Raw genomic sequence first — 55,881 nt, forward strand, 5'->3', positions numbered from 1 at the left:
GACCCATTCCTCCTTATACATTGTATACATACTAAAATTTGTCTTTTTTCTCCATTTTCAATACAAATTAATTCAATTTTGTTATATATTTTGAGTTACTGCTTATCAATTACTAAAATCAGCTTTGTTGTTTTTGTTTGTAGTTTACTTTACAAATGCATTTTTTGGAAAATCCCGAGTTAAGGAAATATTTGATATAAGTGAGTAGAGATTTTATGAAACTTGAAATAATTTGATACCATAAGTTTCTTTTGAGATTCACAGATGGAATGTTTAAATTTATTTTACTCACCGGAAAATACTAGTATGTAGTTTAATCTCTAATACACGTTTTAACAGTTAAGAACGATAAAATTATTTGATATTCAGCTTTTTTTTGTTTATCAGTATTGTGAAACATCAAATTTATAGCATTGATGTAAGCAAATTTTATTTTTTTTCTCAAATTTAATTAGTTAATCTTCGTCACATTTTCAGACCTATTCAGTACTTAGAGGTTTCCATACATGGACTACAATATCCCCACAACGTCAGGGGTCTTGAGTCAATATGTTGCCGTTAGACATACCTTAGAACCACACTGATTTGAAAACTTAACGTCGGGATAAGTTAAATAATCTGTTATACATATTGTACATATTCTTTTGATCATGTAGTTAACTAACAAAAATTCAAATGAAATTCTTTAACAATTTCAATAAATAGAATGACTCCTTTCCAAACCTTCCCATACAAAATTGTAGTGAAACTGGTGGCGGCTCACCGCAGTGAGTCTACGTGAAATAATGGAAAGTTAAGGCGGTTCACCAAAGTGAGTCCGAACTATTGGAAAGTTAAGGTTGCTCACAACAGTGAATCTATTTGAACTATTGGAAACTTAAGGTTGCTCATCACAGTGAGTCTTTATGAAATATTGGAAAGTTAAGGCGGCTCACCATAGTGAGTCTAGGTGAACTATCGGACAGTTAAGGGTGCTCACCACCATGAGTCTGTATGAACTATTGTTAAGTTAAGTTGGCTCACCACAGTGAGTCTATATCAACTATTGGAAAGTTAAGGTGGCTCACCTCAGTGAGTCTACATGAACTATTGGAAGGTTAAGGTGGCTCACCACAGTGACTCTAAATGAAATATTGGAAATTTAAGGAGGAATCACGCATCTGTCTGGCGTACTCTTTGTCGAATTTTTCATTGTCTTTTTCAGAGAACCAATTTTTCCAGTCACCAACATCACCTTCAAATAAAGGCAACATCATTAAAATGCTAAATTGTGGACTACATTCAATAACAAGAGGCCCATGGGCCTTATAGGTCACCTGAGCATTATGCAACAACTTTTCAGTTACAGTGTATTGAATTTGATTCATGTTTTAAGCCAGATGCTATATGGCATTCACAATTTTGAAAGAGGCACCATTGAGCATCATAACAATACACTTAGCAGTTGCTTAGCTTGGTTACTGAATACCCATACGCAGGGTAGGGGAACAAAAATGCACTCCACCTAATCAGTAATATTCAGCAATAATCAGTAGTGCCCCTAACACTGTGACATAAACCCCTGACCTTAGGTCCACACATTGCACAAAGGCACCCTTAAAATTGCCTATCAAAAAATAAATAAATGTTTTATAAATACAAAGGAGCAGATTTCAAACTAGAGGTACTGTGAGCAATGAGCTCACTAAATAATACCCCCCACCTCCCATATGAATATAATGGCAGTATCCATGTTTTCCTCTGGAAAATCCAAAATATATGTCAGATCAAAAAGTAAAATAGGAGGTGCACAATGACAATATGTAATAAAGATTCTGTGAAAGTTTCATCAAATTTCCTTCAGTGGTTTGAGAGGAATTGCGGATAAGAAATGGGTACCCCAAAGCGTATCAGACGGACAGACGGACGTACAGACGGACGGAAATACCGATTACTATATACCCTTCCACTTTTCAAGCGGGGGCATAACAATTAATTCATTTTCAATATATAAGTAGAGCCCCCCCTAACACCAGAACCCTGGGGCCTTGAAATTCACAATTCTGCAAGATTAGGGCCCTTGCTCTTCATAACTATATAGGTAGTTCATCTGCTTCATACCCAGAGACAGAGAAGAAAATTTTCAAAGATTTAATGTATTTTCACTATATAATCAATAGAGCCCCACCCTAACACCAGAACCCCAGACCCTGGGGCTATAAAATTCATAATTTTAGAAGAGGCATTCTGGCTCATCATAACTATGTACTAAGTTGGATTATTTAATTCCTAGGAGCAGAGAAGAAGATTTTCAAAGAATTCATGTATTTTCAATATAAAATCAATAGAGCCCCCCCCCCCCAACATCAGAACCCTTGACGATGGGGCCATGAAATTCACAATTTTGGTTGAGGCACTCTTGCTCATCATAACTATGCACTTAGTTAGTTTATTTAATATTTAGGAGCAGAGAAGAAGATTTTCAAAGAATTCATGTATTTTCACTATGTAATCAATAGAGCCCCCCCCCCAACATCAGAACCCTTGAAGATGGGGCCATAAAATTCACAATTTTGGTTGAGGCACTCTTGCTCATCATATCTATGCACTTAGTTAGTTTATTTAATATTTATGAGCAGAGAAGAAGATTTTCAAAGAATTCATATATTTTCACTATATAATTAATAGAGCCCCCCCCCCCCAACACCAGAACCCTTGACCCTGGGGCCATAAAATTTACAATTTCGGTTGAAGCACTCTTGCTCATCATAACTATGTACTTAGTTAGTTTATTTAATACCTAGGAGCAGAGAAGAAGATTTTCAAAGAATTCATGTATTTTCACTATATAATCAATAGAGCCCCCCCCCAACACCAGAACCCTTGACCCTGGGGCCATAAAATTTATAATTTTAGTAGAGGCACTCTTGCTCATCATAACTATGTACTTAGTTGGTTTATTTAATACCCAGGGGCAGAGAAGAAGATTTTCAAAGAAATCATGTATTTTCACTTTATATAATCAATAGAGCCCCCCCCCCCCAACATCAGAACCCTTGAAGATGGGGCCATAAAATTCACAATTTTTTCACTCTTATCATATCTATGCACTTAGTTAGTTTATTTAATATTTATGAGCAGAGAAGAAGATTTTCAAAGAATACATATATTTTCACTATATAATCAATAGAGCCCCCCCCCCCAACACCAGAACCCTGACCCTGGGGCCATAAATTTCACAATTTTGGTAGAGGCACTCTTGCTCATCATAACTATGTACTTAGTTGGTTTATTTAATACCCAGGAGCAGAGAAGAAGATTTTCAAAGAAATAATGCATTTTCACTATATACTTATTTAGCCCCGCCCTAGCACTAGAACCCCTGACCCCAGGGCCATGAATTTCACAATTTTGGTAGAGGACTCAATGCTGATTACAATCATGCAAATAGTTTGACTGCTTGATGTCCAGGAGTAAAGAAGAAGATTTTTAAAGATTGCATTAATTTTAGTGGTTTTGGCCCCACCCCTCAGGCCCCAGGGGGGCAGGGATCATGAAATTCATAATTTTTGTTCATCTTTACCCATAGATGCTTTGTGCCAAACTTGGTTGAAATTGGTTCAGTGGTTGCAGAGAAGAAGCTGAAAATGTTCAAATGTTAACACACGACACACGACGGACGACAGACGACGACGGACGAAAACGGATAGCAATAGGTCACCTGAGTTTACTCAGGTGACCTAAAAATGCGAATAAAAGTCATATTTCATCTAGATTACACATTGCATGCAACAATGCACATTCAATAACCAGCTTTTTCCTATCTTTTAATATGTTGACGGTGCGACCGTTACCACGAGTGCCGAAATTCATTTAAGGAATGAAGCTTATTTCAACTTTTGTTATACGATGTAACATGACGTGGGGCAGTTTACGCTTTATAAACCGCGAAGCGGTTTAAAAAAAGCGTTAACTGCCCCAAGTTATGTTATATCGTATAACATAAGTTGAAATAAGCTTCATTCCTTATAATTTAATTTCAATGTGGACAATGAGGCAATTTTTCCATTTTTTCCTTCGGAAAAAGGCTTCAAATATCGCATATTTTAAAAGTTAACGGCAAGCGGAGTAATACGTTTTTGACGTAACTCATTGTGACGTAGGCAAGTTATGTTATACAAAATGAATAAAACCGTTTAATCAATCAAATGACGTGTTACAACTGAAATTAAATCATTCAGTTTTAATTTAGATCGGGCCCGTCAAACCGCACGTTACATTTAGAGCGTCTAGAATCTGACGTCACTTAACGTCGTATAGAAGTTGCATTTCCAAACAGAAGCCTGAATAGTGCTTACCGGTATTTTAATGAAGAATGTTTTCATTTACTATTTATTTGAAATATATCCAGTAAATCAAGGTGATTTAATTTAAAAAAAAAAACTTTTGCTGTTACAGTATTCTCGCCGGAATAACAGCAAACACTCAAAGTTCAAGGTCAAAGGTAAAAAAAATATATCATTTGAAAAAAGAAGTAAGAAATATTCACATAAAGTATTAATACCTTTACACATGGCACCAACTTTCCAAAAGTTACGTTATGACCTTGTTAAAGTTTGGCAAATTCGTGCAAAATGGAACAAAAAAAGTTGTGGGGAATGTTAGAATTTTTGCGGACAAATAGATAAACAGATCATCAGCTTTAGAGACAGAAAGACGGACAGGGCAAAATCTATTACCTCTGAATCTTTAATTACGGAGGCATAGAATTTTGACAGGAGAGTGAATTTTTCGCATTCCATATAAAGATATGCTCTTGTTTTCAGATATGACATGATATTTGTACTTCTTATTTATTCTTCACAGAATGTTTTAGCTATTTACTTAGCTGCAGATCTGTACTTTCTTCTTGAGAAAATTCGGACAGATGAAGCAGAGAGAGCTATACAAATCGAAGCTTTATATATAAAAAAAACATTTGATTTAAGGCACCACTTTTTTGTCGCTCGCTGAAGATCATCGTCTCAAGCCACGGTCCGGAGTCCGCATATAGCTCCCAGAATGGGAGAGGATCGTGCATTTTGGCCGTGGATGCTGAAGAACCAGTACAATTTCTTGTATTTTCATCCTTTTTGGCTTTCCTCCGCGTTAAGAAAGGAATCAAGTACTTTTTTAACGGTGCCATTCAACCTTTTAGGCTCTTTAAAAGTTCATACCGACGTCCATGTTAGGAGTAATGCGAAAAATGTCCTTCAAAGAATATAGATATCCTTACCTTTCCTGAATATTGGCATTTTTCCGTCGTGGGTGCAGTCCTGCCAGTAAGGTTGAGGGTTCGATTCTTTGCCGTTTTTCATATTCTTAAAAGTACATTTCTCAGCTACGAGGTTTATAAACTCATCTTCATAATTTAGCTCCAAAAGGTCTGCAATCTTTCTTACGTTTGACTTTAAGTCCTTCAAAAAAAATAAATAAAAACAAAACATGGACTGGATTTATTTCAGGAAAACGACTGTGTTTTCCAGGCATTTCTTTTTTTACAATATTTATGTATTTGTAATTACTAATGAAATTGTACTACTAAAATCAAATTAATTTCCAGAAGAAATTGAATTTTGGGGAGATTTGGTCATCTTAATGAGGGTTAAATGTCATAAGAAGTAACTTAGTATTTATTAATATTGCATTTTCCCATCTAATTATTTAATGTACATGTCCTCCACTAATATTTTTTAAAAATTCAATCAAAGTGTATAGTTGATGACTTTCTCATAGTATATAGTTAAGGGCGTTCGATCCTGAGCTTTTGAGTGGATTTTGGTCCTTTCCTTTATGTATAAAATTCTGCATCATTTAAAAATTCTAACATTAAATCTGGATTCTACAATGCAAATTGAACTATTTTCTATGAAAAAACCGCGATTAAATTTCATTCAAATTCAATTAAGCTAGGGACTATATTTTCTGGTGGAAGGGTTTTTAGAAGAAAATGATCAGTTTTTTCTCTTTTGAACTTTAACGGTACTGTTAATTTAAGATTCCTATTTTTCCATACTGGTTGCACACAAAGTTGTTTTTTGCTAAATTATTTCAACGAAGTGTGACAAATATAGTCAATATATTCTGAAAATGCGGGGGGAAATTGAGCCAATTTTAACATAAAATTAACACTCTTTTAGTAATATCTGAAAATTTACATCACATACCCCCACTTCTGATGTTGTTTTTTAAATATTTAAGATAACTTTGACCTATTTTCTTAAATTCAGCAAAAGTTTAAGACTTTAAAATACTTTTCTTGTTTATTAAATTTTCAATGCCAGAAAAATCTCATTTATTAGCCCAGAAAGGTCATGCGAACCAATTTAAAAATGTTTCTTAGTCACAATTTTAAAGTGTCTTTTTTAAATAGACTTAGAGTTCATTTTGTTTCATGCTTTAATTGGATAAATATATTGGAGGGAAAACGTCGAAGATGTAATTTTTAATTAAGACACAAATTTCGGTGCAAAAAAAGTCATATTAAATGTACTGTAGCGCCAAAAGAAGCATATTGACTCCCATTTTTTTATTTGAATTTTAATTAATTTTAATATATATATTATATATATATATATATATATATATATATATATATATATATATATATATATATATATATAGAGAGAAACGGATGGAAATTTATATAAAAATATACTTCGCAAAAAAAGTTTAAGACTTTAAATATTAGGATCGAACGTCGTTAAAGTCAAAGTAACTGGATTAATTCAGATGATGTATAAACCATAGACGTACTCAATATCATTTTGCTTTGTGCATTTAATATTTCATAGAAAGAACGTCATATCATGACATCAAGGGCAAACCCTTAAATGCTGAGAGAACAACAAAGAGAAAATATTTGTATATATATATATAATTAGTTTGACAACGCCAGTGACCGGTGTGACATCAGTATACGCGAATGGATCTCGTTGATGCAATTAACTGTTCACAAAAAAAAAAAATGGGTGCAGTAGTAAGAGTTAGTTGATTTTGTCTCTCCCATCATAAAATATATCATGTTACTTTCCAGCCGGTTGGGTTTGGAAACTGTAGTTTGAACATAAACGTCTAGTTTATTTATTCCAAGTTGAGCTGTGAATATATGATCAAAAAATGTAATTGAAAATATTTGGATCGAACACTTGGTTTTCTAATTATGGTTTGTAAATAAATTACGAAGAGCCTTCCACGTTGTTTGTGTCACAGCTGATCGAACTAAATACTCCATATAACGCTTTAATTTTAACCTTTCATTGTTATGTATGGCACGCCAAAAAAACAAAAATCAGCTAAACCTAGTTTCACAGTTGATAAACTAGGTTTATCGACTGTAAACTATAGTTTACAGACAGTAAACTATAGTTAACGATTCGTTTATTATAGTTTTCATCTGTAAAACTATATTTAACGGTTGTTAACTATAGTTTACGAATGCTAATCTAAGTTTATCTGTCTGTGATAAAACGTTAACAATAGATTTTGTTGATAAACATAGATTCACGTCTGTAAACCATAATTTACGATCGTTAACAGTACTATAGTTAAGAGTTGTAAACCATAGTTTACAAATCGTGACACTGTATTTATTAGATAATCTATGTTTTGCGATCGCAAATGATTGTTTTTGTTGATAAGTATAGTTTAAGGTTGTGAAACATAGATTATCGCGTTAACTATGATTTACAGATGTAAAATATAGATTAACGTTGTTAACTATAGTTTACAGTCCGTAAACTATAGTTTACAAACCGATAAACCTAGTTTATCGACTGTGAAACTATGTTTTGCTGATTTTTGTGAATTTGGCGTGCCATAGTTATTGTGTCATTGCGTGGATCCTCAGGTCCACGCAGAAATATATAGGCGAGGTTAAACCGGATGCCATGGGCAAACGGCAGGTTACGCATGCGCGAGAATGCCAGAGAGTTCGCCCCGAAGAAAACTTGACCGTAGAATAATTCGCCCTATTCGAATAAGAATACGCCATTCATTGGTAAATCTCGCTTTTAAATCTGAATATCGTATATATTCATTGGCGGAACCGAATTTCTCTCTTTTACATATACTTTTATATACAAACTAAACATTGATTTTGTGGCATAAGCTTTTTAAAAAGTAGTCCCGAAGAACATGCAGTATATAGATAACTTAACAACTTGAATTAAAAAACTCCATTCAACGACTAGTTCTAGCTTTTAAAATATAGAACTAGTCTTAAGATCTATTTTCCAATGATAGATTTCTTCCGTATAAATCCAGAAAAGATGTGAAGTCCCAACCATTATGGGTTACATGTATCAAAAATGAAAATATACAGATTTTTTAAAATGACAAAACAGTAGGCTAATCGGAGATAATTGAATAATTTTGCTATGAAAGTACTAATCAGTCAAAGTAGGTAGATCATTGCAAAATGTGAACGAACCTACATGAATATTCATTAAACCTTGTAATTTTCTCTAATGGAATTTCGGTTAGAGACACATGCGTATGGTCCACGTATTGCAGTCCTTTTTTAAAGGACAGCAACTTGTTTATAAATATGGATAAAAGTTTATCGTTTAAGATACGGGCCCGTGGAAAGCATTTTCAGTTGGTGGTGGGGTGGTAGGGGAACAGGAATATATTTTCTATTTTTAGTTGGGGGCACTATCAACTGCCACACATTACCGATTCTTTTTATATCAAGACACTTGTGAGGCAAATAACCATGTGATCTACATCTGCAAAAAAAAAAAAAAATTCAGGAAATGCTATAGGTTCAATAAAAGGCTTAATCGTCTTCTTTATATTATATCTAGCCTAATGACAGCTTAGTCAGATGATTTCTCTGTACAAATCTGTAATTACAAGATCTGAAATAGGAAACTACCTTCAGACTGGCTATGTTCCTGGGTGTGCTCAAAAATATTTAGCAGTACACGTAGAAATAATCCTATATTTTGTCCTTGAAATAGGCTTATGCTTAAAAATGTGCTAGACTGTTGGTAAACTTATTATTTTTTAATTCCCGATACAAATCAGATCAGAAAACTAACAAGTCAGCAGAAAAAATAATATATATAACATACGTATGAGTCAATGAGTTTAAAAAAAATAAAATCGAAAGTTAACCAAAAAAAAAATACCAACCTTCTTTAAATCTTCGAAATGTAAGTGTAATATACGACACCCCCTGTTTTCTTGTCGCATAGTTCTCTCCCATTCTTTGACAAAGTCGAACCAATTTCCAAAAGCAACTTTATAATAAAAATAAAGGTAATTTGTTAAAAATGAACTTTATGATTAATAACATTCCGATTGCTCTTACAGGCTCCAACTTTGAAATAATTGCATTGCTTGTCTTGAATTCAAAAATATTTAGATAATACGATTTTTTGAATGCGTATATATATCTTATTTACTACATGTATTATTATTTATTGAAATTTATCTATTGATTTAAAAATGTGCATGTTTTGGTTAAAATCCTTGTGGACGTGAATCTGGAATCCCTTTTTATAAGATACATGTACTTGAATTCGAAACCTAGAACTTTCAGTATTTGGCCTCAAAATCTATCAGGGTCTTTCAATGCCAACACCTAAAAATTCTGTTTCAAAAGCTCAAGAGAAATAAAAAATATCCAGAAATCCTTGTATACAATCTATGCTATACTGAGTTTGAAATTTGAACCTCAAAATCACTTGACTAAAGTGAAGTAATCTTTCTTATTCATAGGCTGTTTTGATTCGAAAATTCACTGGAACTTGAAGCTTCTGGGCTTTTTAAAGGATAAAGCCCAGAAACTTGCGTTTTTCATTTCATACTGTACATGTACACATAATTTACTTTTATCTTGAACTTTGACCTCAAAATCAAGAAGAGTCAGCATAACCTCAAAGATTATTATCAGAGATTTATTTTATGCGATATATCCATTTGTGACATTGATCCCTCAACTTCTGAGTCTTAAATCATTAAATTTTAATCAAAGGAAGCTAAGAAATGAAATAGCTTTTCAAAAGGTCAAAAAATTTTATAAAAATATCAATTTATGATCTTGACCTTGACTTCTCACCCCAAACATGATAGAGGTTTTTTTTTTTTAAATCATAAGAATTAAGTTATAATAGTTATTGCAATTAAAGGCTCTTGATTATCCGGAAATAAGTGTTACAGACAGGTTAACTGAAGGGTGGGTGGAAAAACCAAATTAATATTCGCATATTATATTTTTTAACTTGGAGACAAAAAAGAGGGGAGAAATGCAAATATCAATATTTATATTTTGTCAAATATTTTAGATTTTAATGAAAAGAAAAAAATGCATATGTCAAAAAATTTTGATAATACATTTTTTATGTTTAAAGCTTGCAATGTAAGAAAATTTTTGCTTCTATAGAATAAATCAATTTCTAAATTAAAGAATATGTTGTTCTTTACTTTTTAAATTGTTGAAAACTTACATTTATCGCTGAAGAAAATGCAATGTAACAAGGCGTGAAATGACCCCGTAAAACTGCTGTACATGAATGTCAGTTTCTTTATCATGTTATACAAGGATACCGCCGTGTCTTTTGGATTTCTAGACACGTGGATTATGCGTCCATGTTTCTTTAACTCCTTCGGAAGGTATCGGTAGGGTAGGTGTGACTGAAAATAGAGATCTTCGAAAATGCACAGAACATCCAGATTTTTTTTTTTTTTTTTTTTTTTGATCTCTTAAAACATTCCCATGTATTTAGCTAATAATGAATGCGAACACCACAATACCTGCAATATTCTGGGAGATGGTAACTTATCTAAGTAACTGCTCTCATAAAAATCCAAGGAATACATGGGTTCATAGGTGTACTCTGCTTTTCCACGGAGAAGCATCGATACAATTTCTCTAACCCAGTGAGTACCTGGAATCAGATAAAGAGAGTTCGGTAACCCCAACAAGTCATCACTGGGTACGTTTTCTACATTTTATATTTGATACATATGAAATTACTGTGTTGTTTCTTTGCGAACACTTACTGGTACATGCACTGTAGCAATCGCTAATGATATATAACACCGCTTAATTATACAAATTTCATTAAGCTTTCATTAAGCGTTGCAATGCATATCATTGAGCGTCATAAATCATTGCATTAATAGTTGGCATGTTCATCCGCTTAATGATATAATTCTTTCATTATGCGGCGATTTAGCATTAGCGGGTAAAAGGTAAACCATTAATGCAATAATTTATCGCAACGCTTAAAATGATATTTGTAATATTAAGCGGCGTTATATCATTAGCGGTTGCTACAATGCACATATATCTGTAGTTAATGATAAACCCAACCACTTTCCCCTATACATTGTTAGAATTTGGGAATTGCGTAAAACTTTATAAATACATATGCTTGAAATATGCGGCATAGGGATTCGAAAATTTAGTTTCAGATTTAATATTCTGTCGATATCGTGTCTTGACAAGATTCGACAATTCGTGGAATGGTACATAGTCTACAAATCGCTCTGTCGTGATCTGCCTGTGCTGTGTTTGGTTTAGTTTAAATGATCTTTATTTGTTTTGTCAAAAACTGAGTCGTGCAAGCAAGACAATGAAATCTTTTCAGAAAACACTCTCATTAACTTTGTTTTAGACTTAGAACTTTTGGAGAATCTTTCAAAAGTGCGATCTGTTGAAACAATTAGTGTCAAATAACGTCATTATGAAGTTACCAAAATTGAAGACAACAACGTGCGCAACGTCTATATTAAATTACCATTTCATATAATGATCTTAAAAAAATTATTTATTTTACACACGACAATACATGTATATGCGCACATCGAACCTACAGAGATGTAAGCATTTTTTTTTTTTTTTTTTTTTTTTTTTTGTTTTTTTTATTTTTTTGGCCAAGTTAATGTCTGACACAGAGTATTATTGGCCTACAGGCTTTTAATCTAACCGTGTTGAAAATAAAGCTTAATTTTGGAAAATAATTCCACAAGAAATCTCCTCTAATCATTTATCAAATTCACCAAAGTTAGAGACAAGGATACTACTATTTAGAATTGTTCAGGGCACTCCAAGAGGACATAAAATTATATTTTGTGAATTGAAATCTTTGATTTGATACTTTGCATACCATTAGGACTAAGATCATAAAATCTTTTCAGATAGCCAACAATCCTCTACTTGTTGAATTTTGCAGATGTCATGTCCAAATATTCAAGTACAATGTACATGTATGTGTAGCTATTCCTAATGTTAGGATTTGGGACATGCTAACCTAAAGGAAGATCCGTTGAACTACTTTCTTTGTATTGTCGCAGCTATTCATTTACAAACCTTTAATTATGTTCCCCAAACGAAGTTGGGGAACATATTGTTTTTACTCTGTTTCTTATTATGTTCCCCAAACGAAGTTGGGGAACATATTGTTTTTACTCTGTTTCTTATTATTATTATTCTTATTATTATTATTTTTCTTCCTGGGAAAATTTTGTCCGCGAGTGATCTTGTAAACTACACATCCGACTTAGGTGAAACCTTTTTAGGGTAAGTAGGCATGTTATGTAAATTTGCGGAATCAAGGTCATTTTGCGCGCACGTGCTTGCAAGAGCGCGCACGTGCAAAACTTAAAATGACCAATATATAATGGATATAACCGTAAATTCTCTATTTTGTGACGAAATGTTTTGAAACTTATAATGTAAGGATATATTAGTAATATGCAGAAGATGCCATGGTCAAAAAAGCAAGATCGCACGCGCATGCACGTGTGCTTCGCTCTGATTGGCTGAAACTAAAGTCTCAATATCTTTTTTGTTTTTTGATAAAATCATTTGAAATTTTGAACATAGTCATACATTAGGGAGATCTACAGCCTGTAATATAAGATTTTTCATGAAAGCATGTGCATGCACATGTGCTTGCAAGAGCTCGCACGTGCAACACGAGAAAGTCCAATATAATTGATACAGACGTAACTATTAAAATTATTGATGAAATGCTTTTAAACTCATTTTATAAGTATATATTAGTAGTATGCACAAGATGACTTGGTCAAAATAGCAAGATCGCACGCGGATGCACGTGTGCTTCGCTCTGATTGGCTGAAACTAAATTCTCAATATCTTTCTTGTTTCTTGTCATAATCCTTTGAAATTTTGAACATAGACCTACATTATGAAGATCTACAGCATGATATATAAGAATTTTCATGAAAGCATGCGCATGCCCGCGTGCTGCAATCTGATTGGCTGAAACTTTAAATGGCTACATCTACTTTGTTTTTTGACGAAATGCTTTGAAATTTAAAACATTGTCATGCATTAGGATATCCTACAATATGATATAGAAAAAAACATGAAAACACGCGCATGCACGTGTGCTGCAATCTGATTGGCTTAAACTTGAAATGGCTATAACTCCCTTGTTTTTCAACCAAATAGGATGGGATTTAGAATATAGATAGATGAAAGGGACTCCTACAAGAAGGTATGGTCATCATGCACGTGCACGCACGTGCGTGCATTTGGAACGAGTGAAATGAAAATTACACTTGAAAGAGTGATTTTTCATACTTTTGGACTGAATGCTTTAATATATTGCATATTAAAATATGTAGATAGTGTAGACAAGATGATATGATCATAACGGACATGCATTCACATGCGCACGGGTGCAATGTAAAATTTGAATATAATTGGTATCCTTCTGAGAAAACGTTGTTAAAGTCAAAATGCACAGAGTTTGTCTTATATAATGAAGCTTACAGGGAATATGGCACCAAAAAGGAGTTGGGGAGCGTTTGGGGAACATCTGTAACGGTCCCCGTTACAATTAGCACTAGTTATGTTCCCCAAACGAAGTTGGGGAACATATTGTTTTTACTCTGTTTCTTATTATTATTATTTTTCTTCTTCCTGGGCACTTTTTTGTCCGCGAATGATCTCGTAAACTACACATCCGACTAAGGTGAAATGTTTTTAGGGTCAGTAGACATGTCATGTAGATTTGCGGAACAAAGGTCATTTTGCGCGCACGTGCTTGCAAGAGCGCACACGTGCAACACGAGAAATGATCAATATAATGAATATAAGCGTAACTTTTTAAATTTTTGATGAAATGCTTTGAAACTCATAATATAAGGATATATGAGTAACATACACAATATAACATGGTCAAAATAGCAAGATCTCACGCGCATGCACGTGCGCTTCGCTCTGATTGGCTGAAACTAAAGTCTCAATATCTTTCTTGTTTTTTGACAAAATCCTTTGAAATTTTGAACTTTGCCATGCATAAGTATAATCTACAACATGATGTATAGCAATTTTCATGAAAACACGTGCATGCACGTGCGCTGAAATCTGATTGGCTCAAACTTTAAATAGCTATAACTCCCTTCGTTATCAACCAAACAGGATGGGATTTGGATCTTAGATAGATAGAATGGACTTCTACAAGAAGGTATGGTCACCATGCACATACATACACGTGTGTGTACGTGTGCTGCAATCTGATTGGCTTAAACTTTAAACAGTTATAACTCCCTTGATTTTCAACAAAACGGGATGGAATTTAGAACATAGATAGATGTAATGGACTTCTACAAGAAGGTATGGTCACCATGCACGTGCGTGCACTTGAAAGGAGTAAAATAAAAAAAAAACTCTTGATTTAGCGTATTTTTTAATACTTCTGGATAAAATACTTTAATATTTAGTATATTAAATTATATAGATTGTGTAGACAAGATGATATGGTCATTACGGACATGCATTCACATGTGCACGCGTGCCACGCTAAAATTTGAATGAAGTTGGTACACATCTGGGTAAAGGTTGTTAAATTCTCAAATGCATAACGATTGTCTTATTTAATGAAGCTTACAGGGAATATGGCACCAAAAGGGAGTTGGGGAGCGTTTGGGGAACATCTGTAACGGTCCCCGTTACAATTAGCACTAGTTATTATTATTTTTCTTCTCGGGAAAATTTTGTCCGCGAATGATCTTGTAAAGTACACGTCCGATTAAGGGGAAACCTTTTTAGGGTAAGTAGGCATGTTATGTAGATTTGCGGAACGAAGGTCATTTTGCGCGCACGTGCTTGCAAGAGCGCGCACGTGCAACACGTGAAATGACCAATATACTTCGAATTGCCGTAACTTTTACATTTTTTGATGTAATGCTTTCATATTTAGAATATATAGACATATGATAAATGTAGATAAGATGACATTGTCAACATGCCATTTTGCGCTCACGTGCTTGCAAGAGCGCGCACGTGCAACACGTGAAATGACCAATATAATGGATATAGCCGTAACTTTTCTATTTTTTGATAAAATCTTTTGAAATTTATAATGTAAGGATATATTAGTAGCGTAGACAAGATGACGTGGTCAAGATAGCAAGATGTCACGCGCATGCACGTGCGCTTTGCTCTGATTGGCTGAAACAAAGGTCTCAATATCTTTCTTGTTTTTTGACGAAATCCTTTGAAATTTTGAACATAGCCATGCATTAGGATGTCCTACAACATGATATATAGCAATTATCATTAAAACAAGTGCATGCACGTGCGCTGCAGTCTGATTGGCTGAAACTTTAAATAGCTATAACTCGCTTGGTTTTCAACCAAACAGGATGGGATTTGTAACATAAATATATATAATGGACTTCTAAAAGAAGGTATGGTCATCATGCACATGCATGCACGTGCGTGTACGTGAGCTGCAATCTGATTGGCTGAAACTTTAAACAGTTATAACTCCCTTGGTTTTCAACCAAACAGGATGGGATATGGAACATAAATATATATAATGGACTTCTAAAAGAAGGTATGGTCACCATGCACATGCATACACGTTCGTGTACCTGAGCTGCAATCTGATTGGCTGAAACTTTAAAAAGCTATAACTCCCTTGGTTTTCAACCAATCAGGATGGAATTTGGAACATAGATAGATGTAATGGACTTCAACAAGAAAGTATGGTCACCATGCTCATATATGCACGTGTGTGCACGTGAAAAGAGTAAAATAAAAAATACACTTGAATGAGCGTATCTTTTAATACTTTTGGATTAAATACTTTAATATTTAGTATATTAAAATATATATACATTCTGTAGACAAGATGATTTGGTCATTACGCTCATGCATTCACATGCGCACGCGTGCAATGATTAAATTTGAATGAACTTGGTATACTTCTAGTTAAACGTTGTTAAAGTCTCAAATGCATAGAGTTTGTCCTATTTAATGAAGCTTACATGGAATATGGCACCAAAAGGGAGTTGGGGAGCGTTTGGGGAACATCTGTAACGGTCCCCGTTACAATTAGCACTAGTTTTTTACATTTTATATTTTGAGGATACATGTATTATATCTTTTATTTTTTTTTATCTTTAACGGATTTTAATTCCTGCTTTATTAGAATAATTGCTTCATCTGGCCTTCAATAAATACTAGTAATCCCATAAATTATATATAAGTTGCGAGAGGACGAGGTAGGGGGGCGGCGAGATAAAGTTGAGAGGAGAAAGAGAAGACAGAGAAGTCAGATGTAGAGGAGACGAGACAACAAAGCCAGATAAAGAGGAGACGGGACAACGAAGTCAGATGTAGAGGAGACGAGGCAGAGAAGCCAGATATAGAGGACACGAGACAGAGTAGCCAAATATAGAGGAGACGGGACAGAGAAGCCAGATATAGAGGAGACGAGACAGAGAAGCCAGATATAGAGGAGACGAGACAGAGAAGCCAGATATAGAGGAGGCGAGACAGAGAAGCCAGATATAGAGGAGACGAGACAACGAAGCCAGATATACTGGAGACGAGACAGAGAAGCCAGATATACAGGAGACAAGACAACGAAGTCAGATATAGAGGAGACGAGATAACGAAGCCAGATATAGAGGAGACGAGACAGAGAAGCCAGATATAGAGGAGACGAGACAGAGAAGCCCGATATAGAGGAGACGAGACAGAGAAGCCAGATATAGAGGAGACGAGACAGAGAAGCCAGATATAGAGGAGACGGGACAGAGAAGCCAGATATAGAGGAGACGGGACAGAGAAGCCAGATATAGAGGAGACGAGACAGAGAAGCCAGATATAGAGGAGACGATACAGAGAAGCCAGATATAGAGGAGACCAGATATAGAGGAGACGAGACAGAGAAGCCAGATATAGAGGAGACGAGACAGAGAAGCCAGATATAGAGGAGACGAGACAGAGAAGCCAGATATAGAGGAAACGAGACAGAGAAGCCAGATATAGAGGAGACGAGACAGAGAAGCCAGATATAGAGGAGACGAGACAGAGAGGCCAGATATAGAGGAGACGAGATAACGAAGCCAGATATACAGGAGACGGGACAGAGAAGTCAGATATATAGGAGACGGGACAGAGAAGTCAGATATAGAGGACATGAGACAGAGAAGCCAGATATAGAGGACACGAGACAGAGAAGCCAGATATAGAGGAGACGAGACAGAGAAGCCAGATATAGAGGAGACGAGACAGAGAAGCCAGATAAAGAGGAGACGAGACAGAGAAGCCAGATATAGTGGAGACGAGACAGAGAAGCCAGATATAGAGGAGACGATACAGAGAAACCCGATATAGAGGAGACGAGACAGAGAAGCCAGATATAGAGGAGACGAGACAGAGAAGCCAGATATAGAGGACACGAGACAGAGAAGCCAGATATAGAGGAGACGATACAGAGAAGCCCGATATAGAGGAGACGAGACAGAGAAGCCAGATATAGAGGAGACGAGATAACGAAGCCAGATATACAGGAGACGGGACAGAGAAGTCAGATATATAGGAGACGGGACAGAGAAGTCAGATATAGAGGACATGAGACAGAGAAGCCAGATATAGAGGACACGAGACAGAGAAGCCAGATATAGAGGAGACGAGACAGAGAAGCCAGATATAGAGGAGACGAGACAGAGAAGCCAGATAAAGAGGAGACGAGACAGAGAAGCCAGATATAGTGGAGACGAGACAGAGAAGCCAGATATAGAGGAGACGATACAGAGAAACCCGATATAGAGGAGACGAGACAGAGAAGCCAGATATAGAGGAGACGAGACAGAGAAGCCAGATATAGAGGACACGAGACAGAGAAGCCAGATATAGAGGAGACGATACAGAGAAGCCCGATATAGAGGAGACGAGACAGAGAAGCCAGATATAGAGGAGACGAGACAGAGAAGCCAGATATAGAGGAGACGGGACAGAGAAGCCAGATATAGAGGAGACGACAGAGACGATATAGAGAGAAGCAGAGAAGCCAGATATAGAGGAGACGAGACAGAGAAGCCCGATATAGAGGAGACGAGACAGAGAAGCCAGATATAGAGGACACGAGACAGAGAAGCCAGATATAGAGGAGACGAGACAGAGAAGCCAGATATAGAGGAGACGAGATAACGAAGCCAGATATAGAGGACACGAGACAGAGAAGCCAGATACAGAGGAGACGAGACAGAGAAGCCAGATATAGAGGAGACGAGACAGAGAAGCCAGATAAAGAGGAGACGAGACAGAGAAGCCAGATATAGAGGAGACGAGACAGGGAAGCCAGATATAGAGGAGACGAGACAGAGAAGCCAGATATACAGGAGACGAGACAGGGAAGCCAGATATACAGGAGACGAGACAGGAAAGCCAGATATACAGGAGACGAGACAGAGAATCCAGATATAGAGGAGACGAGACAACAAAGCCAGATATAGAGGAGACGAGACAACGAAGCCAGATATAGAGGAGACGAGATAACGAAGCCAGATATAGAGGAGACGGGACAGAGAAGCCAGATAAAGAGGAGACGAGACAACGAAGCCAGATATAGAGGAGACGAGACAGAGAAGCCAGATATAGAGGAGACGAGACAGAGAAGCCAGATATAGTGGAGACGAGACAGAGAAGCCAGATATAGAGGAGACGAGACAGAGAAGCCAGATATACAGGAGACGAGACAGAGAAGCCAGATATACAGGAGACGAGACAGAGAAGCCAGATATAGAGGAGACGGGACAGAGAAGCCAGATATAGAGGACACGAGACAGAGAAGCCAGATATTCAGGAGACGAGACAGAGAAGCCAGATATACAGGAGACGGGACAGAGAAGCCAGATATAGAGGAGACGAGACAGAGAAGCCAGATATAGAGGAGACGAGACAGAGAAGCCAGATATACAGGAGACGAGACAGAGAAGCCAGATATACAGGAGACGAGACAACGAAGCCAGATATAGAGGAGACGAGACAACGAAGCCAGATATACAGGAGACGAGACAGAGAAGCCAGATATACAGGAGACAGAGAAGCCAGATATAGAGGAGACGGGACAGAGAAGCCAAATATAGAGGAGACGAGACAGAGAAGCCAAATATAGAGGAGACGAGACAGAGAAGCCAGATATAGAGGAGACGGGACAACAAAGCCAGATATAGAGGAGACGAGACAACGAAGCCAGATATAGAGGAGACGAGATAACGAAGCCAGATATAGAGGAGACGGGACAGAGAAGCCAGATATAGAGGAGACGAGACAACGAAGCCAGATATACAGGAGACGAGACAGAGAAGCCAGATATACAGGAGACAGAGAAGCCAGATATAGAGGAGACGGGACAGAGAAGCCAGATATAGAGGAGACGAGACAGAGAAGCCAGATATAGAGGAGACGAGACAGAGAAGCCAGATAAAGAGGAGACGGGACAGAAAAGCCAGATATACAGGAGACAGAGAAGCCAGATGTAGAGGAGACGAGACAGAGAAGCCAGATATAGAGGAGACGAGACAGAGAAGCCCGATATAGAGGAGACGAGACAGAGAAGCCAGATATAGAGGAGACGAGACAACAAAGCCAGATATAGAGGACACGAGACAGAGAAGCCAGATATAGAGTAGACGAGACAGAGAAGCCAGATAAAGAGGAGACGGGACAGAAAAGCCAGATATACAGGAGACAGAGAAGCCAGATGTAGAGGAGACGAGACAGAGAAGCCAGATATAGAGGAGACGCGACAGAGAAGCCAGATATACAGGAGACGAGACAGAGAAGCCAGATATAGAGGAGACGAGACAGAGAAGCCAGATATAGAGGAGACGAGACAGAGAAGCCAGATATAGAGGAGACGAGACAGAGAAGCCAGATATAGAGGAGACGAGACAGAGAAGTCAGATATAGAGGAGACGAGACAGAGAAGACCGATATAGAGGAGACGAGACAGAGAAGCCCAATATAGAGGAGACGAGACAGAGAAGCCAGATATAGAGGAGACGAGACAGGGAAGCCAGATATAGAGGAGACGAGACAGAGAAGTCAGATATAGAGGAGACGAGACAGAGAAGACCGATATAGAGGAGACGAGACAGAGAAGCCCAATATAGAGGAGACGAGACAGAGAACCCAGATATAGAGGAGACGAGACAGAGAACCCAGATATAGAGGAGACGGGACAGAGAAGCCCGATATAGAGGAGACGAGACAGAGAAGCCAGATATAGAGGAGACAGAGAAGCCAGATATAGAGGAGACGAGACAGAGAAGCCAGATATAGAGGAGACAGAGAAGCCAGATATAGAGGAGACGAGACAGAGAAGCCAGATATAGAGGAGACGAGACAGAGAAGCCAGATATAGAGGAGACGAGACAGAGAAGCCAGATATAGAGGAGACGAGACAGAGAAGCCAGATATAGAGGAGACGAGACAGAGAAGCCAGATATAGAGGAGGCGAGACAGAGAAGCCAGATATAGAGGAGACGAGACAGGGAAGCCAGATATAGAGGAGACGAGACAGAGAAGCCAGATATAGAGGAGGCGAGACAGAGAAGCCAGATATAGAGGAGACGAGACAGAGAAGCCAGATATAGAGGAGACGGGACAGAGAAGCCAGATATAGAGGAGACGAGAAAGAGAAGCCAGATATAGAGGAGACGAGTTTGAAAGAAGGTGGGAAAAGAGATGAGGAAATATATAAAGAGAAGGCGAGACAAAGAGCAAGATAGAGAATAGTCGAGATAGAGAGTGGCTGAGACAAAGAAGCAAGATAGAGGGTAGGCGAGATAGAGAAGCGAGATCGATAGAGAGAAGGCGGGACAAAGAAGTAAGATAGAGAATAGGCGAGATAGAGATGAGGCGAAATAGGGAGGAAGCGAAATAGAGCAAGATAGGGAGGAAGCGAGACAAGGAAGCGAGATAGAAAATCGAGATATGAATGTGCTGACAGAGAGGAGTGAGAGAGAAAGAGAGGTAGAGAGGAAGTGAGACAGACTAGCGAGATAGAAAGAAGGCGAGATAGCGAGGAGGCGGGACAGGGAAGCGAGATAGAGAGGAGGCGACATAGTGAGACAGAGAAACGAGATAGAGACAAGATAGGGAAGAAGCGAGATAGAGAGAAGATAGACCCTAGAGATGAGGCGAGATAGCGAGGAGCCAATTAAGATGCTCAAGCATTGCACTGAAGAATAATGTCCGACCGACTTTTCGAAAAAAATACACAAAAACCAACACATCGGAATAAATAATGGCACACATCATATAACTTGTTTTGAAACCACGGCCTGTGTGACGAATGTACATTGAAAACATTGTGCACATAACGAGCAAGTTCATTCCGTCCTTATCATGCCAAAAAGTAGCGAGAAAGAATGTTATTTGTCAAGGTTTATTTTTAGGGTTATTGTCCACTTTAAAAAATAAATGTATACCATTAATGCTTCAAGATTTTAAAGCAGAAAAAAAGCAAGGGCATATATTTCTATATTTTTTGTAAAATGCATTAATATCTAATTTTTATCTCATATCACTTAAATACACAACGTAATATGCAATAATATGAAGAGTTGTGGTTCACAAATTTCTGACAAAAGAGGCCATTGGTCGATCCATGAAGTCATACGAAGGGGACAGATATTTCTTATCTTTAAAAAAGGAGAAATGTGAGAGATTTTTTTAAAAATTCAAAATGAGTTGCTTGACTCGTTCTTTAACAGAGCGATAGATGTCGGTCATCTTAAATCACCCGTGAATGACCTTAACAAGGTCTCCGGGGGTCAGATCGCCGTGAACTTTACGGACCATGAAGTCGCGCGTGTTTTCGCGGTCTTAAGGTAGCTGTGACCGTAGCGGACAGTGGCTGTGTCACCCGAAGGTCTGAGGATACGGGAAATGACTCTATTAATATTTTGACACATTTTTCAAATTCCAACGTTTTGTACACTGATAGCATTATTTGTTTGTCAATAAATCATTGTCATGTGATGAAATTTCTAAAAGACAGACAAACAGAAAAAAATTAACATGGTCTTCAGGAGAGCTCAGTCGGATATTTCTTGTAAATCAATATTTAACATACTGTAATTAAATATCTGTAGGAAATTTGTTATTAAAAAGATGTACTATGGATTTTGTTAAATAAAAATACACGGAGAAGGAACTTGCTAAAACAAATGATTTGACAAAATAATCTGACAATTTTACAAAAAAGCCCTGAAGTTAAATATTTTTGCAGTTTACAGTCATTCTTGGGTTTTTAAAGGTGGAGACTTTATTCAAACTAAAGTGCTAGTTATATTTTTTTTTCAAATAACCTGCATTAAATTTTGGATTAATTGGTAAGATCATAACATGATAAACTTTACTCAACCAAGTTAATTTAAGGACAGAACTGACCTGACTTTGGGTATGTAGATATTAATACATCACTTTCCTGGACTTTGAAGTTGGCAATTTTCTTCAAATGGTCTTTTACATTTCCAGGAAACGCATAGGGAAAATTAAAGTTATCGTATCTCTTCACTTTAGTTAGATGATCCGGTTCCACGCTGTATTCACAAATTTCCATCTTTCTCCTCCAAAGAAACTCCTTTCTGTGACATTGATAAGAATAACTGCTCTGAAAAAATCCAATACAATACCGACTATCTAGACCTACATTAAAATATACTGGTCAGAAATATGTCAAATGAATATGGATTTGGCTGTACTCCGATTAAAATCTTTTGCATAAAATGTATGAATGAAACGTACAGCTGTCTGTCAGTGGGTGTGTCTTAGCTGGCTACAGTGTGCTCATTGGGCATAAAAATAAATAGGTGACAAGTGGCTCCATCATTTTAGTCAAAGCGGGCCGGTTTTTAAGAATGAAAAAAAAATCTTATTTATAGAAAATATTTAGGTCAATGGGTGAAAATGCCCTAAGATAGTTGTTTTAAAGGCCTAATAGAAAGGAATCAATTTGATAGGAGATTCAGGTAACGTTTCTGTTATTATTTGCTTGGAATGTTCAAATAGATATTTTATGGGCCGTGTCTTCATTTTGTCATGGCTGAAAATTCTTTTACTGTCCAATACTTTTTAAAAATCGTTTTCATGCAACTAAATAATGCCTTATTTAGTTCTGATTAATCGCTTTTATCTCGTAGGTTTAAATTAAATACTACTAAATATTAACTAAAAGATGAGTTATACGATCAGTTGGATAGCACTTATTTTAAAATAAATGATATATATTTTTTTTTTAAATCGAGATTTATTTCTTTTTTTTATTAAATTATTCTGTAAATCGCTAGAGGGCCGTGATATTGTATGATTGATTTAGTTAATAGGTACTTAATTCCAACATCTTTTGAAGTACGTGAAAGTGTCACAAAATCATTTTTCTGTCTAATGTATATAGCGAAACAATATATTACTTCAGTTCGCACGTTTATATAACTGTTTCACACTGCCTATACTACTAAATCGATGCGTGTAATGCAGTGTAACCTGTCTAATTCGACATGCACTGGGAGATGAATTTATGTCAGAATAGCAAACAGGGTGTCGGATTAGACAGTGCACAAAAACACGGAAAATAGTAAAATTTGAATGAAATTTAACGTCGGAATTCCCAGAGGGACGGATTAAACAGGTGTCGGATGATACAGGTTTCACTGTATTCATTTAATGCTATAATAGATGTATGTCTTAGGCAACAGAGATTATTTTACATCATTAAGAGGACCAAGTTCAGGGGAGGGATAGTAGAAATACTTTCATTCTCCCTTATTGTGCCTTTCGTCAGCAAAGTTAACAAAAGGAAACCGTAAATAAATTTACACGGTATATAGATAAAGAAAAAAATATAGGTCAATTAACACAAGTCCAATGCATCTTCCATTTCAAGTCTGATCAAAGAGTGGCATTGGAGAATTCTGAAAGCCCTAAGGATGTTTTTTTCCTAAAATAAAATGCTTCTGAACAATAGAAAGATAGTTATATAGATACACCACTTACCCATGAACAGGACCAAAGTTCACGGGTATCAGTAAAATTGATTACTAGAATAGTGCATGCAATTGTTTTCTTACATGATGTGTAAGCGGGTATATTCAATGAAAATGTAAATCTTTCTTATAAAAAAACACATCGATATGAATTTAGTTGAAATATGGGACCACAAATAAATTAAATTCAATATCAAAAAGAATTAAAATTAATTTAAATATGGGAGACCCTAAAGTAAAAATAGTTATTATTTTAATTAAATAGGAACATCATGCCTCTACCCGATGCACTCCAACCCTAAATGGGCATTTGAGCTTAGTTTCCTTTCGTTCCATCTTTTCTTTTTTTAGTTAAATAACCTCTGCACCCGCTTTAACTTAAACAGGATGAGTTAGAGACTTTGGTAAGAGAATTCTCCGTTGCCGAAATATGCGTTTTCGCCTTAAAAAAATAAACAGCTAGGAATTTGGGTTTTCTCACCTACATGTTGTTTCTCCGCCCACTTCCTCTCAGTACAAGGTCAAAGGGTCATTGGACGAAGTTGTTATTTAAGGTTTGTCAGGGAAGAGTGTAACACTGTATTATGACAGTTATAAAAAGCGCTGTAATCACAGATACTGCTTAAATGACGAGATATTTAATGTCTGATTATATTTAATAGTAATTGTTCTCACAGTCTTCTCTGGTTAATCGAATTTTCAATAAATCTTAAATAATGTGTGGCAGCGAAACAATTTAATTCAATAAAGGAGGGGGGGGGGGTTGTCAATGGAGGAAAATGATGAAATTTTCTGACATATAGTGTCAACACATGAATTATATCTATCAAAAATGCATTGAGGAGTATGTTATTTGTACCTGCTATTATACCCATCTTCTCAATTCTTACTTTCTACACTGATATGAAGCTGGACGATAAAATGAAGTAATTTCATAGGTTTGGTGTTGAAGTGTTTTCTTACCTAAATTTACTCATACTGAAATTTATCCATAGAATAACCATATATTATGATTTATGAAGTTATTTATGTACTCCTTATTTGTTATTCAATCTGACAAGTATCTACAAGTCAGACATATTTACAAAAACATCAAAGTCCAAGGTCAAGGTCAAGAAATAACCAGCAAATTCAAAAAATTGTGGTCCCCCTCTTTATGGATGAGAAGTCATTTTTTATGGCAAATTGTGTCAAATTTGAACACCCTTTCATGTCATTCAGAACTTATCACCGGAGTTGAATTTTTTAAAAATTAGGTCCATCGTGAAGGTCAAGGTCAAGGGGTCAAAAACCATAGCATGCTAGGAAAAATCTTGTCACAGGAAATGCACCTGTAAAATATGAAACCCCTTTCTCCTCTCAATCAAAAGTTATAAGTAAAGATTAAAGAAAATGATAATTAGGTCAAACTTCAAGGTCAAGGTCAAAAGATAAAAAATTATACTAAGTGTATTTAGAAAGGTCTTGTCACAGATAATACACATGTTTAATGTGAAAGTCCTATCTCTCCTCATTCAAAAGTTATTACCAATTTTAAGTCTCCTTTTTAAAAGAAGGTCAACTTTAAGGTCAAGGCCATGGGGTCAAAAATCATAGCGTTTTTAGAAAGATCTTATCACAGGCAATACACAGGTCTAATATGAAAGCCCTATCTCTTCTTATTCAAATGTCATGACCAAGGTTAAAGTTCATGAAAAGTAGGTCAAACTTCAAGGTCAAGAGGTCAAAAAACATTGTGTATTTAGAAAGGACTTGTCACAGGTAATATACATGTTTAATACAAAAACCCTATCCTTCTCAATCAAAAGTTATGGCCAATGCAATGTTATGTTTGATTTTTTTAAAGTAGTTCAATTTTCAAGGTCAAGCTCACAGGGTCAAAAGTCAGTGTATTTAGAAAAATCTTGTTACAGGTAATATACGTTTTTAATTTGAAAGCCCTATGTTTTCTTATTCAAAGATATGACAAAGGTTAAAATTTTTGTGACGGACAGAACTACAGACTGACAGACGGGTAGACAAATGAGATTTAATGCACCCTCGCTTTCGCGAAAGCATGGAACGATAGTGACCACGGAAAGGAAGTACATCAATGTGTATATCTGTAAGATATGAAAGTCCTTGCACCAACAGTTCAAAAGTTATGGCGAAGGTTCAAGATTTTCGAAAGTAAGTCACAAGTCCAGGTTGAGGCCAAAAAGTTGATATTGTTTGAACTCAAAGACAGTTCTTTTCAAACTCCAGGGGCATAGTCATAGTTAAAGTAGCTGGTACCCAGAAAAAGGTCTCGTCACAAGAAAAGCATGTAATACATAAAAACCTTAGCTTCAGTTGTTTTTAAAGTTATGGCCACGGTTTAATATTTTTAAAAGTAGGTCAACCTCCAAGGTCGGGGTCAAAATTTTGAAGGAAAGATATTGTCACAAGAAATACATAGCCAATGTGAAATTAAAAAAAAGTCCTAGTATCAACTGTTCAAAAGTTGTGACCGAGGTAAAAGTTATTTAGTTATTCAAACGCCTACAGGACAAGATCAAAAGGTCAAAATATTTATATTCAAGCCTGAAGGAAACGTTTTGTTACAATAAATACACCCGTGAATACTCTGGCACCACCACTCCAAAAGTTATGGCCAATGTTAAAATTGTTTTGGAAGGTATGTTTAACTCAAAGGTTAAGGTCAAAAGGTAAAATATTTTAGTACCCAAGGAAAGGTCTTGTGTCACGAGGGATACACATGTGACAGATGAAAGCCATAGCTCCAACCAATCAAAAGTTAAGGAAAATGTTTAAGTTTTGCGAATGAACAGACAAACGTGAAAATATATGCCCCTCAATCTTCGAATACAGGGGTATAATAACTACCCTGGATGTTTTTTAGGGTTGAGAGGGGGCAAAATGGAACGAGAGTCCTAGATAAATCGAAAATAGGAGTCCCTATAGATGAGGGGACCACGCTCTTATATTTAAGAAATAAGGTATCATTTTTTCAGTTTTATTGGGATGTAAAACGGGTTGGTCACGTGATCAAATCCCATGAAGCCCGAAGGGCTTTATGGAAGATTTGATCATGTGCCAACACGTTTTACATCCCAATAAAACTCAAAAAATACTTATATTTACATTTGTGACTGATATCAGAAATAGTAAGGCACTGAAGTTTTAAATCCATAAGAGATTTACATTTTTTCAAAACTTAACGGTATAATTTGAATACGTTGAACACGATGTTCACTTATGACGTCACAATGAAATTACGTAGATCGCTTATGACTAAACAATCAATTTATGGTGACATGACGAACGTGTTTTACCGAGATGTAAAAACACCTTGTTCAAATAGTGTTACATAAGGGCAAACATTTTCAAATGCAAATATTAGATATTGGTCTTACAGCATTACACAAACAGGCAAGATACCCCCTTCCTAGGGATCTGCTATTTTTTTTTATCATAATCTAGATTTATGCAATTATATTTACATTTCCAATGTCTTTGTCCGAGATAAAGTTACCAATTGTAAATGTAATTTATTTCCTCATGAATGTTTTGGCGCGGTTCCAAAAAAAAAACACACATGTAGGGCGGGACAACACCTAGAGAGAAGCAGGCTTGGAGCCCGTGGATTGGCGGAATCAAAGCATGTAAATATAAGGAATAACTGTCTTATTTTTCAAATTCATGAAGATGATCAATGGATTGGCTTGTGTGATAATTTTATGCATAAACGCCTTCGGCGTTTACGCAAATTATCACACAAGCCAATCCATTGATCACTTCATGAATTCGAAAAATAAGACAGTTATTCCTTAAGACAATTGCATGGTTATTAATAATATAAATCATAGATCTTCGATTAATATCGTTTGAATTACTAGTGCATTGCAAAATTACAATTTGATAAAAATTCTGCAAGAGATACATCCAAAAGAATATTGTAGGTAAATCAGGGAGATGGTCAGGCTGTTAATACAGACAAGGAACTGAGAACTCCATGAACAACACAGGAAATGCGGAGGTTACTTCTAGTCCTATTATAAACGCTTAAGCAGCGGCTGCTCAGCTGTGAAACGCTAGTCAACATCTGAGACCAGACATTTACATGTAATCCCTGCAGTGCTCGATAAAAAATATACTTGTCTAATTTGGTCATTTACTGGAATTTAGCCACAGGACGATTGAAGAGATTATTAGCAAGGGTTACCGACTTGAAGTCCATGCAGGGGTTTAAAAAGGCATTCGTGGTTATTTCTTTCTACGAATATATATCATATATTTGAAGCTTCTTTTATAATATCTAGAGTACTAGTAACATTTATAGCTTCCTTTATAATATTTAGACTGCCAGTAACATTGTTGCTCTTTTTATAATATCTAGATTACACGAAACATTTGTAGATTATTTTACAATATTTAGAGTGCTATAGTAATATTTTTAGTTTATAATATTTAGAGTGCTAGGAACAATTGTAGTCCTTTTATAATATTTAGGTATGGGATTATTTTTTATATAAGGAAACTAAGTAATATCAGGTACATGTGGCCCATTTAGGACCTATCAAAAGTATTTTGTCGATTGTCAATTGTCGAATTTGTTATAAAGAATTGAATTCCTTTTAACTTTTTTTTAAATTCGTAATAACAAATTAAACTTGTTATAACAGATTTGTTGAATTTGTTATTACGAATTCTTAAAAAAAAATGTTTTTCACAAATAAAATTCGTTACCACGAATTTTTTATTTGTTATAACGAATTAAATTCGTTTAAACAGATTCTCAAAATATGCCTTAAAAACAAATGAAGTTCGTTTTATCGAATTCAAAAATTGGGACCTACAGAAAAATATATACAATTTCGATATAACGAATATCCGAATTCGTTTAAACGAATTTAATTAGTTACTATACAAATTATAGAATTCAATAAAACGAGTTAAATTTGTTATTTTAAAATAATTCTGATTCCGTTAAAACGAATTCAGCTAATTAGTTAGAACAGATTATGTTTGTTATGTTGAACATGTCACAAAGAATTGAAATGCAGTTAATTAATTGAATGAAGTATTATTATTCTGTTTGACGGACGGACATAAAGACATGACACACAAGCAACAAAGACGGTTCAAATATGACATAAATACCTGCATCCCTTTCACTATTAAAACACTGTAGGCGCCACAATTCTTTGAAATTGCTTGTTCGCACCTTTATCATTATTTTTACTTAAATACGTTTGGTATACTTGCTGGACAATATACCGATAAAAAAGGGGTAAAGCGACAATGCTTATTTAAGTATGCAAAACATGACCAGGTCTCAAGAATATACACTTAATTTACGTCTTTGTTTGTTTGCTTACTGTATACAGGGAAATTTTCGCCCACGTTTTATTTTCACCCCTTTCGCCCTACCCTCATTTGGGCGAATTTAAAACGGGGCGAATTCAAAGAATAAGCATAATTTCTTAAACAAAACTATGACTCGGCGAATTCAAAACGGGGCAAAATTGTTTGCAAGAGTGAAAGGGCGAAAATAAGACGGGGCGAAAATAACCCTGTATACAGTATTTATTTATTTATGTATATTTATCTACGATCGAGAGTTATGACGTATAAAGACGTAATACCTTGATAAAGTGCATTGTTTACACGACATTTAAACCTGTTTTAATGAAACTGCCTTTTTTTGTGTGGCAAATAAGAAGAAAGATAGGGCAATTTTACTTAGATAATTTGTTTGAAAAGTTCAAGGCCCAGGAATATATTTTGTACTTTGTTAATCGCTAAGGTTTTTATCTTTGCACCGCTACATGTACCTAATTTTAATTTCTTTGATAATGTCAGATTTTTACGAATAGAATTTTCGAAGGAAATATATTTTTTCTAACTACATTTATCCTTGGAAATATAGAAACTTTGCATTTAACAAAATGTTCACAAATTTAAAGCAATCTTAGTATGAGACATTCCCTAAATTTTCTGAAAGAAACTTGTTTCGAATGTTCATGGGTCCGTGTTTTATTTCACAAGCACTGTCTTGACGTTAAATAAATTTTTTTTATCCAAAAATATAGAATATATATGATCCCATACCTTATTATATTAACTGATTAGATTTTTTAGGTATGTAGTTACATGTATATTATTTATTAATAAGAAAAATATGTGAAGTCAAGTGCCTGTGAATTATTACAATGTATGTATGAAATAATGTAAATGACGCTTAAAGAATGATAAAATGTATTATATTATATACATACCTTATTTAATTCGTAAGATCAAGCATGAATGCAAGTTGGAAATGCATTTGTGACCAAAAATAAAAATCGTTATCTATTTAACTATATATTTCTCATGTAGCAAGGCGCAAACAAATAAGTAAATTTGCCTATAAATAGAACTGTTTTTAAGTGTGCCTTCGTAACAAATTTTGTTTTCGTTTGGATCATTGAACCTTTCAAATATATGTACTTGGCGAAAAAAAATCTGCTTGCTAAAATAGCTGTATAAATAAATTGAATTGTCGAATCTGATTTAAAAATGCTAAATAAATTAAGATTTAAAACAAAAACTCATTCAAATTTATCAAAATAAGTAACTAAAATCTTCTTATAAATTAATTTTATTACTTTTTTGTTAAAAGGAACTTCACAACTCGATGTACATAAAAAAGCACATACCTCATAGGATATAAAAACGATACCCAACAGCATTAAATCAAGCGATAATCAAATTTTATGTCATCTCTTAATCCAGATATTAAAAAATAAAACAAATGATTTCTCTGAGTGTAGCGAAGGCCGTCCTAAATAATCAGAGCAGTCCCATGATGAGTTTAATTGTAGTTTGTATGCAGGGGTCAATGACCGAGGACTCCAATCTCTATGGGTTCCCTCGATAAGAATTAAAGTTACCTGAACGAATTCAAGTAGCTGCTAAGTACACACCACGATTACATCCGGGCGACCGTGCACTGCCCCCTCCAGTCTGCGGACAGACATACTTTAAAAGGTTCTGTCTGTGGTCAACGCCTTACATGCTATTTAAATCTATTCAAATAGAAAATATGTGTTATACATTTGTGCTCAATAAACATTCAATTACTTACATGTACCATAATCAACGCTACTTACCTGTTATTTCCATTTTATTTAACAAATATAAATGGTATGGTTAAATATGTATATATGATAGTGGAGATTAAACTTTTCTAAAATGCAAATTAAATATGTTGGTACTCAAATTAGGGTCTTCTCACAAGAAATACAGTTGTGAAATATCAAAGCCCTAGAACCACCTGTTCAAAAGTTATGGCCAAAGATAAGTTTTGGAAAGGTAGGTCAAACTCCAAAGTCAAGGTTAAAGGGTCTTCTCACAAGAAATACAATTGTGAAATATGAAAGCCCTAGCACCACCTGTTCAAAAGTTTCAGTTGTGAAATATGAAAGCGCTAGCACCACCTGTTCAAAAGTTATGGCCAAGGATAAGTTTTGGAAAGGTAGGTCAAACTCCAGAGTCAAGGTTAAAGGGTCAAAGTTGTTGGTTTTTAAAGAAGGGTCTTGTCACAAGTATTTCATATTTGAAGTACGAAAGCCCTAAGTTTTGGAAAGGTAGGTCAAACTCCAAAGTCAAGGTTAAAGGGTCTTCTCACAAGAAATACAATTGTGAAATATGAAAGCCCCAGCACCACCTGTTCAAAAGTTTCAGTTGTGAAATATGAAAGCGCTAGCACCACCTGTTCAAAAGTTATGGCCAAGGATAAGTTTTGGAAAGGTAGGTCAAACTCCAAAGTCAAGGTTAAAGGGTCAAAGTTGTTGGTTTTTAAAGAAGGGTCTTGTCACAAGTATTTCATATTTGAAGTACGAAAGCCCTAGCCCTAACCGTTCAAAAGTTATAGTCAAGGTTTGTTTTTAAAATTTAGGTCAACCTCAAAGGGTCAAAGTTGTTGGTATCCAATGAAAGGTCTTTTCACCTGGGTTACATATGTAAGTATGAAAGTTCTGGCCTTCATAGTTCAAAAGTTAGGGCCGAGTTTTTTTAAAGTACTTAAATCTCCAAGGTCAAAATTTCAAAGTTGTTGGTGTTCAATGGAAGTCTTGTTACATATGTGAAGAATGAAAGTCCTAGTATCAAAAGTTATGGCCAAAGTAAAAGTTTGGATTTTTTTGTAAAAGGGTGTCAAACGCCAAGGTCAATATTAAAAGGTCAAATTTGGTGGTACCTAGGGAAAGGTCTTGTCACAAGGAATACATAATCATGTGAAATATGAAAGTCATAGCTCCACTAAATCAAAGGTTATGGGCAGGTAAAAGTTTTTGCGGACAAACAGACAGAAAGACAGACTTTCGGAGAATCGAGAGAATAAAAAAAATCTTCACCACATGGTGACTTACTATTATCTCTTTTGACCATCAAGAGAGAAATCAGGTGGACAGGAACATGAAAACAGACCGAACTCGAAGAAACTCATTAAATAGTCTAGACAAAAATGATACATGTAACACCCATCATCAGGAATCTCATCATCTGTCAGAAGTTTGCCAATATAGTCCTTTAGTGGAAGCCTATCAACGAACGTCTACTGTTTGTCGGACATGGAACACCATGGTTTCTACCATGAATGCTTACGCACAAATTAACAACGGAGAAGAGGCAAAAGGCAAATTTTAGAGCTCTCTACAAGCAGAGCTTAATGACATTGCCAGATATGATGCCACACCAATGAGGGGAGACTACTCAGAGTGCAAGAATTGGACAGATTAACCACAACAGGGGAAGGGTGATGGGTCAACATGAAGTGATCTTACAGAAAATAGGTGGAGGCTCATCAACATTTGCGCAAAAAAATGACTTTATTATAAGTGGTAGTCTCTTCGCTCATAAAACCATCCACATTAAGGTAACTTGGACATCATCAGATGGACGCACCAAAAGTCAGATTGATCACATTTTGATTAACAGTAAATGGAGGCGCTCTCTGCAGGACATGCGAGCTATGCGCCATGCCGACATCGGTAGTGACTACAATCTTGTTATAGCCAAGATTTCTTAAGCTGAGAAAAGGCCAAAATCAGTATTAGCAACAGCAGGCGATTTGATATCAGTAAGCTCAATGACCCATGTGTCAAAGAGTTTAACATCAAGCCCAGGGACCGATACAGCACACTTCAGAACGAGACAGCTATCACTATCGATCAATCCACCAAGCCATAAACGATGCAGCTGCAGAAGTCATAGGCTACAAGAGACGTGCGAAATCAGAATGATTATCCAAAGACACATGGACTACCATTGAAGAGATGAAACAACTAAAGAAGAACCTCTTAGATGCAAAGTCACCCAGATTGAAAGAAAGGGCAGCTGCCTTGTATAGAAAGAAAGATAAGGTAGTGAGGACGTAAGCAATGAGAGATAAGCGTCTCTATACGGAGCAACTCGCCGAGGAAGCACAGGAAGCCACTGAGAGAAAAGACAAGAAAACCGTCTACAAGATCACAAGGAAACTAAAAGAAGATCACGGCCCCCCACCAAGACCTCCCTGTTAAAATAGAAGATGAAGTTCAGCAGTAACAGATGAATTGACAAAACTAGACAGATAGAGAGAATATTTTGAGAAAAATCTGAACCGACCAGATCCATCGATACTCACTGACATTGATGAGGCAGAGACATACCTTGAGAGAGAAATGGGCTGCATTACGCTGAAATACTAGTAGGTGAAACATTTAATCCATAAATTTAAGAAATGGAAATGCCCAGGGAGAAGATGGTGTATGCTCGAAAATGATGAAATCAGAAGAAAGAAAAACACCTTACATGCTGTGGCGTATCCTCCAAGATAAATGGGACAAAGAGGATAACTCAGATGACTGGAAGAAGGAAGTGATAATCTAGCTGCCCAAGAAAGGTGACCTTGGAGACAACTGGCGTGGGATTACACTTCTCCCTCTAACCAGCAAGGTCTTCAGCCACATCATACTACAACGCATCACAGCTGTTGTAGATGACATACTTCGGCAGGAGAAGGACGGTTTCAGAAAAAGGAAATCTTGTAGACAGAGCTCCTCAATGCAACATATAACAAAATTAGATAGAAGGTCAACACCAAAAAGACATGTTTACGAGTAAAAAAAAAAAACCACTAACCGTAATCCAGTACTTACCAATGGCAAGCCATTAGAGGATGTTGAGGAGTTTATATACCTGGGTAGCAAGGTCACTACAACGAGCGACTGCGACAAGGAAGTTGACGCAAGGATTAGCAAGACAAACCAGGCTTTTGCAATGTTGAAACCCATATGGAGATCCACATCACTTAACATCCACACCAAGATGAGGATCTTCAACAGCAATTTCCTCATTGTCCTCTTGTATGGATCAGAGTGCTGAAAAACCTCTCTGGCGATTGAAAGAAAACTAGAAGTCTTCCAAACCAAAATTCTTAGACGTATTCTCAAAATCTTTTGGCCTAACACCATCTCAAATGAAGAATTATTGGAAAGAACTGGAATGCCTACAATATCGCAGAGCATCCAAATAAGACGCTGGCGATGGCTTGGTCATGTCCTGCGCATGCCTCTCAACTCACTGCCAAAGGTTGCCCTTAGATGGACACCCAGGGAAAAAGAAACAGGGACCCGCCAAAGGACAGATGGAGAAGAACTGTCCTGAAAAACCTGAAGAGCAGAGGTCTAACCATGGAGACAGCACCATGAGCAGCTGCAGACCGAGCCAGGTGGAAATTCCTCAAGCAACTGATGGCGCAGAGAGGATTGAGTGAGTTTCTGCGCGATATCTCGAGAAGCCTTTCAACTTTTGCAATGACAATTCAGGTCACAATTTCCTATGGCGAAAGGAAGACCCCTATTTGTTTTGAGGTCCAAAAGTCAAATTCATCAATTCTCTGTGTGTGTAAATTTTTCATTTCTGGGCCATTTCTCGGGTAGCTTTAGAGTTTTTGCAATTAAATTGTATATAATAACTCCTTATGGCTTCGCCCGTCCTTTTTAAAGTTCCCACACCCTCATTCGCCTCCCCCTTTCGATCCGTGCATGTTCTTCTTTCCAGAGGGGTGCACAGATTCTCCGAACTAACTTGGACAATAGTTGTGCCTCTTTTCAATGATGCACCACGTGTCTTTGGATAGCCATTCTGTTTTCACACTTCTGTTTGTAGCCTATCACTTTTGCAGCAGCATCAATCATGTCCTTGCGGAACTGGTCGAGAGTGATACACATGTAGCTGTCTCAGCAAGGATTACTCTGTATAGGTTCTTGACCGTTTGAATTTTCCAACGCTTGGGTCCCTGAACTGGGAACATTGATCCGCTTGCTGTTAGTAGTACTGATCATGACCTTCCTCATCTCAAGGCAAACCTTGGCTATAACAAGTGACTAGCGATGTGGTCAAAACGCATTGCTTTCACTGTAGAGAGTCCCTCTATTTACTGTTGATCATTAGGCGAGCGATCAGGCGGTGAATATCTGGTCGGATCAGAATCTTCTCAAAATATTCTCTCCATCTCCCTAGTTTTGTCAAATTCTTCTATTACTGCTGAACGATTTTCTATTTTTACAGGGAGGTCTTGGTGGGGGCCGTGATCGCCTCTTACCAGGTAGTTTCCTTGTGATCTTGTAGACGGTTTTCATGTCTTTTCTCTCAGTGGCTTCCTGTGCTTCCTCGGCAAGTTGCTCTGTATAGAGACGCTTATCTCTCCTTGCTTTCGTCCTCACTACCTTATCTTTCTTTCTATACAAGGCAGCTGCCCTTTCTTTCAATCTGGGTGACTTTGCATCTATGAGGTTCTTCTTTACTTGTTTCATCTCTTCAATGGTAGTCCATGTGTCTTTGGATAACCATTCCGATTTGGCACGTCTCTTGTAGCCTATGACTTCTGCAGCTGCATCGTTTATGTCTTGGTGGATTGATCGATAGTGATAGCTGTCTCGTTCTGAAGTGTGCTGTATCGGTCCCTGGGCTTGATGTTAAACTCTTCTTTGACACCTGGGTCATTGAGCTTACTGATATCAAATCGCATGCTGTTGCTAGTACTGATTTTGGCCTTTCTCAGCTTAAGACAATCTTGGCTATAACAAGATTGTGGCCACTACCGATGTCGGCATGGCGCATAGCTCGCATGTCCTGCAGAGAGTGCCTTCATTTACTGTTAATCAAAATGTGATCAATCTGACTTTTGGTGCGTCCATCTGGTGATGTCCAAGTTACCTTAATGTGGATGGTTTTATGAGCGAAGAGACTATCACCTATGACAAAGTCATTTTCCTCACATATGCTGATGAGCCTTTCGCCATTGTCTGTGAGGTTGCCCACTGCAGGTTCAGAGTTTTTCCCAGTTCCTGTCCATCTGACTACACTCATGGCCATCAGAGATACGTTATACTGTTTCATCTCATTTTTTGCTTGGGCAAGTCTTCAGGCTTGGTATAATGTCCGAACATTCCAACACCCAACTCGGATGTGGTGTTTCGGTGTCAGGAGATCTGCTATCGGGTCTAAAACCGTCATGATTCCGGTTGTATGGCCTGCTTCACTCCGTTCACCAGTTGAAATATAATTCATTGTAGCCGTTTCCGTGGCATGTGGTTTTTATGAGGTGGGGTTGCCAGCCCTACGCTCAACCCTACTCCTTTCTCATCTGGGCTTGGGACTGGCAATTGTGGAAAGGAAAGTGTTAAAACAGACATATTTTTTTTAATTTATGACCTTGAATTTTTTTCCCGAAAATCTGCAGGGTTCTTCCTTAAGCAATAGGAAGTTGTTGGGTAAAATTTCACTAATAAAGTTAAAAAGAAGCTCGAGAGAAATGCCTTTCGTGTGGAAACGGAAGTATTACAGACAGACAGAATTACAGTAAGAATTACAGACAGACAGACCGGAATTCATATCCCCCACTTTTAGCTGGGGACAAAAATGGAGAGAAGGTAAGGACGTGGAGAAATCATTTGTATATAAATGAACCATAAAAAACGATGTACTTAAAGTATTGTACTGTTGATGTCTTTTAATTGACATAATCTACAAATCAAGAAAGTATAATGTTTACATTAAACAAGTTGACAAATCGCAAGTCTACGAATTAAATGTGATCATTGACATAACTTGCACTTATATTTTACATTCTTCAAGTTATGTTGGATATTTTACAATTAACAAAGAAATTAAGGTTCAAAAGTGTACATTTTATACAGAATTGGCATTTTGAATCCGCTGGCTTTCTATAGGGATGTGGGTTCTGCCGAATCATTTTACAGCATTCTTCACAAAAAATGAATTAAAGGTCTATATTATATAAAATGATAATTACTTAATAATAATTAAGAAGACAATCCAATTTCCCTAGTACGTAGTTATCCTTTTCTTAGAAGCTCTGCACTGTTAAACAAGAGGCCCATGGGTCACATCGCTCACATGAGTAACTTGGGTGATGCAGTTCTTTACCAGTTTTCCCCTCTTGTTATACCCATTGTGGTCCCCTACCCTCTCCCCTGTCATGATTTTTATACTCTAGAATCTACACTACCTCAGGATGCTTCCACATAAGTTTCACCTCCACTGGCCTAGTGGTTCTTGAGAAGATTTTTAGAAATAGTTCCTATATATTTCTATGTAAAACTTGGATCCCTTATCGTGACCTCGCCCTACCCCGGGGGTCATGATTTTGAAATTTAGTTTCTACACAACATAGGGATGCTTCCACATAAGTTTCAGCTTCTCTGTCCCAGTGGTTCTTGAGGTGAAGATTTTTCCTATATATTTCTAATTTCTATGTAAACTTGGATTCCCTATTGTGACCCCGCCCTACTCCCGGAGGTCACCATTTTAACAATTTAAAATCTACACTACCCTAGGATGCTTCCACATAAGTTTCAGCTTTCCTGTTCCAGTGGTGTTTGAGAAGATTTTTTCTATATATTTCTATGTAAAATTTGGATTCCCTATTGTGGCCCCGCCCTATACTCCCGGAGGTCATGAACTTAGCAATTTAAAATCTAAACTACCCTAGTACTGCGTATGCTTCCACATAAGTTTCAGTTTTCTTGTCCCGGTGGTTTTTGAGGTGAAGATTTTTCCTATATATTTCTATGTAAAAATTGGATTCCCTATTGTGACCCCGCCCTTCCCCTAGGGGTCACCATTTTAACAATTTAGAATTTACACTACCCAAGGATGCTTCCACATAAGTTTCAGCTTTCCTGTCCCAGTGGTTCTTGAAAAAAGATTTTTAAAGATTTTTTCTATATATTTCTATGTAAAACTTGGATTCCCTTTTGTGGACCCGTCCTTCCCCTGGGGGTCATGGTTTTAACAATTTAAAATCTACACTACCCTAGGATGCTTCCACATACTTTTAACGTTTAAGCTTTCCTTTGGTCCAGTGGTTTTGAGAAGATTTTTTAATGACCCCACCCTGTTTTTGGCTTTTCTCGATTTTCTCCCCTTGTAAGGAGACTATAGGCCCCCCATTTTAACAATATTAACTCCCCTTTACCCAAGAATGCTTTGCACCAAGTTTAATTAAAATTGACCCTGTGGTTTTTGAGAAGTTGAAAATGTCAAAAGTTTACAGACGGACAGACGACGGACATCGACGGGTGATCAGAAAAGCTCACTTGAGCTTTCAGCTCAGGTGAGCTAAAAAAATAAGTGGAGGTATCACAAACGAAAGTAACAAATGTAACCCCACCACCCCCACTGCATATATATTCTGATGGTCATTCAGTTGATTGTTCCCGTTAATATTATACAATTATTGCTGGTTTTTGAGGTCAATACAATGATTTAGCCATCTGAGGAGTACAATATTCACCGAGCCCGAAGGGCAAGGTGAATATTGTACTTTGAAGATGGCTAAATCATTGTATTGACCGAAAAAAACCCAGCAATAATTGTTTTATTATATGATTCACTGATAAAATGATACAGCTCATTACTTGTTTGCATTTTATTTCGGGCTCGGTGAATATTGTACTTCTCAGATGGCTAAATCATTGTATTGACCGAAAAAACAGCAATAATTGTTTTATTATATGATTCACTGATAAAATGATACAGCTCATTACTTGTTTGCATTTTATTAAGTCCTAGCCAAATACAAGAGAGAAGCAGAATTAAAATGTGAATAAACCTTACAAGTCGTATCAATTTATTTGTTTTTTCATCAATTTTAGTTGCCATGAAAGAAATATATATTGTCAGTCATTTTTATAGGATAGTTTTTGAAAGGAAGAAGTATTATCAGGGAAAACTGACTGCCAAAAAGTAAAAATTGTTGTTCAGTAAAAGTGTTGGAGGGGGATCCCTGCATCCCCTCTTACCACCCTCACTCACCTAAAATATATATTCGCTTATGTTTTGTTCACATGAAAATAAAAATCATAGTTGTTTAAATAGCTTTCTGAAATAATTTGTATCAATTTGGAATTTCCCAATCTATTTTTAGATCAATGTAGAGGAAATAAATCCTTGTATTGACCTGGAACGTCACGTGCAGGTCAATACAACGTAATATTTTTCTAACATAGTTGGATCTCAGCCAATCAGAGAGATGGAAATTATTCAATCATATAATAATCTAGATTTATATTACTGTATAAATACCCTGTCAATTCGATGCACACATATACTTTGTCGTATAAGCACTATTGAGATATAAATGGGATATATTTTCACTGGGACATTGTGCGCAGCAACGGACACTCTGATGTATGTATTCTTAGATTCTTGCTAAGTTTGTACTTTATGTTTCATATACTTATTATATATTACTGTAAATAAATTATTGTTAAGTTTATTTAAATTGTGTTATTGATCTTTGCTGGCATTTAGGGTAATTCTGACCCATAACACAAGCACAGAACCAGAATGTGGGAAATGGAAAGTCATATGCATAGGGTAGTTGGATCGGCAGACTTTTCTACAATAGAAAGCAGAAAAAGTGTTTCCAGGTGACAATTAAAATATCTTCATTAAAGATGATTCAGTTGAAAATCAAATTACTGTTAAATCACTTTAGGTCAGTAGTCACTGTAAATGCCATGACACTTGGTACGTGTATTTCTACACGTACCATATCGATCCCTCATCTTTATGAACTTGCGTTTTATATTCCAAGAACACACTATCTCGTTCCTACTCTATCTAAAACCGACTTTGCATCTCTCTTTCGTTATAATTATATTTCCCCCTAGGGGAATCAAAATTTCAATATTATTAGATTAAGGAACATCTGTAACAATCAATAATATTGTTTTTACTCTGTTTCTTACACGTCATGTGGAATCGCTGCTTCATAAAATATTTTGCAAAGAAGAATATATAGCTTGTAATACAAAAGTTTCTTATTTCTTTAAAAGTTGTTGTTTATTTTAGTTTGAATACAAGCATATTCAGATTTTTTATGTGTGTAAAATAATTGTACTAAAAGTAATTTATTACGGTTTAAAATCTTTAATAGACAGGTGAAAAATAACTATTTTTTCTTGAGCAAAGGGAGGTAACTCTGAAATTCCTTCTAAAGCGTGCACCTGCAATTTATTCACTAAAAATGCGATTGCTTGAAAGCACAGTGTAATATTTTTCACTATGAAACTCATATGAAAGGGATTTTTCACTGTGAAAAAAATAAAACATGTGGCATAGTTTGAGATTTTCATGCCCTTCACAAAGTGTTATATCTAAGTTTGTTGTTATATAAAATAATGAATTGGTGAAATATACTATCCTGACAAAAACCACATTTAAATAACAATTCTAAATTTCATAGTTGCTAAGCTTTGATATAACAGCCTACATTATACTGGAATAACTGCAACAAAGGAAGAAGATGCAATGCACAAAAATTCAATGTTTTGTGGTTTTATGGTTGGATATGAAATTTATTTTTACTGGTGGGCAAGATTTTTATAGTTATATTTTACACTCATGAAAATATTTTGAAAAATTCTATCACAATTTACACTCTTGAAATAAATTCCATATCTAACATTGACCTGATGATCTTCAATATATTTTTTTAATATAGGTATATTACATAAAAGAAATATATTAAGTGATTTTTTTTTCAATTTTAATATCATCATTAACATATTAAAATACAATGAAAATATTGAAGCATACATCATTTATAATTTCATTGTTACATGTATTACTGTCCCAAAAACTCGTGATATACTACACCAGACAGTGAGATAAATGAATCACCTTTGTAGAGCTCATACAGTACAATCGGTTAATCAGACCTGCAGAGGTTTATACATCTTTCAATCTTCAAAATACACATTGTTTAAATTGCTTTTATACACCTTCAATAACCCACAAACTCTAGAAGTCATTTTCCGTTAATTTAAAATCACTTTCAAATCATTTTTCCCATTGTACATAGACAATATACATGTAGTGCCAATGTAACACCAAAAAAAAAAACAAAAAAAAAAAAAAAAAGAAATACATAATTTACACGTAGTTCATACGTACACTCAATTTATAGATTATTAAATTTCTTACTTTGGGATAAATATTTACAATGTAGCATTTAAACTTCTTTTCATACATCAATACCTTTTAAAAGCAAAGAAGAAATAAATGAATTACTCAGTATATGCTCAATTTCTACAAATGTATTTTCAACAGTTTCCAGAACCAATTCTCAGGATGGTGAAAAACTAGTGATATTCATATCAGAAAAATTGTCAACCCTACAAATATTACAACTACTAGAAGAATATCATTATGCTGTTTCCTGAAAAAAGTGCTTTAACACAGAAAATGACTGTATGCCAACATGGTAATTGTCAATAAAGAAAATTGAACTGAAAATATAGGAGCAGTCAGAAAGCATTACAAACGACTTAATGGCCAGAAACTTAGCACTGCAAGCCTAAAATCAAAAGCTAACAATACTAACAGGCTTGAAAAGATGGAGATGGAATAGATTATCACATATAATAAATTACTGTAACTTCATTTGATTAACCTACACCGGTACTAATGAATACCAATAATTTATTAGCAAAATCTAAAACCTGCCTACATTTGCCTTTATTTACATGTACCTATACTTGCCTATATTTGCCTTTTGCCAAAACTTACATATGTTTGAGAGGAGGGTGAGCTTTACTCTTTTTTAAATTCTCACTCTGATTTGGTTAACAATGATAAACAAAAGAAGACAGGGAAATATTACCCCTACAAATAAAATTCTGTGTGAAAAATATCCACAATGTGTTCTTTTCAACTTTCATTATCACAAAACATACACATGTACAGTACATGTACTTAAACTTTCATATACACCCTTCAGACAATTCACCACTAAACATAAAAATACAACAACTTGTATGTACTTTACTGAATTTATAGACTTGCTAAGGCATTCTTACAGAACTTATACACCATTTATCAGATAACCTATTCCTTGTGAACACTTTAATCATATACAACAATGAATAACATAATAATATTACTTCAATATCAGCATAGATCAGACCGACCACTGCCTCCTACAGCAGATTACATTCCTTTTGCTTTCATTGTCCACCCTGGAACTTACACCGGATTTGTTTATGATATATCATCTGAATTAAGTCGAGGCATTTTAGATGACGAACTGCTTTCTGTGGAATCTAGGCTGGAGCGGCTGTAGTCTCGCTTTTTATTCTGATTCTACAGTAACAAATTTTCATAATAATGGCTACCATTTATCAATGATAGTAAATAAATAAAACAAAGAGAATGCCTATATATCAGAGCATTTATAATTCATCAATATAGAATATGCAAATTAGTAGAAAATTGTTGCATATGATACATGTATTTATATGTTTTTTTTCTTGAATGGTTTAAAAAATTCAAACAAATTTTACTTTTATAACTGACCTTTTTATCCCACTGCTGATGTAAATATCGTAACAAAATATTGGTCTTTTCTGTTGTAATAACTGTATAAAATTAACAGATAGTAATTAGTTCAAGTTGTATTAAACATGAAAGCTAAAGATATCAGAGTTTTATTTTTTTTAATGCTGTTATTTAAGTTCTATGAATTTTAAATGTAAGATAAAATGTACAGATTTATGCTATCAAAATGATGTCAAATCTTCCACTAGTCTAAATGATAGTCAAATTTACGACCATCCTCCTACAACTTCAAAAGTATTATTTGGGGTTGAAATACTGACTATAACCCCCGCTTTTTGTATTGTGACTTGTGCAAAAAGCAGGGTTAAAAGTCAGAGGAATCTCGGATTAATATTCGTAATATTCAGTTGTTAAGATTGAAATTTATTTATCTACCAAGTAGAGTTTATAGACTTAACCCTTGGTTTAGGGAGAACAGACAGACATGTCAAAAACCAGATTTCTGATACCAGTAGCCTGAGGCCAGTATTTTCAGTTTTATACTTTTACAGAGAACTGAATAATCGTTCACAGGTAATTTACCTTGTTCTGAGGGGTGGTCCACTGTTGGAATATACACTGCTGGTTTTCTCATCTGTTTAAAAGGTAAACAAAACATGATCAGGTACATTGTGAAGCACATGATTAGCCTGTGGCTGCAACATCAATTGTCTCCTTGTTACAGAGGCTCACAGTTATACTTTTTGGAAGGCCAATATTTCATTTTGACAAAATTTCACTGTTAGGCCATAATAAATAAATTGCTAGATTCTCATCCGAATTTTTTTTTTTAAAAACTGGGCGGGCGGGCGGCTTTTATTTTATATTTTTTATTTTTTCAATTTTGCAGATTTTTTATTGACCTAATCAATTGGTGTAATTTTATCTACAAGACCAGAATAAAAGTCATAGTAAAGGTTCCGTTATCTCTTACTTCACATCATCGCCAATCTTTTTCAACCAATGACCCTTCTTTAAAATAAATACGCATGTATTGCAGGAATTACCATCTTTTCAGCTGTCAAAATTATGTTGACATTCGCGGGATTTAAAACGAAAGTAGAATGATTGCATTAATTTTAGTGGATCCCCATCAGAATTAAGACGAAGAAAAACAGAAATAAAAAAAATCGACAATTTTTGGGGCCCTTCACCCATAGATGCTTTGTGCCAAATATTTTTATTATGGCCTTACATATAGATAGTGAAATGTTTCTATAAAATTTCTAATAAAACAAGTGCTGACACAAATATCTTAAGATCAAATTGCATTTGAAGAAACTAAAAGCCTATCCAAAATAGACTTATGTCTTTTCTATCTAAATTTAAAATTATTTTCATCTTTGCTAGGTTTTTTACCCAAAATCTACTATTTATAACTTTTTAATGCAATACACATTTTATTTTTAAGAAGATTAAACTCCTTTAACTCATTTTCAATTAACATCCATCCAGCTTAATGTTCTAAACAAGACATTCAGCTAGTTCAGTCCTGTCACACACACAGACTGAACACAGGTGCTTGTTTCATACAGTACGTTAGTTTTCTACTATATAATAGTAGAAAACTAACGTACTGTATGAAACAAGCGCCTGTGAGACTGAAGTTAAAATCAAAGGACTGAAAGCAAGCTTGTATGGCCACAACAGGGTCTCTTGTGGAAGTATATTGCTAAAGATGCCTTTGTCAGTGATTTAATAATAATATCTGTTGTAAAAAGATTTCATTAGAAAATAAAATAGTGAGGAATTCGTTGCTAGCTGCCATTTACATAACTACTTCCCATATGTATTGAATACATATGTATTGAATAAGTAATTCATACTGAAAAGTTAAATTATATTTTTACATAATATTGTGATTTTTGACACTTTCCAATAGTCATAAATTAGATGAATGCAGTTTAGGCCCAACAATAATCAAAAATATCTAATATTTTCCTCAGAAATAGACTGATGTTTTCCTGGCTTTTTGAAGGTTTTGATATTTTATATGCCAGGAAAACGACAGAACTGGGGCTATTAAGAAAACTGGGAAATTTTGCCTTCTCCAACCGCAGATAATTTTCGATAATTGTGAACCGAACTAAATGCTGAAATCAGAATTTATCAAGAGCACAACATTTCTAATACTTACCAACATCAACAAAAAAGAAAATATTAATCCACATTTCGATACGGGACTTAAGGGGGGACCTATGTCCGAAAAGTCTTTGTGTGAAATTTTCAAAAATTATTGACATTTTTTTATGACCACTTGCTTTTAATTTTTAGGTATTAAAAACAATACCTTTATGTGCTTATTTTTACACAGGAGCACGTGCAAATAACAGTGTGAAATGCTAAAAATAGATTATTACCAGTACATTCTTGTTTTACTCCAAATATGCGCTAGAGGAAAAAAGAACCAAAAATATCAAATCACAATCGTAAATGAACATGTATTTAATTTATATACTTGTATCTTTAAAATGAAGGCAAATTCATTGTAATTTCTCGCATGAAAAATTATAAAGGAGCACAATGGAATATACCCCGTTTTTCATCTGTTTAAAATTTTTTACAAAACATGCACAACAGGTAATATCTGAAGCAAAAGTCTTTGTGTGAAAATGTTGTAATTAATATTTTTTACAGAGGCTCACCCCTCTCTTTTTTGGAAGAAAAAATATACCTTTATGATATAATAAACAAAATTTCACTGTTACATATTTATTTGAAATGTTTCTGTCATAAACAATTTCTAATAAAAAAGTGTTAGACACAAACATCTGAATATAAATTATTTTGCAAAAAACGAGTATTTTGTTTTGATAAGAAATAATTTAAACAGATAAACTCTTTTCTCTTTTCATTCTAAATTTAAAATTGTTTTCATCCAACAGGTTTTAGAACCCAAGGAATGACATAATACTTTTAAATGCTACATACACATATAAATCAATAAAATATAGGTACAACTCATTTTTAATTTCTTTTCAATTTTATCCAGAAAATACAATTAATGGTTATCATAAAATTAAACATATTTCCTGATCACACACTGTCTTTGCTGAATTTTATCTTATAAATTTTGCATTTTTATATCAGCTATATATGGAGGTATAGAAAACTGAAATTGCTATGAATTATCAACCAAAGGAAGAGAACTGAATATTACAAACTCCATAAATCAAATAAAACTGTTATAAATGATGAAAAAAAATCTCCTTTTGTAAACTGTATATTGATTAATAACAATGTTATTAATAATCACAGTTGCAAAAGTCAGCGGGAAAATAAAAACGAGGCTATTGTGCGTGCCATTTATATACGCTACTTCCCACAACTAGAACATATAGGCCCCCTTAACAGGTCAAGATCTAGTAAATGGAACAACTTTTTGGTGCTAGATCCATTAGACGTCATAATCACTTTCATGCTCTTTGTGTGGAAAATACTTTATGTATTGAATAGAATTATGTGAAAATAAAGTATTTTCATGGAATTCAATTTGAAATCACTTTCCAATAGTCATAATATTAAATTTAACATTATTTAAAAGAATAATCAAAAACATACAAATACCGTTTTCTGAAAGACTGTAGGCATTCTGGATACATTTTGTTTGTGTGATATGGAAAAAATGCCATATTCACGACAAATTTTCTAATTTTTCATTGAAAATGACAGTTTAAAATATGGCTTTTCATTTTATTTCTTACAAATTGTGAACCGAACACCTTTGCTGCAAGCTAAAGTCATAAAGCATCAATAAAAGGTTTCATTTCTTGAATTTGATAAATCTGTAGGCACCCTTCATTTACTAGATCTTGACCTTAAATGATTTTAACATACATGATATGAAGACTAATCTTGCAAGTCTGATAAAATGATTTTATCAGATTGTACATTTTATAAATGAACCATAAAAAACGATGATAGTAAGTACGAAAGTTATTGTACTATTGATAACTTGTGAGTTCGACTTTTCATTCTGTTAGCAAGTATCTAAAATCAACCTGAGAATGCCGCCTCCCGTTGGAGGCGGTGAATTCCCAGTTTTCGTAATGGCACGTAAAATTTCAAAATGTAAAAAAGCCAGGACAACGTTAAATATTTCGGACTAAAAATATTGCATCAATATTCCATCAATAAAGACCACTGATAAAATTTAGAACTGTGGGGAAACAATCATGATACCACCATCAACTTATCATGTAGAAACTTGTATGTTTAGTACTTACATTTGATCTACAACTGGAATCTGTGTGGAACCTTGTAAAATTATCCTCGTTATGACTAGGCAATTCTTTTAGAAAGTCAGCCTAAAGAAAAAATCAGCTTTAAAAAATCGAGGAAATTCGAGCAGCTGTTTTAATGTTTTTTTAAGAGACATCAGAATTAAATGAGTATTTACCATTTTCATTTGATACTAAATTTTTGGGCAAATTTTATTCCACAATAGATATATTATTATAATTAGGATTTTTTTTTTCTTTCAATATTATATGATTGATCATTCTAACATGTTTAAATGCTGTTGCTTCTATCTAGCTGATGCCATTTTCATCTTCAAAAAATGGCTATTTATTACCTTCAGTCAATTGTAAAATTCTATAAACGTTTCAGTTATATGTATGTATAATTCTAAAAGAATTTTAATCACCCAAATTTTGGCTGAAATGGAAAACTTTAACTTACCATCTTAGCTTCGTCTACTTTTTGACGTTTTACAAATAACCTTTAAAACCCAAAACTGAACCAAATCCGAACAAGTAATGACATTTTTTCCGGAATAAATTCTTCCGTTCCATACACGTGAAATATAAATAAACAAAATGTCGGACGATGAGTGCATGTACGACGATGAAGAGTATGACTTGGTAAAATCTTTATGAGCTTGTTTATACAACATAAGGTTTTTAAAAAAAATATGATAAATGATAAGTATTTTTAATGCAAGCTTGTTCACATGGATTTGTTTAACATGCCAATAAAGATTGTGTAAATAATTAAAACAGGAGCAATTTTTTAAAAATCGAATTTTACATTTTGAGTTTTCTTATTAACAAGATGTAGACAGATAAAATTTTTATCAACAATAATTTATTTTTCATGCATTAATCGCGTTGCATCAATAATACTTTTGGAATACGTTTCATCTATTTCACAAAAAAATCTAAGCAATGTTAGCATATATTTTGCTGTCTATAGTCATTTCTAGACATGTCGAAATTTTTTAATCGCTGTCAGACATTTGGTCTGACACAGTCGAATGTTTTGTCGGACCAGTCAAACTTTTGTCAGACCACATACTTGTACGTCATTTTGATGCTGGTAAAATCATATGAATAAAATCACCAAAATGTCCTTTATTATTTTCAATGGCCTTCAATCTAACAAGTTTCCTTTCTTGGGATAGAGTCTTTAACATAGACATAAATGACAAGTTTTATGACTTTGCTATAACAAATTTACATAGCTATCGTCAACATGCTGCGTACGCGGCCATTTTTTTTTCTGTGTTTGTGACCTTAAACTACGCATCCCGATCCCGATCTTTATTAAATTTTCATTATGCTCATTTTTTTTCAAACGGTCATCTGGACCGACGTTTTCTTAAATGTTATCGGTCCAGACAAATTTTTACCGGCCTTGCCGACAGGACCGACGGATTTCGACAAGTCTGCATTTCATTATTGCAAGTCATATTTAGAGAAATTTCTGTGAAGAATGTATACAGAGTATGCTAGCATTTTGAGAGGACATGACCCACGGCACATTGTAAATGCCGGGGACTTTTGTGTTTGTGATATCACAATATATATTTTAATTCCCACCTCTCCATTCTGAACGACATCACATACATTTGACACACACACGTACATGTGATATGTACCTGCTGTACACAAAATGTCACATTTTACTGCATTCACAGGTTTATGACATAACATCAAAATTCATGGGAAATGAAAATATTTGCTGTATATTGAATTTTTTTTTTGACTGGAAACCGCCAGTTTTATTTAATTCTCGCTCTAACGACATCAGAAATTTTGTCTGATGCATGACTTACTGCGCTTGGTTAAATATAGTTTATCATCACACATCATGTGCTTGATATGATTCATAATGATAAAAATATCTATCTATAGGAGTATTCCGAGGAAAGCAACTCAGAACCAGACGTCGATCTAGAGAACCAGTATTACAATTCTAAAGCACTCAAGGAAGATGATCCTCGAAGTGCCCTGGAAAGTTTTCAAAAGGTACATAAAAACTGTGTGATATACAGCGGAAAAATGGCAGATGTGATTTGAGAGTTATCATGATTGCAACATAAAAGACACCCAAATGCAACCAAAACAAAACAAATGCTTTCCTTTAGAACTTTGTTAACTGTCCTTTGGATCTAATATATGCCATGATGCATTTGGGATGGATTTCACCAATTTTAACATTCAAACCTTCCCTAAATGCCCAATGTATTACCTTAAATTGGCATAAAATGTCCCTGATTATTGTATTAAATTGCATATACATAGGACTTATTCTATTGTAAACAAAAGGACATTTTAAGGATGGTTGATACATGTTTATTTAAAAAAAATACCAAAAATAAAAACGATGAATCTTTTTTTAATTGTCATGAGTAATCTAGATTGATAAGTTTAGATGCATAAAATTTCATTTTCCATTAAGAATTTCTAAATGTCCAATAAGGTAAAAAAAAGTCATATAGGTTAATAACAAAAAGGAAGTATTTGATCATTACAGAAAATGTACAATTCTGTAGCATTTCAGTTATAGTCATAAATTTACCACTTCAGGGATTGATCCTCAATGTGTATTTTCTACATTGCCCAGATCAATACAATGCAATAAGAATGCTCTACAATCTACTTCATGTATGCTCTGATGAATAATGTTTTATTAAATTTTCTGATCATGGAAAAAATATGATTTAATTGATATGTGAATGGATGGACAGGTACTTTGTCTTCCTATTTTATAATTATATTATTGGGTTACACTTACAGTAAATTTGTTGACTTTCGTTTAGGTTTTAGAATTAGAAGGGAAAGATAAAGGTGAATGGGGCTTCAAGGCATTAAAGCAGATGATCAAAATCAACTTCAAATTGGTAAGTAAATTACTAGCATCTTTCCCGGGAACACTTTTATATGCAGAATAGTCTAGTACACAATATTGTAAAAAGCAATTTTTCACTGCAGTTTTATCTTTAAAAATCAGAAAAATTAGAACACACATGTATATATATTTATTAATAAAGAAATGAACAAAAGAAGGACAGAAAACAGAGAATTTAGAAGAGTGACAGTGTTTTGAAGGAAATGTAGAGGTTAACATTATGTCATATAATATTAATTAATATGTAAATTATAATTATATACAAATACAAAAAATGATATTTATGTGGTATGGCAGAGAAGAATTTCTTGGATTTGCATGGAATTGAAAATCACAAATGGAGTATTACGTTAATATCCCTACAGTGTTAAATTATTACATTGTATAATTTACAGGGGAATTTTCCCGAGATGATGAAGCGATATAAACAGTTGCTTACCTACATCAAATCTGCAGTGACAAGGAACTACTCGGAAAAATCCATAAACTCCATCCTGGATTATATCTCCACGTCCAAACAGGTTATTTAGAAAAATTCATTTTAGTTGAATTTTATAACAATGTCATGTAAATGCACATACCTTATAAATTTACCATCAGCATCTCATGAAGTCTGGAAAACATGTACTTTACACACTTTCCACTTCTGCTCAGTTTCCAGATTTTTTTTTTATATTCAACAGATGGAACTCCTACAGAATTTCTATGAAACAACGCTAGATGCACTTAAGGAGGCTAAAAATGAGAGACTATGGTTCAAAACTAACACGAAGCTGGGAAAGCTGTACTTTGATAGGGGAGACTACCAAAAGTTACAGAAAATCCTAAAGCAGCTTCATCAGTCCTGTCAGGTACTGCTACCAGTGTAACACTCTCTGTTCCTGTTAGAGAGGAGTCTAAAAATAGAGGAAGTCTCCAAATTTGTTTCATGTTTCTAAATGTACTCTTTATGAATGAAAATTTGAAAACTTTTGTAAAATAAAAAAAAATAGGGGGGCTAAAGACTGTTATTAGATACAGAGAAGCTAGAAAATAAAAGAATCACCTGATTACTATTGCAAGTGATGTAATGGCTGCACATTTACTGAAAGTGCTAAACCAAAGGGAAATCAAGACACAGCCGGATGCATGGAAGCACATGTTATAAAGCCAGGTCGTTCACTGGTCAGCAGCATAAGACATACATAAATATTTGGTCATTAAATTGGTCTGTTAAATTCTTCACCACAGGTACATGGTCATGTAGTGATAGGCAAGGGGAGTAAAGACTTGTAATTTTCATAGTCAGCTGGGCTTTACCTCATTAGGTACCTGGTGACTACATGGCATTGTTACTACAAACACATTAGTCTACAGTGTAAACATACCCCACTGTTTTGTAGACCGATGATGGTGAGGATGATCTGAAGAAAGGCACTCAGCTGTTGGAGATTTACGCTCTGGAAATCCAGATGTACACAGCCCAGAAAAACAACAAAAAGTTAAAGGTAGGACTCAGTCTATCAGTGTAATGTAAAATTATGTCTCCTCTTTATCGTAAATATTCATTCTCTGCAATTTATTATAAACTATTTCAATTACAGACCCTGTATGAACAGTCTCTCCACATAAAATCTGCGATCCCCCACCCACTTATCATGGGAGTGATTAGAGGTGAGAATGTGTTAGAAATATGAAACTTAATCTGTACAAAATTATGATAATGTATATTGTATTAGCATATAAAGGTGATTTTTTAAAAAAAGATATTGTTTATACATATCTGATTTTTTTTTTCAGAATGTGGGGGGAAAATGCACCTAAGAGAGGGGGAATATGAAAAAGCTCACACAGACTTCTTTGAGGCCTTTAAGAATTACGATGAATCGGGAAGTCCAAGGTAAAGTGTGACCAGAGTAGATAATTCTCTACAGTACTGTATCTATGAGGATCCTGGATGTTATAATGTGTTTTGTGTGAAAGATATCTCATAAATAAACATGATGATATTTTATGTCAACTCTTTTACTGATATTCTCTTTCAGATAAGTTCTTGTAGAAATAAGTCCATTAATGTAGATATACAATGGTGTGAAATATGGCTTTTATTCAGAATTAAACTTTTCTTTTACATAATTCATTTCAGTTTACAGGTCATCTAATTTGTCATGTTCATATGTTGTTGTCATATGTTGTCTTTTATGTATCATGATATAATCATTTGCTGGTTTATTTGTATCATCACAATAAGTCATAATGGAGAGATAGTCTAATATTATATTGTAGCAAACTATAAATTTTGATTGAATTTAAAATTAACAGTAAAGTCTACAAATTTAAGCACTTAGAAATAACTTATACTAGTGACAGCCAAAGAGATAACTGAAAAGATAATCTGTTTTATAGTCAATAAATGAACTTAATTATTAGTTATTGAACTACCTGATTTTGTTTGCAGGAGGACAACTTGTCTGAAATACTTAGTGCTGGCAAACATGTTAATGAAGTCAGGAATCAACCCTTTTGATTCACAAGAAACAAAACCATACAAAAATGACCCAGAAATCTTAGCAATGACTAATTTAGTGAGGTAAGAAACAAAGCCATACAAAAATGATACATCAATCTAAGTTATAACTTAGGTTGGGTTAAAAAGCAAAACCTTGCAATAATGTCCCAGGAATCATAGCTAGTGAATAGTGAGATACATAACAAAACCCCTTTAAAAATTCAAATATCTATAAGCTAAGCCAGAGATTTACTGGGGTTAGAAACAAAACCCTACAAAACTGACCCTAAAATTCTAGATTTATATAACTACTAAAGTAATTTTAAAGGGAAGTAAGAAACAAAGTCCTACAAAAATGATCCAGAAATCTTAGCCATGGCTAATTATACCCCACGCAACTAGTTGTGTGAGGTATAATGTTTTTGACCAGTCCGTGAGTCAGTCAGTCAGCAGTCAGTCAGTCCTGTTTTTTTGTCAGCTCAACTCCTCATAAACCGCTGCACAGAATTTCGTCAAACTTTGCAGGTATTTAGGACACAATGTGTAGATGTGCATATCACCAGGAAATTCCAATTCCATTATTTTTTGCAGGAATTTCCGCACTTTTTAACTTAGGCATTTGGCCATACCTTGAATATATAGATGAACAGTTTGTCAGCGCAACTCCTCATAAACCGCTGCACAGAATTTCGTCAAACTTTGCAGGTATTTAGGACACAATGTGTAGATGTGCATATTACCAGGAAATTTTGATTCCTATATTATCCCAGGAATTTCTGCACTTTTTAACTTAGGCATTTGGCCATACCTTGAATATAGTGATGAACAGTTTGTCAGCGCAACTCCTCATAAACTGCTGCACAGAATTTTGTCAAACTTTGCAGATATTTGGGACACAATGTGTAGATGTGCATATTACCAGGAAATTTCGATTACTTTATTTTTTTCCGGGAATTTCCACACTAAAAACTTAGGTTTTGGCCATAGCTTTATATAGAGATAAATAGTTTGTCAGCGCAACTCCTCATAAACTGGTGCACAGAATATACACAATGTATAGATGTGCATATTACCAGGAAATTCCGATTCCTTTATTTTTTTCTAGAATTTTCACACTTTTCAACTTAGAGTTTTGGCCATACCTTGAATATAGAGATGAACATTTTGTCAGCGCAACTCCTCATAAACCGCTGCACAGATTTTCGTCAAACTTTGGAGATATTTAGGACACAGTGTGTAGATGTGCATATTACCAGGAAATTCCGATTCCTTTATTTTTCTGGGAATTTTGGCACTTTTCAAATTAGATTTTTGGCCATACCTTGAATATAGAAATGAACATTTTGTCAGCTCAATTCCTCATAAACTGCTGCACAGAATTTCATCAAACTTTACTTTAAACATATTTTATTGAGTATAATTCAATCAGGATTGGGCAACAGGCAATGCCTATGTACACCCTCTCCTTGTATAATTGGTCAAGATACAAATTAGTAGGAAATAATACATGAACATGATAATCAATAAAATTATAATGAAAAATAAAGATTCAATTATAATGAAAAATAAAGATTTTTCATCAAACTTTGCAGATATTTAGGACACAATTTGTAGATGTGCATATTACCGGGAAATTCTGATTCTTTCATTTTTTCTGGGATTTTCAGCACTTTGAGTTTTGGGGGACCGTGGGGTATGTGAGCTTGCTCACTTTTTCTTTCATTAAGTGAGGTTACTGTTGTTCCCTATGTCATAAATTCGAATTTTTAGATAATTGTTGTTGATGATAAAGAGTTAATGAGTTTCTTTATTTAGAAGAAAAATAAAATAATTTGCAATTATATAAATTATGATGTTTTATTGTGTTCCAATATTTTTGTGTTGTAGCTCCTACCAAAATAATGATATTAATGAATTTGAGAAAATTCTAAAAACAAATAGGAGAAACATCATGGAAGACCCCTTTATAAGGGAACACATAGAGGGTAAGAATATATACATACTGTAAATCACTTTTTATTCGCGAGAACTTTATTTTCGCGTAATTTACGCGAGACGATATGCTCGCGAAAATTTCATTCTCGCGTTTAATAGTATTCCTTAAGATTATATAGAGCAATGACCATAATTCGTGAAAATTTTGTCTCGCTAATAAAGAGTCAATGACTATCTCGCGAAAATAAGGTGTCGCGAAAATTAAGTGATCTACAGTACTATATTCAAGGGTACATGTATATCTAATTAACAAGCAAAGAATAATACTTCTTGCCAACTATAAGTACATGTACATATAAATTACATTGTTATTTTCAGAGCACAAGGAAGAGTACATAATGATATCTCTATTTGTTTCTTTCATCTAGATTTACTTAGGAATATTAGAACACAAGTGCTAATTAAGTTGATTAAACCTTACACAAGGATTCATATTCCTTTCATATCAAAGGTAAGTAATGCATGTCTTGTAAATGTCCATCTTGAAAAAAAGACTATGTTCAGACAAAAGTACTGAATGTTTGAAAGTTAGTCTTTATATTTGTATTATGTAGCCCTTTACCAAAACCTTTCCAAAATCAATTCTGTGTAATGTTTTAACAGGAGCTGAATATTGACCCAACAGAAGTGGAAAACCTTCTAGTGTCTTGTATTCTTGATAGGTAAGATTGTGTTATAGGATGGGAAGTGGAAAACCTTCTAGTGTCTTGTATTCTTGATAGGTAATATTGCGTAATAGGGTGGGGCCATAGTCTACGATCAAAGTTTACATTATTTGAACATACAGGGGAAAAAATCTGCTAGGAATTATGGTTGGAATGTAGTGACCCAGCTGAGCATTGTAGCCCATGGGCCTATCATTTCTTCTTATTTTTAATGTGCCATTATTAATCATTATTTTCATGATTATGTCGTTTGTTTCAGTGCTATCCATGGCCGAATTGACCAGGTAAATCAGGTTCTGGAGCTGGACAGAGAAAACACAGGTACGGCCAGGTACAATGCCATGGACAAGTGGACAGCCCAGCTACAGAGCTTACACCTGGCTGTCGTCA

General features: G+C 35.0%; 3 protein-coding genes across 3 annotated transcripts in view; 1 reads left to right on the forward strand and 2 right to left on the reverse strand.

The window, feature by feature from the left end:
- Positions 1-992: 992 nt before the first annotated feature.
- Positions 993-22,984, reverse strand: LOC134278033 (sulfotransferase 1 family member D1-like). Its single transcript, XM_062760348.1, has 6 exons — positions 22,700-22,984; positions 10,780-10,913; positions 10,473-10,659; positions 9,157-9,263; positions 5,255-5,435; positions 993-1,234 (listed from the first exon to the last, which is right to left on the reverse strand). Exons 1-6 carry the CDS (start codon positions 22,869-22,871, stop codon positions 1,122-1,124), a joined length of 894 nt encoding a protein of 297 aa, XP_062616332.1. The 5' UTR covers positions 22,872-22,984; the 3' UTR covers positions 993-1,121.
- Positions 22,985-41,768: 18,784 nt separating this feature from the next.
- LOC134278039 (DET1- and DDB1-associated protein 1-like) lies at positions 41,769-47,964 on the reverse strand. The gene is made up of 5 exons (XM_062760355.1): positions 47,893-47,964; positions 47,436-47,516; positions 43,753-43,804; positions 43,189-43,250; positions 41,769-42,975 (listed from the first exon to the last, which is right to left on the reverse strand). The coding sequence occupies exons 1-5, from the start codon at positions 47,893-47,895 to the stop codon at positions 42,874-42,876; spliced, it is 300 nt and encodes a 99-aa protein (XP_062616339.1). The 5' UTR covers positions 47,896-47,964; the 3' UTR covers positions 41,769-42,873.
- Positions 47,965-47,990: 26 nt separating this feature from the next.
- Positions 47,991-55,881, forward strand: part of LOC134278038 (COP9 signalosome complex subunit 2) — an 8,415-nt gene continuing 524 nt past the window's right edge. The window contains exons 1-13 of the mRNA XM_062760354.1: positions 47,991-48,074; positions 49,347-49,460; positions 50,255-50,335; positions 50,739-50,864; positions 51,027-51,194; positions 51,726-51,830; positions 51,927-51,996; positions 52,123-52,222; positions 52,781-52,912; positions 54,719-54,816; positions 55,195-55,277; positions 55,430-55,488; positions 55,751-55,881. The exon at positions 55,751-55,881 is cut by the window's right edge and continues 524 nt beyond it. Coding sequence (XP_062616338.1) covers positions 48,030-48,074; positions 49,347-49,460; positions 50,255-50,335; positions 50,739-50,864; positions 51,027-51,194; positions 51,726-51,830; positions 51,927-51,996; positions 52,123-52,222; positions 52,781-52,912; positions 54,719-54,816; positions 55,195-55,277; positions 55,430-55,488; positions 55,751-55,881 — 1,312 coding nt within the window. The 5' untranslated portion in view covers positions 47,991-48,029. The remainder of the gene's footprint in view (positions 48,075-49,346; positions 49,461-50,254; positions 50,336-50,738; positions 50,865-51,026; positions 51,195-51,725; positions 51,831-51,926; positions 51,997-52,122; positions 52,223-52,780; positions 52,913-54,718; positions 54,817-55,194; positions 55,278-55,429; positions 55,489-55,750) is intronic.

The sequence above is a fragment of the Saccostrea cucullata genome, unplaced genomic scaffold (genome assembly GCF_032062105.1).
Source record: "Saccostrea cucullata isolate Sc308-1 unplaced genomic scaffold, CSIRO_AGI_Scuc_v1 ctg390, whole genome shotgun sequence".
NCBI classification, from domain to species: domain Eukaryota; kingdom Metazoa; phylum Mollusca; class Bivalvia; order Ostreida; family Ostreidae; genus Saccostrea; species Saccostrea cuccullata.

Coding starts and splice junctions, on each gene's coding strand:
- LOC134278033 (XM_062760348.1), bottom strand. CDS start 22,871: ATGGAAATTTGTGAATACAGCGTGGAACCGGATCATCTAACTAAAGTG. Junction 9,264..10,472: donor CATTTTCTTCAGCGATAAAT/GTAAGTTTTCAA, acceptor TTTATTATAAAG/TTGCTTTTGGAAATTGGTTC. Junction 1,235..5,254: donor AATGCCAATATTCAGGAAAG/GTAAGGATATCT, acceptor CTTTATTTGAAG/GTGATGTTGGTGACTGGAAA.
- LOC134278039 (XM_062760355.1), bottom strand. Junction 43,251..43,752: donor GGACCACCCCTCAGAACAAG/GTAAATTACCTG, acceptor AATTTTATACAG/TTATTACAACAGAAAAGACC. Junction 42,976..43,188: donor ATCAGCAGTGGGATAAAAAG/GTCAGTTATAAA, acceptor TTGTTACTGTAG/AATCAGAATAAAAAGCGAGA.